Source organism: Rana temporaria, chromosome 3 (assembly GCF_905171775.1).
Source record: "Rana temporaria chromosome 3, aRanTem1.1, whole genome shotgun sequence".
Taxonomy (NCBI): Eukaryota; Metazoa; Chordata; class Amphibia; order Anura; family Ranidae; genus Rana; species Rana temporaria.
The window spans coordinates 492,749,391-492,810,338 of NC_053491.1; the positions used below are offsets into that span (position 1 = coordinate 492,749,391).

General features: G+C 48.9%; 1 protein-coding gene across 1 annotated transcript; it reads right to left on the reverse strand.

Moving 5' to 3' along the window:
• Window positions 1-15,165: 15,165 nt before the first annotated feature.
• LOC120933812 (activated CDC42 kinase 1-like) lies at window positions 15,166-60,159 on the reverse strand. The gene is made up of 12 exons (XM_040347209.1): window positions 59,952-60,159; window positions 38,051-38,398; window positions 37,806-37,958; window positions 34,810-35,087; window positions 34,543-34,669; window positions 32,659-32,805; window positions 29,774-29,868; window positions 25,490-25,654; window positions 23,901-23,977; window positions 19,980-20,386; window positions 19,634-19,729; window positions 15,166-15,542 (listed from the first exon to the last, which is right to left on the reverse strand). The coding sequence occupies exons 2-12, from the start codon at window positions 38,348-38,350 to the stop codon at window positions 15,417-15,419; spliced, it is 1,971 nt and encodes a 656-aa protein (XP_040203143.1). The 5' UTR covers window positions 38,351-38,398; window positions 59,952-60,159; the 3' UTR covers window positions 15,166-15,416.
• Between the last annotated feature and the right edge of the window lie 789 nt (window positions 60,160-60,948).

The following is a 60,948-nucleotide window of genomic DNA, read 5'->3' on the forward strand; positions in this document are numbered from 1 at the left end:
CATTGTCATGGGTGGCAGGGAGGACATTGTCACAAGGGGCAGGGAGGACATTGTCATAGGGGGGCAGGGAGGACATTGTCATAGGGGGGCAGGGAGGACATTGTCATAGAGGGGCAGCGAGGAAATTGTCATAGAGGGGCCGGGAGGACATTGTAATGGGAAGGGCAGGGAGGACAGTGTCATAGGGGGGCAGGAAGGACATTGTCATAGGGGGCAGGGAGGACATTGTCACAAGGGGGGCAGGGAGGACAGTGTCATATGAAGGGCAGGGAGGACAGTGTCATAGGAAGGGCAGGGAGGACATTGTCATAGGAAGAAAGGGAGGACATTGTCATAGGGGGGCAGGGAGGAAATTGTCATAGGGGGCAGGGAGGAAATTGTCATAGAGGGGCAGGGAGGAAATTGTCATAGGGGGCAGGGAGGAAATTGTCATAGAGGGGCAGGGAGGACATTGTACTGGGAAGGGCAGGGAGGACAGTGTCATAGGAAGAAAGGGAGGACATTGTCCTAGAGGGGCAGGGAGGAGATTGTCACAGGGGGCAGGGAGGCATTGTGAGACATAGAGGGGCAGGGAAGACATTGTCAAAGAGGGGCAGGGAGGACATTGTCATGGGGGGCAGGGAGGACATTGTCACAAGGGGCAGGGAGGACATTGTCATAGGGGGGCAGGGAGGACATTGTCATAGGGGGGCAGGGAGGACATTGTCATAGGGGCAGGGAGGACATTGTCATAGAGGGGAGGGAGGACATTGGTACAGGGGGCAGGGAGGACATTGTCATGGGGGGGGGGAGGGAGGACATTGTCATAGCAGGACAGGGAGGACATTGTCACAGGGGGGCAGGGAGGACATTGTCATAGGGGGCAGGGAGGACATTGTCATAGGGGGGCAGGGAGGACATTGTCATGGTGGGCAGGGAGGAAATTGTCATGGGGGGCAGGGAGGACATTGTCATAGGGGGGCAGGGAGGACATTGTCATGGTGGGCAGGGAGGACATTGTCATGGGGGGCAGGGAGGACATTGTAATAGAGGGGCAGGGAGGACATTGTCATAGGGGGGCAGGGAGGACATTGTCAAGGTGGGCAGGGAGGACATTGTCATGGGGGGCAGGGAGGACATTGTAATAGAGGGGCAGGGAGGACATTGTCATGGTGGGCAGGAAGGACATTGTCATGGGGGGCAGGGAGGACATTGTCATGGGGGGCAGGGAGGACATTGTCACAGAGGGGCATGGAGGACATTGTCATAGGGGGCAGGGAGGACATTGTCATAGGGGGCAGGGAGGACATTGTCATAGGGGGGCAGGGAGGACATTGTCATGGTGGGCAGGGAGGACATTGTCATGGGGGGCAGGGAGGACATTGTCATAGGGGGGCAGGGAGGACATTGTCATGGTGGGCAGGGAGGACATTGTCATGGGGGGCAGGGAGGACATTGTAATAGAGGGGCAGGGAGGACATTGTCATAGGGGGGCAGGGAGGACATTGTCAAGGTGGGCAGGGAGGACATTGTCATGGGGGGCAGGGAGGACATTGTAATAGAGGGGCAGGGAGGACATTGTCATGGTGGGCAGGAAGGACATTGTCATGGGGGGCAGGGAGGACATTGTCATGGGGGGCAGGGAGGACATTGTCACAGAGGGGCATGGAGGACATTGTCATAGGGGGCAGGGAGGACATTGTCATGGGGGGCAGGGAGGACATTGTCACAGGGGGGAAGGGAGGACATTGTCACAGGGGGGCAGGGAGGACATTGCCATTGGAGGAAAGGGAGGACATTGTCACAGGGGGGCAGGGAGGACATTATCATAGGGGGGCAGGGAGGACATTGTCATGCGGGGCAAGGAGGACATTGTCATGGTGGGCAGGGAGGACATCGTCATGGTGGGCAGGGAGGACATTTTCACAGGGGGGCAGGGAGGACATTGTGACAGGGGGCAGGGAGGACATTGTCACAGGGGGGCAGGGAGGACATTGTCATGGGGGGCAGGGAGCACATTGTCACAGGGGGCAGAGAGGACATTGTCATAGGGGACAGGGAGGAAATTGTCATAGAGGGGCAGGGAGGACATTGTAATGGGAAGGGCAGGGAGGACATTGTCATGGGGAGGCAGGGAGGACATTGTCATAGGGGGCAGGGAGGACATTGTCACAGGGGGGCAGGGAGGACATTGTCACAGGGGGGCAGGGAGGACATTGTCATGGGGAGGCAGGGAGGACATTGTCATAGGGGGCAGGGAGGACATTGTAATAGAGGGGCAGGGAGGACATTGTCATGGGGGGCAGGGAGGACATTGTCATTGGGGGGCAGGGAGGACATTTTCAAAGGGGGGCAGGGAGGACATTGTCACAGGGGGGCAGGGAGGACATTGTCATAGGAGGCAGGGAGGACATTGTCATAGGGGGCAGGGGGGACATTGTCACAGGGGGCAGGGAGGACATTGTCATGGGGGGGGGGGCAGGGAGGACATTGTCATGGGGGGCAGGGAGGACATTGTCATTGGGGGGCAGGGAGGACATTTTCAAAGGGGGGCAGGGAGGACATTGTCACAGGGGGGCAGGGAGGACATTGTCATAGGAGGCAGGGAGGACATTGTCATAGGGGGCAGGGGGGACATTGTCACAGGGGGCAGGGAGGACATTGTCATGGGGGGGGGGGGCAGGGAGGACATTGTCATAGAGGGGCAGGGAGGACATTGTCATAGGAGGCAGGGAGGACATTGTCATGGTGGGCAGGGAGGACATTGTCATAGGAGGCAGGGAGGACATTGTCATAGGGGGCAGGGAGGACATTGTCATAGGGAGGACATTGTCACAGGGGGGCAGGGAGGACATTGTCATAGAGGGGCAGGGAGGACATTGTCATAGGAGGCAGGGAGGACATTGTCATGGGGGGGGCAGGGAGGACATTGTCATGGGGGGGGCAGGGAGGACATTGTCATGGTGGGCAGGGAGGACATTGTCATAGAGGGGCAGGGAGGACATTGTCATAGGGGGCAGGGAGGACATTGTCATGGGGGGGGCAGGGAGGACATTGTCATGGGGGGGGCAGGGAGGACATTGTCACAGGGGGCAGGGAGGACATTGTCACAGGGGGCAGGGAGGACATTGTCACAGGGGGCAGGGAGGACATTGTCACAGGGGGGCAGGGAGGACATTGTCACAGGGGGGCAGGGAGGACATTGTCATGGGGGGGCAGGGAGGACATTGTCACAGGGGGGCAGGGAGGACATTGTCATGGGGGGCAGGGAAGACATTGTCATGGGGGGCAGGGAGGACATTGTCATGGGGGGCAGGGAAGACATTGTCATGGGGGGCAGGGAGGACATTGTCATGGGGGGCAGGGAAGACATTGTCATGGTGGGCAGGGAGGACAGGTTCCCCCAATGGAGCAAATAAAGTATCAAATATTAATATAATTGATACATTGTCTTCTAATTTTCCCCAAATATTTACAGATATTTAGAGATACAAATATATATTGATATTTATTTCACTTTGAAGAGTTTTCCTTCTTTTTCCTGTTGTGTCTCGAGGACTACAAAAAAAAATCTACATCATTGGCCCGGATTCAGGTAGATTTGCCCCTTATTTGCGGAGGCGCAGGGCAGCGTTTTTGCCCTGCGCCCCCGCAAATTTACTGCGCAGTAGCTCCGTAAATTGTGTGTGCGCTGTGTAAACTTGCCCTGCGTAAGGGCGCCTAATGTAAATGATCCGTAGGGGGCGGGAATCATTTAAATTAGGCGCGCTCCCGCGCCGAGCGTAGAGCGCATGCTCCGTCGGGAAACTTCCCCGATGTGCATTGCGGCAAATGACGTCGCAAGGACGTCATTTGCTTCACAGTGAACGTGAATGGCGTCCAGCGCCATTCACGAATCACTTATGCAAACGACGTAGATTTCAAATATCGCGACGCGGGAACGACGGGTATACGTAACATTGTCTGCCCCTACTATTGGAAGGGGCAGCCTTACGCTAAACACGCCGTACAGAAACAACGTAACTTGCGTACGCAGGGCCCGCGCAAGTTTGTGAATCAGTGGTAGTATGCAATTTGCATACTATACACTGAGCACAATGGGAGCGCCCCCTAGCGGCCATCGCAAGAATGCAGCCTAAGATATGCGTGGCATAAGAGCCTTATGCCGCGCAGATTTTAGGCTGCAGTCGGCGTAACGAGGTTCCTGAATCAGGAGCACTCGTAACGCCGGAGCAAGTAAGCAATTGCGCTGTGTAACCTATGGTTACACAGGCGCAATTGCTACTTGAATCCGGGCCATTATATATAGAATTGTAGAATAGTGGAACCAGTAAAGTAAAATATGTGGCTCCTCCTCCTCAGATCTCCCTCCGGGTGGGGGACGCATTCCGCCTTATCATACCAACACGCCACCGATTTCTGAAGAAGAGGAAACCGGTTCTGCGAGAACAAAACCCAACCGCAGGGCAGACACACTGAGAGAGAAAGGGGAATGTTGATGTGCTTTTATGCTTTCCTTGCCGAGTAATCACCAGTGGAAAACCCACAGCTGAAGGTTAATGAGAGAATTAGGGATAGGGGTCAGGAGGTCAGAGGTTAATGATAGAATTAGGGATAGGGGTCAGGAGGTCAGAGGTTAATGATAGAATTAGGGTTAGAGGTCAGAGGGTTTGAGGTTAATGATAGAATTAAGGTTAGGGGTTAGAAGGTCAGAGGTTAATGATAGAATTACAATTATGGGTTAGAGTGTCAGAGGCAGAGAGTGGGAACAGTGGGGTAGGCGGGAGATCAGGACAAGAGTGAAGAGCATGGAGTAGGTGCAAAGGAGGAGAATTGGGAGAGGAGGGCAGGAACAGAGGAGGAGAGTGGAGAGAAGGAACAGAGGAGGAGAATGGAGAGCAGGAATAGAGGAGGAGTGTGGGGAGCAGGAACAGAGGAGGAGCGTGGAGAGCAGGAACAGAAGAGGAGAGTGGAGAGCAGGAATAGAGGAGGAGCGTGGAGAGCAGGAACAGAGGAGGAGAGTAGAGAGCAGGAACAGAGGAGGAGAGTGGAGAGCAGGAACAGAGGAGGAGAGTGGAGAGAAGGAACAGAGGAGGAGAATGGAGAGAAGGAACAGAGGAGGAGAGTGGAGAGCAGGAAAAGGGGAGGAGAGTGGAGAGCAGGAACAGAGGAGGAGAGTGGAGAGCAGGAACAGAGGAGGAGAGTGGAGAGCAGGAACAGAGGAGGAGAGTGGAAAGCAGGAACAGAGGAGGAGAGTGGACAGCAGGAAAAGGGGAGGAGCGTGGAGAGCAGGAACAGAGGAGGAGAGTGGAGAGCAGGAACAGAGGAGGAGAGTGGAGAGCAGGAACAGAGGAGGAGAGTGGAGAGCAGGAACAGAGGAGGAGAGTGGAGAGCAGGAACAGAGGAGGAGAGTGGAGAGCAGGAACAGAGGAGGAGAGTGGAGAGAAGGAACAGAAGAGGAGCGTGGAGAGCAGGAAAAGGGGAGGAGCGTGGACAGCAGGAAAAGGGGAGGAGCGTGGAGAGCAGGAACAGAGGAGGAGAGTGGAGAGCAGGAATATAGGAGGAGCGTGGAGAGCAGGAACAGAGGAGGAGAGTGGAGAGCAGGAACAGAGGAGGAGCGTGGAGAGCAGGAACAGAGGAGGAGAGTGGAGAGCAGGAACAGAGGAGGAGAGTGGAGAGCAGGAACAGAGGAGGAGAGTGGAGAGCAGGAATATAGGAGGAGCATGGAGAGCAGGAACAGAGGAGGAGAGTGGAGAGCAGGAACAGAGGAGGAGCGTGGAGAGCAGGAACAGAGGAGGAGAGTGGAGAGCAGGAACAGAGGAGGAGCGTGGAGAGAAGGAACAGAGGAGGAGCGTGGAGAGCAGGAACAGAGGAGGAGAGTGGAGAGCAGGAATAGAGGAGGAGCGTGGAGAGCAGGAACAGAGGAGGAGAGTGGAGAGCAGGAACAGAGGAGGAGCGTGGAGAGCAGGAATAGAGGAGGAGTGTGGAGAGCAGGAACAGAGGAGGAGAGTGGAGAGCAGGAATAGAAAAGGAGCGTGGAGAGAAGGAACAGAGGAGGAGCGAGGAGAGAAGGAACAGAGGAGGAGAGTGGAGAGCAGGAACAGAGGAGGAGAGTGGAGAGCAGGAATAGAGGAGGAGAGTGGAGAGCAGGAACAGAGGAGGAGAGTGGAGAGCAGGAATAAAGGAGGAGTGTGGAGAGCAGGAACAGAGGAGGAGAGTGGAGAGCAGGAATAGAGGAGGAGCGTGGAGAGAAGGAACAGAGGAGGAGAGTGGAGAGAAGGAACAGAGGAGAAGAGTGGAGAGAAGGAACAGAGGAGGAGCGTGGAGAGCAGGAACAGAGGAGGAGCGAGGAGAGAAGGAACAGAGGAGGAGAGTGGAGAGAAGGAACAGAGGAGGAGCGTGGAGAGCAGGAACAGAGCAGGAGAGTGGTGATCAGGAACAGAGGAGGGGAGTGGAGAGCAGAGAGTGGGAACAGTATTGAAGACTAAGGATCAGGAAGAGAGTGAGAAGCATGGAGTGAGTGCAGAGGAGGAGAATGGGGGGTGGAGGGCAGGAACAGAAGAGGAGAATGGAAAGCAGAGAGTGCAAACAGTTATGTAGAGTGGAAAACAGGAAGAGGACAGTGAGGAGCATGGAGTGGATGCAGAGGAGGAGAATTGGGAGCAGGGGCGGACTGACAACTCATGGGGCCCCCGGGCAATAGATGATTATGGGGCCCCCGGGCTTACAGATGGCCACCACGCCAGGAGGCAGTGCAGAGGCGGGGCAGATAAAATCTTGGGATTTTCACATCAAAAGCATGTCGGTTTCGGACATATCAGGGACAGATGTACAAAAAACACAGATTTTTACATACAGTCCCTGGTTTTACTGAGCTTGGCAACCCTGATGGGGCCCCCTAGTGGCATGGGGCCCTCGGGCAGTGCCCGAGTGACTCAATGGTCAGTCCGCCCCTGATTGGGAGTGAAGATCAGGAACAGAGAAGGAACAGAGGAGGAGAGTGGAGAGCAGGAACAGAGGAGGAGAATGAAGAGCAGAGATTGAGAACAGTATTGTAGACTGGAGATCAGGAAGAGAATAAGGAGCATGGAGTGGATGCAGAGGAGAAGAATGAGGGGTAAAAAGCAGGAACAGAGGAGGTGAGTGGAAAGCAGGGACAGAGGAGGAGAGTAGAAAGCAAGAACAGAGGAGGAGAGTAGAAAGCAAGAACAGAGGAGGAGAGTGGAGAGCAGGAAGAGAGGAGGAGAATGGAGAGCAGGAACAGAGGAGGAGAATGGAGAGCAGAGAGTGGGAACAGTATTGTAGATTGGAAAACAGTGAGGAGCATGGAGTGGGTACAGGGGAAGAGAATGGGGAGTGGAGATCAGGAACAGAGGGGGAGAATGGAAAGCAGGAACAGAGGAGGAGAATGGAGAGCAGAGAGTGGAAAGAGTATTGTAGATTGGAAATCAGGAAGACAGTGAGGAGCATGGAGTGGGTACAGGGGAGGAAATTGGGGAGTGGAGATCAGGAACAAAGGAGGAGAATGGAGATCAGGAATAGAGGAGGAGAATGGAGAGCAGAGAGTGGGAAAAGTATTGTAGACTGGAGATCAGGAACAGAGGAGGAGAATGGAGAGCAGAGAGTGGGAAAAGTATTGCAGACTGGAGATCAGGAACAGAGGAGGAGAATGGAGAGCAGAGAGTGGGAAAAAAATTGTAGACTGGAGATCAGGAACAGAGGAGGAGAATGGAGAGCAGAGAGTGGGAAAAGTATTGCAGACTGGAGATCAGGAACAGAGGAGGAGAATGGAGAGCAGAGAGTGGGAAAAATATTGTAGACTGGAGATCAGGAACAGAGGAGGAGAATGGAGAGCAGAGAGTGGGAAAAGTATTGCAGACTGGAGATCAGGAACAGAGGAGGAGAATGGGCAGCAGGAACAGAGGATGAGAATGGAGAGCAGAGATTGAGAACAGTATTGTAGACTGCAAATCAGGAAGGGAGTGAGGAGAATGGAGTGGGTGCAGAGGAGAAGAATGAGGGGTGGAAAGCAGGAACAGAGGAGGAGAGTAGAGAGAAGGAACAGAGGAGGAGCATGGAGATCAGGAACAGAGGAGGAGAGTAGAGAGAAGGAACAGAGGAGGAGTATGGAGATCAGGAACAGAGGAGGAGAGTAGAGAGAAGGAACAGAGGAGGAGCATGGAGATCAGGAACAGAGGAGGAGAGTAGAAGGCGAAGCGGATTTTCACGCAGGGTTGTTGTAACTGGCAGGAAGCTTTGACCTAAAATAGGGAGGAATACGGAATTTACTTATAAAGGGATTTAAACGAAGTGGAGACCTGGACCAGGACAGATGAGGACAGTGTAGATCAGTGCAGGATTGTTTCATTGAATGAAGGTGGGTGTGGGTCACACATTTGGATCCGGGTTCACGTGGTTCATGGTACAGAAGCCTCGTATTCCGCAGAAGTTTATTGTTGGGAGAACAATAACAGATCAGGAAAGGTTACTATGAGTAAAGAACACACAACACTGTCATCTGATAATTGATTTATGATCAGCCACACCTGAGAATTACTGAAGTGCGAATGTTTTTGCCTGAGGCAAACTCTTCAGAAATAATAAACAATAGCAAGTCAGTTAGAGAGTGTGAAGAAGAGAGTGGGAAAGAGATGAAGAGTGGAGATCAGGCGTGAAGAAGAGAGTGGGAAAGAGATGAAGAGTGGAAATCAGGCGTGAAGAAGAGAGTGGGAAAGAGATGAAGAGTGGAGATCAGGCGTGAAGAAGAGAGTGGGAAAGAGATGAAGAGTGGAGATCAGGCGTGAAGAAGAGAGTGGGAAAGAGATGAAGAGTGGAGATCAGGTGTGAAGAAGAGAGTGGGAAAGAGATGAAGAGTGGAGATCAGGCGTGAAGAAGAGAGTGGGAAAGAGATGAAGAGTGGAAATCAGGCGTGAAGAAGAGAGTGGGAAAGAGATGAAGAGTGGAGATCAGGCGTGAAGAAGAGAGTGGGAAAGAGATGAAGAGTGGAAATCAGGCCTGAAGAAGAGAGTGGGAAAGAGATGAAGAGTGGAAATCAGGCGTGAAGAAGAGAGTGGGAAAGAGATGAAGAGTGGAGATCAGGTGTGAAGAAGAGAGTGGGAAAGAGATGAAGAGTGGAGATCAGGCGTGAAGAAGAGAGTGGGAAAGAGATGAAGAGTGGAGATCAGGTGTGAAGAAGAGAGTGGGAAAGAGATGAAGAGTGGAGATCAGGCGTGAAGAAGAGAGTGGGAAAGAGATGAAGAGTGGAAATCAGGCGTGAAGAAGAGAGTGGGAAAGAGATGAAGAGTGGAGATCAGGCGTGAAGAAGGAAGTGGGAAAGAGATGAAGAGTGGAGATCAGGCGTGAAGAAGAGAGTGGGAAAGAGATGAAGAGTGGAAATCAGGCGTGAAGAAGAGAGTGGGAAAGAGATGAAGAGTGGAGATCAGGCGTGAAGAAGGAAGTGGGAAAGAGATGAAGAGTGGAGATCAGGCGTGAAGAAGGAAGCGGGAAAGAGATGAAGAGTGGAGATCAGGTGTGGAGGAGAAGAGTGGGGAGTGGAGAGCGAGTGCAGAGGAGATAAATGGGAACTGGGAAGCAGGAACAAAGAAAGAGAGGGGGGGGGGGGGGACAAAGCAAAAGAGTGAAGAACAGTGGCAGAGGAAATGATTGGGGAGCAGAAAGTGGGAACAGAAATGTAGAAGAGCAGAGATCAGCTGCAGAGGAGGAAAGCTGGGAACAGGGAGTGGGAGCAGAGGAATTGGAGAACAGGTACAGAGGAGGAGAGAGGGAACAGAGGTGAGGGGTGGATATCAGGCAGAGAGGAGAACAGTGGAGATCAGGTGCAGAAGAGGAAAGTGTGGACCGAGGAATAGAGTGGAGATCAGCAGCTAAGGCAGAAAGTAGGGAACAGAGAGTGGGTGAGAGGAGGAAAATGGGAACTGGAGAGCAGGATCAAAAGGTGGAGCGTGGGGAGTAGAGAATGGAAACTGAGTTGAATGGGGAATATGAGGCACAGGAGAGGAGAGTGGGAATAGAGGAAGAGAGTGAAGACTGAGAGCGGAGAGTGGACACAGAGGTGAAGAAGGGATATCAGGTGCAGAGGAGGAGTGTGGACAGAGGAAGAAAGGGAGGTCAGTGGCAGAGGAAGCGAGTGGAGAGCAGAGAGTGGAAACAGAGATGAGAAATAGTTTTCAGGTGCAGAAGAGAGTGTGGACAGTGGAATAAAGGGAGGTCAGGGGCAGAGGAAGAGAGTGGAGAGCAGAGAGTGGAAACAGAGATGAGAAATAGTTTTCAGGTGCAGAGGAGAGTGGGGACAAAGGAATAAAGGGGGTCAGTGGCAGAGGAAGAGAGTGGAGAGCAGAGAGTGGAAACAGAGACGAGTAATAGTTTTCAGGTGAAGTGGAGAGTGTGGACAGAGGAAGAAAGGGAGGTCAGGGGCAGAGGAAGAGAGTGGGAACAGAGATGAGATTTTTTTTCATATGAAGAGGAGAGTGTGGGCAGAGGGAGAGAGGGAGGTCAGAAGCAAATGAAGAGAATGGGGATCAGAGAGTAGAAAGTCTCTGGGTATCACGGGCCATTCCGTTTCAGGTACAGAGGAGGAAAGCTGAGAACTAGAGAGCAGGGACAATGAAGGAGAGTGGGGCATGGAGAGCAGGGACAATGAAGGAGAGCGGGGCATGGAGAGCAGGGACAATGAAGGAGAGTGGGGCATGGAGAGCAGGGACAATGAAGGAGAGTGGGGCATGGAGAGCAGGGACAATGAAGGAGAGTGGGGCATGGAGAGCAGGGACAATGAAGGAGAGTGGGGCATGGAGAGCAGGGACAATGAAGGAGAGTGGGGCATGGAGAGCAGGGACAAAAGAGGAGAGTGGGAACAGGAAGATAAAGTGGATTTTCATGCAGAGTTTTTACAGCTGCTATTTAGAGACTGTTGGAGAGCTGTAGCCTAAAAGACATACAATTTAATGAAGCTGGAAGCAAATATACTCTTCCAAATATGGAATTCATAGGATATGGGGACCTGAAGTGGGACATATGAGGACCTGAAGTGGGACATATGAGGACCTGAAGTGGGACATATGAGGACCTGAAGTGGGACATATGAGGACCTGAAGTGGGACATATGAGGACCTGAAGTGGGACATATGAGGACAGGAGATAGTGTACATGTACTATATTGATAATTATTGGGTGAGGATGGGTGTTAGGTCCTGCTTTTCATGGTAGAGCACCCTCATACTCTGTAGAGGTCCATTGTTCGGGGTTTAATCATTGACCAGAACATCTTTCTCAGAAGCAGTTGTGTTTGGATCGGAAGACCGTTGTGCTATTTTCTGGTAGCTCATCACAATTCTGTTTCCTTCTCGAAGTTCCGGAAGCAGTTCTGGAACCATCTAAGCCTCTCTTTTGGCCCATGAATGTTCACAGATTGATCGTTCTTTATAACCATTCCCCATGGTGACAAAAGCTTACAGCAAACAATAAAGGAAGATACTTTTCTATCGGACGTGACAAAGGCTGAACAATAAAATTCTCGGTGAGAGAAGACTATGCTGCCAGTTACTATCCTCTGGATTTTGTTGAAAATTGGAGTGTATTGTCTGACAATAGCTACAAATATTGTTCAGTGGCTGGACAGTATGTAAGCAGCTTGATTAGGCCGCAGTGTAAGAGGGAGCTACCAGGCAGGATTTATCTTGAAGTAAACCTTAATGTGGTTGTAAAGGCTGAAAGTGTTTAACATTCAGGGCTGGACTGGGACAAAAATTTGGCCCTGGACTTCATCCAGACTGGCCCACTTTGACATGTCTCTCCCATGGCGGCCAGACAACTCCCGCACCCCCCCCCCCCCCCTGGCCACCCAAGCCCCCTCTCCCCCTTCACTAGCCATTCTACTTTATTAGAGTAGAACAGTTGGTACTGGTACTTTTATAGGCAGTACCAGTTGGGAAGCTAGACATTATTTCACCCGGGGAAAAGAATCAGTTCGGTGCCCCTCCCCCTTATGGGACAAGTTTAGGCAGAAGTGAGAAACTCCCAGTCCATTGATGTTGTGTCAGCTGTCTGTCCCCTCCCCCATGCTCCTCTGGCATCCCCCCTGCTCCTCTGGCCCTCCCTGCTTCTCTGTCCCCCCCCCCCCCAGGTGAGCGATGCAGGGAGGAAGAGGAGGTGAGCTCTGCGGGAAGGGAGAGACAGAGGAGCGGAGGGGGGGCGGCGGTCCGCTGTCACTGAAGCCGGCCCACTGAGCCATTGGCCCACCAGGAAACTCCCTGTAGTCCCAATGGCCAGTCCATCTCTGTTTACATTACATTAACTTTCAGTGCCAGAGGATCTCCCCCTATACTTACCGAAGCCCCATCTCAATCAAGTGATGTGCAACAGAGCAGAGGCTCTCCCTGCTCTCTCCCTTCTCACTGAGCAGATTGGCTTCCACTGCTGTCAATCACATTCTGTGATGAGGGTGTGGGGGGGAGGGGCAGAGCAGAGCTGCCCTGTCTGTGTCAAAATACACAGACAGGGCAGCTCTGCTCTTCCCTGCCCCTCTGCTGGGGCGGCCACAGCCTGAGACATCACTGATTGTTAGGCGCCGGGCGGCCAGTGATTCTAGCAGCCAGTGCAGTCAAGTGAGCGGCATGCGGCATTACACAGCTTTGGTGTCCCTTCTCTTAGCCCGCCAGGAAAGCCCCATGGCGCACCACGTCATTAATTTGATTGACAGCAGTGGGAGCCAATGGCTGCGCTGCTATCAATTATCCAATGAAGAGCTGACTAGAGCTCAGGGAAAGCAACATAGGATGCATTAAGGTGGAAAAAACACTAAGCTTTACAACCCCTTTAACTTGCGAGCTATAAATAATAATTGACCAATTGATAGTAACATTTCCCCGGAATATAGCTCTTCATTGAAGTAACCCTGTAGACAAGTCTTAGGTTCCAATTGTATATGAGTACTATAGGCTCCATTGATTGTGGTCACCACCACTCGCCAATATCCGGCCAGTTTAGGGCATTTCCACAACATATGGAGCAGGTCAGCCAGGGATTGCTTACACCGTGTGCACACCAGAGTTTCCCTCTGCCTCCACTTATATAGCTTAACCGGGGTCCTATATGTCCTATACCAGTGATGGTGAACCTTGGCACCCCAGATGTTTTGGAACTACATTTCCCATGATGCTCAGGAACTCTGCAGTGTAGGTGAGCATCATGGGAAATGTAGTTCCAAAACATCTGGGGTGCCAAGGTTCACCATCACTGTCCTATACAGTGGAACCTCGGATTACAAGCATAATCCATTCCAGGAGAAGGCTCGTAATCCAAAGCACTCGCATATCAAAGCGAGTTTCCCCATTGAAGTCAATGGAAACAAAAATAATTAGTTCTGCATCGACTTCAATCGCATGCATTACCGCATGCGGCCAGAGGTGGGGGGCGCCGTAGAGCCTTGGAAATGGCCGGAAAGGCCCGAGGACAGCTCGGCTGACCTCGGCAAACCTCGGAAAGGCTCTGGAATGGAGTATTTCAGTGTCTTTCCGAGCATTCCCGAACGACGCTGAACGGCGCCCGGCTATGGCCGCCGAGTGTATCACACGGGAGCGCATGGGAGTGCGCCCGCAAGGTAACCCCCTCGGGAGAGAGCTTCCCAGAAAGGGGGTTAGCTCTTGTGGGAAGGAGCTGAGACAGCCGCCGTGGGACCCCAGAAGAGGATGTTCAGGGGCCACTCTGTGCAAAACTAACTACACAGTGGAGGTAAGTATAACATGTTTGTTTTAAAAAAATTTTTTTTTAAAACAAACCTTTAGTATCCCTTTAATTGCCAGAAAATGGATGTCTTCCAGCGTACCAGTATTTGAGGAATGGCGTTCCCAAGTAAATGATACAATACTAATGGAACAACAGGTTTACCACAATAGGGGTAAACTAGAAGTATTAGCTAAGCTGTGGGGACCCTGGTTGAAGGGGTTGTAAACCCTTACAGACCACTTTCACCTAAAGGTAAGTCTAGATTAGGGCTTACCTGTAGGTGGTGGAAATATCTCCTAAACCTACACGGTTTAGGAGATATTTACAATTCCCTGTGCGTCGATGTCTTCCGCGCATGCGCCGGTGTATTCGGTGCATGCGCACTTTAGAAAGGGCATGCGGTGCAGTTTCTAGCTGGGGTCATGCCATGACTGGCGGCGAATGCCCGAGTGACGTCACGTGACTCTGGCCAGTCAAAGTGCCGGAGGTTCGCGGCCCCAGACGGAAGAGGGGTGAAGAATGGACTCTTCCAACCAGCGAGGAAATCTGGGACATCGCAGGCTTCGGTTTCAGGTAAGTGACACATAATGGGCTACTATGCGATGCATAGTAGCCCATTATGCTGTACCTTTGCAGGGAAATAAAGAGGAAGTAACACCCATCAGGGTTTACTTCCTCTTTAACCAGGACTGTCTTTATTTTCTTTGGCCCCTTCTAGAATACTATAGAACAAAAGAGGAGGTAATAGATGGGTAAAATCACATACCTTTCAACTTTTTGAGATGGGAATGAGGGACACCTATCAGCAAAAGTATGCAGGCATAGGACACACCCCTTGTCACGCCCCCTTAAAGGAGAATTGTCAAAAAAACAAAACAAGATTGGTTAAACCCACAAGGGCTTTTTTTTTACCACTAATATTCCTTTATATTGACTTTTGGAATTTACAAATGTAGCAATTTAGAAATCAGATGAAAGGTTTAGCACTGGGAAACACTTTTTGAAAGATAAAAAGTACATATTATATAGAGCTATATGGATCAGACCAAAATGAGGGACAAATGAGGAGGAATGAGGGACAGAGGGACATTGCTCCAAATCAGGGACAGTCCCTCGAAATCAGGGACAGTTGGGAGCTATGTAGAATATGAAGATCTTTCCTTCCTAGGCCTGCTGTCTGGGAAGAATGTGAATGCAGAGTCCTGCCATCTGGGACGGGTATAGCTGTTGAGAGGTCCAGTACAAGACTTTATGGCCCTGACTCTGGGAGAGAAAGCCCAACCTGAAGAAGAGTCCTGTTCAGGGAAAACTGTGAGAGGTCCTAGCTATTGGCCTACTGGATGTACACCAGCCTATGACAGAGGCATAAAGAGTTCTAACCTGACCTGTAGGAAAGGTTAAAAGATATCACTAAGCAGAGGGAATTTTTTGCTGTTTTTTGGCATTCTGTACCTCGAATCCTCTTCCCTTACGCAACTGAGCCAATAAAATAGCAAAAAACAAATCGATGGAGTGGGAGAATCTCTCTGTCACTGTTATCTGGGTGCAGCTGAAAGACAAATCTCCAGGAAGGGAAAATAATGTGTTAAAAACCAGCAGGTCTCAAAGCGGTGGCCGGTCGGTGATTAAAGACACGTCCCCTGGCACCATCCTAGGCAGACGGGAATTCTCCTCGAAGGGAAGAACCTTCATTCAGTCTATTTAGCAAGGTTTCCTATGTATATGATATGAAGGGAAGCAGCTTCCACGTTCCAGTTGAACTTCTCCAGGAGTTGGCGGCACTCCTCCTTACTGTACCGCGTCACGTTGTACAGCTGAACTACCTGGAAAGAGAAGAGAGTATTCCATGACTCAGAGAGAGAGAGAAGACCCTTACATTGAGAAATTTGTGCCACTGCAAATTCATACTGATAATAAAGAAAGGTGGGAGGTTTGTATTGGGACTTTAAGGAAGTCATGGCCTGGTAAGGACATGTATTTCCTTCCCTGGGGACTTTAAGGAAGTCATGGCCTGGTAAGGACATGTATTTCCTTCCCTGGGGACATTAAGGAAGTCATGGCCTGGTACGGTCATGTATTTCCATCCCTGGGGACTTCAAGGAAGTCATGGCCTGGTAAGGACATGTATTTCCATCCCTGGGGACTTCAAGGAAGTCATGGCCTGGTAAGGTCATGTATTTCCTTCCCTGGGGACTTTAAGGAAGCCATGGCCTGGTAAGGACATGTATTTCCTTCCCTGGGGACTTTAAGGAAGTCATGGCCTGGTAAGGACATGTATTTCCTTCCCTGTGGACTTTAAGGAAGCCATGGCCTGGTAAGGTCATGTATTTACATCCCTGGGGACTTTAGGGAAGTCATGGCCTGGTAAGGACATGTATTTCCTTCCCTGGGGACTATAAGGAAGTCATGGCCTGGTAAGGTCATGTATTTCCTTCCCTGGGGACTTTAAGGAAGTCATGGCCTGGTAAGGACATGTATTTCCTCCCCTGGGGACTTTAAGGAAGCCATGGCCTGGTAAGGTCATGTATATCCATCCCTGGAGACTTTAAGGAAGTCATGGCCTGGTAAGGACATGTATTTCCATCCCTGGGGACTTTAAGGAAGTCATGGCCTGGTAAGGTCATGTATTTCCTTCCCTGGGGACTTTAAGGAAGCCAGGGCCTGGTAAGGTCATGTATTTATATCCCTGGGGACTTTAAGGAAGTCATGGCCTGGTAAGGTCATGTATATCCATCCCTGCGGATTTTAAGGAAGCCATGGCCTGGTAAGATCATGTATTTCCATCGCAAGGGACTTTAAGGAAGCCATGGCCTGGTAAGATCATGTATTTCCATCGCAAGGGACTTTAAGGAAGCCATGGCCTGGTAAGGACATGTATTTCCTTGCCTGGGGACTTTAAGGAAGCCATGGCCTGGTAAGGTCATGTATTTCCATCCCTGGGGACTTTAAGAAAGTCATGGCCTGGTAAGGACATGTATTTCCATCCCAGAGGACTTTAAGGAAGTCATGGCCTGGTAAGGTCATGTATTTCCTTCCCTGGGGACTTTAAGGAAGCCATGGCCTGGTAAGGACATGTATTTCCTTCCCTGGGGACTTTAAGGAAGCCATGGCCTGGTAAGATCATGTATTTCCATCGCAAGGGACTTTAAGGAAGCCATGGCCTGGTAAGGACATGTATTTCCTTGCCTAGGAACTTTAAGGAAGCTGTTAAAGGGAGATCCGGGTGCTTAATCCAGGGTTGAGAAGGATTTTGGACCGAGAACATCTCCACCTTTGGGAAGGTTTGTGGCAGAGACTTGCTAAAGTTCCGAGTGACACTCTGGTTGCTATTCCGGTGAGAGCGGCCTATCCAGATGCACTATACCCACTCTGGCTAGAGTGGCAACGCAATTTGTCTTTGGAAGCAGGACTGCTTCCGGAACCCAATTACAAGCCTGAATCCATTATTTACCACATCTTCTATCATCTTACCTACTACTACTTTTACCATTTTTACCCCGTTGGGTAATAAAGCACAAGAAAAGATACCTACAGTGTGGACATTGACTTTATTACAGCTCTCATCCAGTACCCTAGACAGTGGAGAAACAGAGGTAACATGCCACTCAAATCAAACCAGCAGCTCCTTCGAGGGTAGTGCTACACACCTTTTTTATATTATTAGTGATGCATTGTGTGCAAAGGCGAGTTCCCATGCAAGATCCGATGCCCAAAACGATATCATGGGTCAGTCCAACATCTTTCTGAGGAGGAGTCAAGGGATAGTCCTCCAAGACTCAAGCATATCACAAGCTGAAAGTGGCTATGGTGCAGCTAGGACTTTAAAGCGGAGCTCCGCCATTTAAAAAATATTAAAAGCCAGCAGGGCTGAACTGGGACAACAATTTGGCCCTGGACTTCATCCAGACTGGCCCACTTTGACAGGTCTCTCCCATGGTGGCCGGACAACTCCCGCACCCCCCTGGCCACCCAAGCCCCCTCTCCCCCTTCACTAGCCACTAGTCATTCTACTTTAATAGAGTAGAACAGCTGGTACTGGTACTCTTATCGGCAGTACCAGTGGGAAAGCTAGACATTATTTCACCCGGGGCAAAGAATCAGTTAGGTGCCCCCCCTTATGGGACAAAATTAGGCAGAAGTGAGAAACTCCCAGGCCATAGCTGTTGAGTCAGCTGTCTGTCCCCTCCCCCATGCTCCTCTATTGCCCCCCCCTGCTCCTCTGGTCCTCCTCTTGCTTCTCTGTTCCCCCCCAGGTGAGCGATGCAGGGAGGGAGAGGAGGTGAGCGCTGCGGGAAGAGAGAGACAGAGGAGCAGAGGGGGGCGGTGGTCCGCTGTCACTGAAGCCGGCCCACTGAGCCATCAGCCCACCAGGAAACTCCCTGTAGTCCCAATGGCCAGTCCATCCCTGAAAGCCAGCAGCTAAAAATACTGCAGCTGCTTACTTTTAATAGATGGACACTTACCTGTCCTGGAGTCCAGCGACGTCTGCAGCTGAAGACGAGCAATCGTTTGTCTATCTGCTGCCCCCACACCGCCATCCTCGGTGAGGGAATCAGGAAGTGAAGTGTTCCGGCTATGGTGACCACATTTCCAAACTGCCATTCAGGGACACACCCCCTCTCTCACCTTCCCCAAAAAAAAGATGGTCTCGGGGGTTTGATGGGCAATTTGGCGTTGGGATATTTGTCAGGTGAATGTGCCACTTGCCACCAGATGCAGTGACGCTTGCCACCCGTAGCCTGCCACCAGATGCAGTGCTGCTGTGACTCCCTCTACATGAGCCGCGTGTGTAGAAGTAAAGGAGTGGCGTCACTATCTGGAGAGTAAAGATCACACCAGTCCCTGCTGCTTGCCACTGGGTTCCGGAGAATAAGGAGGTGCCGAGGTGGGTGGGGACAGCAGTGCTGCACTAGGCGCAGGCCTCGCTCAGGGTCTCACTGTCTGAGAGTAAATTGTCACTGGTTGCAAGATGCCAGGCAGTGATGGCCCTAGCAACCAGTTCCGGAAATGTAGTTATTAGTTAGTAGGGGGTGGCTGAGTCCTCTATTTCCTTTCCGGGACATTGTATTGTCCCAGAATGAAGGTGCCCGGGACCAGGGACAGACATGTCAATTGCGGGACAGTCCCGGGTAATCCGGGATACGTGGGCACCCTAGTTCCGGCTTCACTGCCCGATTCCCTACGGTGCATGCGTGAGTTGCACAGTGCCGTCCTGACTGGTCCCCGCTGTGTTCTGGGAGACAAGTGTTTCTCAGAACACAAAGGGCGGGGGCGGGAAGTGAAGAAATACCCGCAGAATCCCTGCAGAGAGGACTCCCGGAAGTGGGTGCAAATACCTATCTTAGACAGGTATCTGCACCCCCCTCCCCCTGAAAGGTATCAAATGTGACACCGGAGGGTGGGACTGTTCCGGTGAGCGGAAGTTCCACTTTAGGGTGGAGCTCCGCTTTAAGAAAATAACCTGATCTAATCTCTGCTTCTGATCTCAATGCTTGTTCTAGGTCAGTGATGCAGAAAGCATTGTAGCCAGCCCAGATTTCTCAGGAGGTTCTCAGGGGACATTAGAAGGAGGTCCTCCATGGCCACCAGGGGAGTATCTCTAAAGATTGTACTCAAAGCTCCAAACTGTTTTGGCTGTAGACAATCCTAAAATCGTGGTCAGGTAATTAAGGGTGTGATGTTGTCTAGATATTTGGTTGATAACGTTTATGGTGTGAAGCTCACCCCCGTCCCAGATGTTATGGTGCTACAATTGACCTCAGTAATTAAATGAAATAAGTTCATGCCCCATGAAGTTCTTATCACACAGCTATGCGCCGAACACCATAGAGGAAGATGAGACATTTGTCGGCGACCCCCAATTCACATTCATCTCTGATATGAGCAGTTTGTTGATTTATTAGGAAACTGTCACCTTTAAGTGCTGGACAGCCCGTGTCACGTCCCCTCCGAAGAAACGCAGCGCTTCCTGGCATTTTTCTGGCGTCACGCCATGGACCTGCTCCTCCACCTGCAGCAAAGTAGATAATAGACATTAGATGTCACCTCGCTGGCTGCCCGCACCCCCATAGCGAGGCCACTGTGCTGAAAATCCAATCCCTAATTCCAGGGGGGGGGGGGCACTTGACCCCCCTAGCCCCTACCTGCGGACGCCCATGCCCCAGAACTGCAAAACAAATTAAACTTCACCCCTCAACCAAATTCCCTCCTCCCGCCCACCCAAAATGTTTATTAACATGCAGACCACTCGGTGTCCTCACCTCTCCGACCCGTCTCTGCAGTTCGCTGTGTGTAATCTTGCTGCTGCATCTTCGAGATGTAGATACTTGTGAAGGCCGACGGACAATCGGGGTCTCTCCTGGACCCAAGGCTGTGGGAGACAAAACTTGTTCTCTCCTATTGAAGCTCGAGGACCGTCTAGGGCAATTCACGGTGTTGGGCACAACCAGAAACTGATCCTTGGAGGATGTTGTTTTGGGAGGAGCTGAGCAGTGGGGAGTATCCACTAAAAGGTGCGGGGGCTGCTCACTCCCTCTTCTCATAGAGGACCTACGGGTCATAGGTGTTATGCAGTCCATATCTTGCCTACATGGCTCAGGTGTGAGCATCCCACGGGGCTTGTCATTTACCTCCCAGTCAGAGATGTTTAACATACTTTTAGACATACCTGTAGGTGCAATTCACAAGAATGTGAGAGGAAGGACTATAGAAGAATGACAGAAAAAAAGACCAAAGATGATGGTTGGAATATGAAAATGTGGCATGTATTTGAACTTTTCAGGAGCAGATAATTCTCCTGTTCCATGGCAGTGGCTGGTCCCAGTACAGCATCCTAGATTTGGCTGGGCTGCACTCTCCCTGTCTTTCTGTCCACCTGCAAGGTGATTGGTGTAGACACGGCCTCTTGGTGGAGACTAAACCTGTTTATAGCCTTCCAAACCCTCAGTGTTATGTTTATGATAGTGGTTGCATTTGCGCCTCAAGCTCCCTGTTTGCCTGCCTTGTTCCCATGCTCTAACCTTTGCCTTTGCTTGATCCCCATCCTGCCAGCTTGTTATCAACCTCGGATTGGACTTTGGACTACTTTCTGGACTCAGGCCTGCCTATTGACCATGGATTTGACCCTGACTATTCTCTGAGTGTTGCCTGCCTGAACCCGGACTGCAATTACAGCACTCTGCCGGTCTGCCGACCGCAAGTACCTGTTTGCCGTGTTTAACCACTTAAGCCCCGGACCAATATGCTGCCTAAAGACCCAAGGGGTTTTTACAGTTCGGGACTGCATCGCTTTAAAAGACAATTGCGCGGTCGTGCGACGCGGCTCCCAAACAAAATTGGCGTCCTTTTTTCCCCACAAATAGAGCTTTCTTTTGGTGGTATTTGATCACCTCTGCGGTTTTTATTTTTTGCGCTATAAACAAAAATAGAGCGACAATTTTGAAAAAAATTCAATATTTTTTACTTTTTGCTATAATAAATATCCCCCAAAAACATATATAAAATTTATTTTTTTCTCAGTTTAGGCCGATACGTATTCTTCTACATATTTTTGGTAAAAAAAATCGCAATAATCGTTTATCGGTTGGTTTGCGCAAAATTTATAGCGTTTACAAAATAGGGAATAGTTTTATTGCATTTTTATTTTTATTTTATTTTTTACTACTAATGGCGGCGATCAGCGATTTTTTTCGTGACTGCGACATTATGGCGGACACTTCGGACAATTTTGACACATTTTTGGGACCATTGTCATTTTCACAGCAAAAAATGCATTTAAATTGCATTCTTTATTGTGAAAATGACAGTTGCAGTTTGGGAGTTAACCACAGGGGGCGCTGTAACATTTAGGGTTCACCTAGTGTGTGTTTACAACTGTAGGGGGGTGTGGCTGTAGGACTGACATCATCAATCGAGTCTCCCTAATAAAAGGGATCACTCGTTCGATGCGCCACCATAGTGAAGCACGGGGAAGCCGTGTTTACATACGGCTCTCCCCGTTCTTCAGCTCCGGGGAGCGATCGTGACGGAGCGGCTATAAACGAATAGCCGCGCCCTCGTCCCGGATCGCTCCCCGAGGCTTATCGACCGCCGAATGTACCGGGGGGGGGGTCCCCCGACCCACGTCAAGCAAACACAGAGATCCACATCCTGTCAGGGAGAGGAGACCGATGCTGTGTCACTTGTGTGTACCTCCCCCAGTAAGTTCCCTCCCCCTACAGTTAGAATCACTCCCTAGGGTGCACATTTAACCCCTTCCCTGCCAGTCACATTTACACAGTAATCAGTGCATTTTTATAGCACTGATCGCTGTATAAATGTGAATGAGCCCAAAATAGTGTCAAAAGTGTCCGATGTGTCCGCTATAACGTCGCAGTCACGATACAAATCACAGATCGCTGCTATTACTGGTAAAAGAAATAAAAAAATAAAAATGCTATAAATCTATACCCTATTTTGTAAACACTAAATTTTGCGCATACCAATCGATATACGCTTATTGCATTTTTTTTACCAAAAATAGGTAGATGAATACGTATCGGCCTAAACTGAGGGAAAAAAATGTGTTTTTTTATATCTTTTTGGGGGGGATATTTATTATAGCAAAAAGTAAAAAATTGGGCATTTTTTTCAAAACTGTCGCTCTATTTTTTTTCTATTCTAAACCGCAGAGGTGATCAAATACCACCAAAAGAAAGCTCTATTTGTGGGAAAAAAAGGATGTCAATTTTGTTTGGGAGCCACGTTGCACGACCGCGCAATTGTCAGTTAAAGTGACGCAGTTGCCGAATCGCAAAAAGGGGCAAGGTACTTAACCTGCATATTGATCCGGGTCTTAAGTGGTTAAAGGGGTTGTAAAGGTTCATGTTTTTTCACCTTAATGCATCCTATGCATTAAGGTGAAAAAACACCTCGCTGTCACGGGCCCCCCGTTTTACCTACCTGAGCCCGTTCACCTGCTGTGCGCATCCCACGGCATCCTCTTCTCCACAAAGTCTGGCCGTTGATTGGATAGATTGATAGCAGTGCAGCCATTGGCTCCTGCTGCTGTCAATCACATCCAATGACACGGCCGCTGGGGGGCGGGCCGAAACATACACTCTGGGCTGGATTCAGATACGAGATACGGCGGCGTATCTCCTGATACGCCGTCGTATCTCTGAGTCCGGCGGTCGTATCTATGCGCCTGATTCAGAGAATCAGGTTACGCATAGATTTCCCTAAAATCCAACCGGCGTAAGTGTTACACCGTCGTATCTTAGGCTGCATATTTACGCTGGCCGCTAGGTGGCGCTTCTGTATAGTTACGCGATGAATATGCTAATTAGGTATTTACTCCGATTCAGAAACGTACGTCCGGCCGGCGCATTTTTTTTTTCGTCGTATACGTTACGCTTTTTCTGGCGTAAAGTTACCCCTGCCATATGAGGTGTAGCTAATGTTAAGTATGGACGTCGTTCCCGCGCCGAGTTTTGAAAATTTTACGTCGTTTGCGTAAGTCTTTTGCGAATAGGGCTTTGCGTAAGTTACGTTCACGTCGAAACCAATGAGGCTTTGTGGCGTAATTTCGAGCATGCGCACTGGGATTCTTTCGCGAACGGCGCATGCGCCGTTCACAAAAAACGTAAAATATACGGGGTCATCTTAAATTTAAATAAAACACGCCCACAACATCCCCATTTGAATTAGGTGGGCTTACGCCGGCCCACATACGTTACGCCGCCGTAACTTAGGGCGCAAGTTCTTTCTGAATACTGAACTTGCGCCCAAATTTACGGCGGCGTAACGTATCTGAGATACGTTACGCCCGCAGAAAGATCCGCTCATCTTTCTGAATCCGGGCCTCTGTGTCTATGGACGCAGCGTGTATAACAGGGAGCGCGCCCGCAAGCTAACCCCCATGGGAAAGAGCTTCCCAGAGGGGGTTAGCTTTAGCGGGGAGGAGCCGAGCCATGAGGATCGGGGGCAACTCTCTGCAAAACAAACTGCACAGTGGAGGTAAGTATGGTATGTTTGTAAATTAAAAAACAAAATCGAACCCATACAATCCCTTTAAGGTGAAGAACACAGAGCCAGCTATAGTGCCCGACCACCAACGCTAGACGGTAGGCGTGACAGAACTGAGGTGAAGAAGAGGGGAGGAGGTGGTAAGGGGTTAATGAACACAACGTATAGACACTTACCTCGACTAAGCATTCCTTTTCCACCTCTATATTGACACTGACCGAACCTTTTGCCCTCCTTTTCTTTGGCTCTTATGCTGAAAGAAATAAAAAAACTGAGTGTAACGGGAGGGCCGTGGGACCCAGAAGCTCTTACATAGATTGAGCCAGGAAATAAGGGACATATGTTGGATTGTTTTAACATGGGGCTGTAATCCACAATATATTCAAAAATGTCTGAAATAACTAATTACAGGTTGTTGATTCTGAACCCAACAGGTCAATAGAGTGTTTCATTCATGTGGGAACACAGACTGTTAAGGTGGTAATTAAGTCTGCTACTGTCATGTAAACTAACCTTAGTCTGGCTTCTAAAGACCCTTTCATTGTGTGATGCTAATTAACACTGTATTGTGTGAATTTCTATTGATGATAAATGTGTATTGTATATCAGGTGAGAAGAGCCGGAGTCATGATGTCTGACTTGTCAGCTGTAGCTAATTAGCTCATGTGGATTGTGTCAGACCCGGTGCCAGGAAGTCTACCCAAGATGTGTATTGGAGGCTCGTTAGGAAGCATTGTATAATGTTGTGGGTGGAGTTGAGTCATTGTTCAATATTTGGTTGCTGACTGTATATAAAGAGCCTGAGTTTACCATTAAAGGCCCAGATTCTCAAAGGGCTTACGACGGCGCAACGCCATGTACTCCGTCGTAAGTCCTAATCTGGCCTGTCGTATCTATGCGACTGATTCTTAGAATCAGTTACGCATAGATATCCATTAGATCCGACAGGCGTAAGGCTCTTACGCCGTCGGATCTTAAATCCAATTTTTTTTTGTCCGCTAGGTGTCGCCTCTGTCGTTTTCCCAGTCGAGTATGCAAATTAGCTAGATACGCGAATTCCCGAACGTACGCGCGGCCCACGCAGTAAAGTTACAACGTTTACGTTAGGCTTGTCCCAGCGTAAAGTTGCCCCTGCTATATGAGGCGCAACCAATGTTAAGTATGGCCGTCGTTCCCGCGTCAAAATTTGTAAATTTACGTTGTTTGCGTAAGTCGTCCGTGAATGGGGCTGGACGCCATTTACGTTCACATTGAAACCAATGACGTCCTTGCGACGTCATTTGGAGCAATGCACCCTGGGATATTTTTCGGACGGCGAATGCGCAGTACGTTCGGCGTGGGAACGCGCTTAATTTAAATGCTCCACGCCCCCTACCCGGCTAATTTGAATTAGGCGGGCTTGCGCCATGTGATTTACGCTACGCCGCCGCAACTTTACAGGCAAGTTCTTTGTGAATAAAGCACTTGCCTGTAAAACTTGCGGCTGCGTAACGTAAATGAGATAACGTCACGCCCGCGGAGTTTCACGCACATCTACGAGAATCTGGGCCAAAGTGTCTATTCGTTTGAACCAGAAACAGAGCTGTGTGTCTCGTTTCTGGGGAATCCATATGGGCCATGTTCGTCTGCCGGATTGTGGAGTGTCGATATGCTGTCGCGGGTTGGTGGAATGGAATATCGTAAACGGCGTTAACCCCTGACCGTTACACTGAGTATGTGAGAAGTATGGTCACTACCTTTTACTTGGAGGTAGTAAGAGACTTACTCTTTCTGCGTGTCGTCATTCCTAAGAGAAAGCTTCTCCAGACGATTGGACAAGTGCACAGAAGTACACGCATGGGCAATGTCCTCTGGGCAGATGGCGGCAGCGGGAAAAGATGCGATCTTCAGAGTCCGCTGACTCTGTCCTCTCCAGAGGTTGGCGTCTAACCTGGAGGAAGGAATTTAGAAAAGTCTAAATATTATGAAGAGAACGTTTTTACTTCTCATCTGAAAGTTATATTGGCACCACATCCCTTTAATTGGTAACAATTTCAAAGAAATAGATAGGGGTTTGGGATTTTTGAGGTGCAAAATTACAACAAAATGAAAAAATATTTATTTATAAAAGTTAAAAATGACAGAATATAAAAAATCCATTCAGTTATATGTAGCACTTGCCCCCAAAGGAGCTGCTGTTTGTTTTGAGTGGCACTAGGGTGACCACGTGTCCCGGATTGCCCGAGACAGTCCCGCATTTTGCAGGTCTGTCCCGGGGAACCTTCATTCCAGGACAATACAGTGTCCCGGAATGAAACTTACACAGCCACCCCCCAAGCCAAACGAATGCCCCCCAAAAAGGCCACCACATCACCGCTTTACTCACTGACAATACGTGCTCTGGCCGGGAATGCCTGGAGGAGCACAATCCCCGCCCCCTGCTTGTGATTGGAGAAATCATAAATCCCGCCTCTTGTGTCCAATCACTGTGCTGTGATTCGTTACAGTGCAAGCTGATTTTTGGGAAGGGAGAGTGTCCCTGAATGGTAGTTTGGAAATGTGGTCACCCTAGTGGCACGTTACCTCATGTTACTCCGCCGTCTAGGGTATCTGATGAGAGTTGTAGTAAATGGAATGTCTACACAACAGGTGTCTTTGCTGTGATTTTATTACCCAGCCGGGTAAAAACAGTAGAACTTGGTGAAGAGTGAATAGATAGCAGAAATGGAGAATAACAGATTCAGGTAGTTTTGGTTCGGTTATCGAATGATAGACGTCCAGCCTCTCAGTACCCCAGTTTTCCTGGTCCTCGATGGATGGTCAGGCCCCTATTGGAACACCAGCCTCTCTTGGCACTTCTCAGGCAGACTCTCCACCGAACAGCTTTCTCCAACAGGATGGACAGCTCAGGACCTCATCAGATTGGGGACCCAGTCGCAGCTCAGTTGCCCAGGGCCAACGTGGTCCCAGAACCAGGAACACTGTGTGCCCCCCCCCCCCCGGCCAGGAAAGGCCATTTTGCCGGGGTGCCATGGTATGGCTACCCTGAAGGTGGGCGCCACACGGGAAGAAGACCCAAGAAAATGGCGTCTCCTCCTGATAGGCTGCCGGGAAGAAATATCCAAATCCTTGACTCCACTGCTGCCACCTATCGGCCTGGGGTGTTATCAGCACCCAGAAACGACAGCATGAACCCACAGCCAAAGCTGAGACAGAGGCTCCAGATTTGAACAGATTAACCTGGTCAGAGTCACTTAACTCTCTGACCCCCCTCTAAATTTACACTAGCACCGCTTCTGAAAAGTAACCAGGCGCTACATATACAATACGGTTTCAAGAATGTCCAAGCTGAACATTTCTCTACAGGTTTCACCACGATTAGTAGCTTCCTCAGGAGAAATTATTTACCAGGCACTATCTACTGGAAATAGAGAGAAAAACAATACAAAAGATTACAAAACAATACAGAAATACACGATTATCAAAACACCAAATACAAATTCAATGTTTTTATCCCGAGTTGGCTGAGACCACAATGAAAAAACAAAATCTGAACAAGGATTACCTGTATGTAATGATGGACTAATCAAAACACCAACTAAGATTGAGGCCAGAAGGTCAAAAGGAACCCCAGAGTTGGATCATATGGTGTAACCATGGAGAGTGGTATGCATTGGAACACACTGAAAGCTGGTTGGTTCCTTCTGGCCCCAATCTTAGTTGGTATTTTGATTAAGCCATCATTACATACAGGTAATCCTTGTTCATATTTTGGTTTGTCATTGTGGTCTCAGCCAAATCGGGGTAAAAACATTGAATTTGTATTTGGTTTTGAATAATTGTGTATTTCTGTATTGTTTTGTAATATTTTGTATTGTTTTTCTCTCTATTTCCAGTAGATAGTGCCTGATAAAATATTTCTCCCGAGGAAGCTACTAATCGTGGCGAAACATGTAGAGACATTTTCAGCTTGCACATTCTTGAAACTGTATTGTATTGGATGGATTTTTTTATATTCTGTCATTTTTAATAAATAAATATTTTTTCATTAAAATGTTGTTGTAATTTTGCACCTCAAAAATCCCAAACCCCTATCTTCTTTAACATAAAAGTATTAGTAAGTATTAAAAATTATATATATGTACTGTAGTTGCCACCTGAGAAGCTTGTGGTGGAGCAGTCCTGGACATCTTAAATATTGAGGACCAGGCCCAGGATTAAACTCTTAGGCCTCGTACACACGACCGAACATGTCTGCTGAAACTGGTCCGCCGACAGGTTTCCAGCGGACCAATGTTTCTTAGCATGCTAAGAAACATGTCCGCGGGAACCATGTCCGTCGGACATGTCCGATGGTCAGTACGACTCCTCGGACATGTCCGCTCGGCCGAAATCCCTTGCATGCGTCGAAGTAATTCGACGCATGCGTGGAAGCATTGAACTTCCGGGGTCACGTACGTCGCCGCGTCATCGCCGCGTCGCCGTCACGTCGCCGTCACGTCGCCGCGTATTCTGTCCGCGGGGATTTTGGTTTGATGGTGTGTACAACCATCAGACCAAAATCTCCGAGCGGACATGTCCGATGAAAACGGTCCGCGGACCGTTTTCATCGGACATGTCCGCTCGGAGATTTTGAGGCCTTAGGAATAGGGTTGCCACCTGTCTGGGATTCACCTGGACAGTCTGGGGTTTGAATCATGCATCTGGTTTTCAGTCACTGGACACATTATTCAGACCGGACTGTGGCTCCCTAAGGTAGCTGGAGAGAGGATTGGGTGTTCTCCTCCCTCCCGGCTGGGTGCCCAGAGTGGCAATGGAGGCGCCATCAGAGAGGAGGGAGCGACGCTCCATTCGGCCGCATCGCTGGACCGTAGAACAGGTAAGTGTCTGTTTATTAAAAGTCAGCAGCTACACTTTTTGTAATTGCTGACTTTTAATAAATCTAAAAAAACTGTAACTCCGCTTTAAACCAGGAACGTCTACTGTGTCTGGCAATGATGCCCCTTGCTGAGCTACCTGAGTTGCTGGACAGCACCCTGGCTGATCCATTGGACAACCCTGCATTGTGCCTTGACTTCTGCTGAACCTTGAACTCTTTGCTCCTTCCATGAACTTCCTGATTTAAGCCATGTCACTGCACTTCCTGTTTGCCAGATTATTGTGCTCTCTTCAGCCCATCTCGCTCTTGTCTTACCTGATGCTGTCCATATTTTTCTACCATCCGTTATCAACACTTGGCTTGTTCCTTGACTTTGCTAATGTCTGATCCCAACCTTCAACTACTTGTTACTGACCTTTGGCTTGTTTACCGACTACGATTCTGTTTGATCCTTACCTGCTTATCCGCTACTGGACCCCAGCTTGATCGCCTCCTGGTGGGGTGATCCTGGGGAGTGCAACCAGCTAAAAACCCATCTCCACCATCAGGAGCTCAACCAGCTAAATCCATCTCCACCATCAGGAGCTCAACCAGCTAAATCCATCTCCACCAACAGGAGCGCAACCAGCTAAATCCATCTCCACCATCAGGAGCGCAACCAGCTAAATCCATCTCCACCAACAGGAGCGCAACCAGCTAAATCCATCTCCACCATCAGGAGCGCAACCAGCTAAATCCATCTCCACCATCAGGAGCTCAACCAGCTAAATCCATCTCCACCATCAGGAGCTCAACCAGCTAAATCCATCTCCACCATCAGGAGCTCAACCAGCTAAATCCATCTCCACCATCAGGAGCGCAACCAGCTAAATCCATCTCCACCATTAGGAGCTCAACCAGCTAAATCCATCTCCACCATCAGGATCTCAACCAGCTAAATCCATCTCCACCATCAGGAACTCTGGTGAACACCAGTTAGTACCTAAAATCTTCACCTCAGATGAGCCCATGTCATCCACCAGGGTGATTGCCTGTGTACCTATTCTGCTGGTCGGTGGTAGTCGGGCTACTGCTATTGCAACTGGCCTTCTAGCCTGACCCCTGATCGTGACAAGTTATGAACGGTGTATGATTGGAGAAAAAAGGTTGATGGTTGCACATAGAAATAGAGACCATACATTTTTATCTTACCCAGCCTCAATGACAGTGATAACATCTCTAGAATCCAGGGGCAGCCGGAAAGGGTTGTTACCGTCCTTAAGGAGCCTAACCTCCAGAGGTTTCACCTGGAGAAGGAAGAAATTGTCTATTAAATAAAGGACTAACAAGAGTGGAAAATTTGAGTGCCGTTTCTTCATAAGTAACATCTCGGATCATCGTATTAAGTGTAAGCTCTCTTCCAAAAATAAAGCATAAAATACAGATGAAAGACCTCCTAGAAATTGGATGAAAAATAATGTGTTCAAACATCCATAGTATCTCCACCCCAGAACCACCATCTCCCTAATGTGTTTTTATCAACAAATATCTTGATCACATCCTTGTATTCAAGCCATTTGTTGGCGAAACATGTTAGGTGATGGTGCTTCTGGAGTGGAAACACCATTAGATAGATTCACAGAGTTAGGCCGGCTTATCAGTAGATAAGCCAACCTAACTCTGAATCTACACTGGTGTTTGTTTAAGTGTATTCTCAAACAGAGATACACTTAAACAAAGCTAAGATAGAACGGCGCAAGCCGGCCTATCTTAGCTTGCAATGTTTCTGTTGTCCGCTAGATGGCGCTTCCATTGCGGCCGGCGTAGATTATGTAAACGAAGGGATGCGCCGATTCACGAACGTACGCCAGGCCTACACCGTCGCATTACATCATTTCCGTAAGGGATAGGCCGCCTAAAGTTATTCCACCTATGAGGTGGAATAACAATGTTAAGTATGGCCGCCGTTCCCGCCGCGAGGTTCGAATTTTTAACATCGTTTGCGCAAGTCGTCCGCGAATCGGGATTTACGTCGTTTACGTACACGTCGAAATCAATAGGCCCCTACGGCCTACTTAGCCGCAATGCGCACTGGGAAATGTAGTCGCCCGGCGCATGTGCAGTGCCAAAAAACGTCAAAAAACATGAGGTCAAGTTTCATTTCCATACAACACACCCCCTTCAAGTCATTTGAATTAGGTGCGCTTACGCCCGCTCGTTTTAGGCTACGCCGCCGAGAATTAGCAGGTAAGTGGTTTGAGAATCACTATTAGCCTAACTAATTTACGGCGGTGTAGCCTAAAAAGACTAGGCTAGGCCGCCCTAAAGTTAGGCGCCACTACGTGAATCTACCTATATGGCTGTAGCTATAATGAAGATGTTTGATTAAATTACTTGCAAGAGCAAAGATCCAAGTGCGGCTCTCATTCATCTATGAAGCACTACCATCATAGGAGCCGCTGATTAGGATGGGTCCTCTGTTCTTTCCCCCCCGACCTTTTCAAGAACCTCAGCCCCTCTGACACACTAGGCTGAGGGTATAATCATACAATATCACAGGAAATGATTGAAGGTAATACTTGGTTCCTGGTAGTAATACTATATCCAGAGGAGGCAAATTAAGTGGCCGCCTAATTTGCCTCTGCTCGATCACTGGACTGACCAACAGGCTCCAGGTGCCATCTGTAAAAGCTGTGTGGACAGCCATAGGGCAGACCGGGTGGGCCGCAAGGCCATGTGGGGCCCTGACGCAGCTCCTTCAGCCCGCGCCACTCACCTGTCCTCTCCGCGTCTGGCTGGCTGCCAATTCGGGTTAGGAGTCGGGCCAGGCGGCGGAAACTTTATTCATTATGGGCGTAAGTGGGGCCTCATGTCTAAATTTTGCCTAAGGCCTCACAAAGCCTAGAGCCGCCTCTGACTATATCAAAGAAAATCGTCACCAAACCAGGTAGCAAAAGGCAAACTTAATATATTGTCATCCAATCTGGTTGGTAACTGGGCTAGCATAAAATGGATAAAGAAGGGTAATAACACAATTTAACATACAAAGTGATTAACAGTAAGGACAACAGACTATGGGCCAGCAGAGAACGAAAGACTTGGGGACAAAATGGCCTTCTCCCCCATCCCCCCTTCTTGTTTAATTATATTAGATCATGGCACGTAGACAAAAGGTGTGGAGCAGGGGATGTGTAAGGAGGGGCTGCCTGCTTATCATAATCCCTGTAGTTGTTTGAAGTGTCGTGTTTCCATTGGTTCTTCCTTGTCCCCTACCCCCTCTATGACACGACTAAGGGGAGTGTCCCTAACTGTGTTTAAAAGTTTATGTTTTGTACTTAATAAACAGTTTATGCTCTGCATGTTTAACCCTCAACACCTGCGTGATTTGCCTCGTGATTGGGGGGTTAAGGGCTGGTTATGGCGAGTCTGCCATAGACCTGGAGACACATGTCTGGTGGAGGTGCCCAGCCGGGGTACCCGAGATCCGTCACAAGGCCAATGTTTAGGACAGACCACCAGGACCCATGAAGAATAGGATTACAGGGCAAAAATAGCAAAAGTCCTCCTAGATCCATCACAAATCAGAGTAGAGGGCAATATTGGAGACAGATGTCCTGAGAGCGTTTTTCATTAGAGTGCAGACCAATGTTAAAGACAGACTTTTAGGATCCATGAAAGATAAGAATTGAGGACAAAACCAGTAAACGTCTTTCTAGATCTATTATAGATCAGTGCAGAGAACAATAGCAGAGTTGGATCTTCTGAATCCAAACATCGGCTCCCCCTGGATCCATCAGAGGATACATTATAGGACAAGGTCATCCAGTGCCCATGGCAAGGACCCAGAATTGCGCCCCCCTTCCCCCCTCCCCCAATAATACATGCTGTAGAATGGGTGTACCACTCTGCGTCCATTCTTCTGCCCCTTTGCGTCACTGCGCCCAGGGCAGCTTCCCATCCTGCCCACTGTAGGGTTCACATACTGTCCTGTATGCCCCCCTTGTCCCGACCCTACAGGACAGTATTGGAGACAATCTTTCAAATCAGAAGACAATATGTGAGATGGATCTCTTTGGTACAGTCGTCAAATCACTCACCTCTTGGAGAAGGCTGATGATAGAGGTAAAATCTGGTCTCTCTTTCGGAATGTACGCCCAACATTTCAACATCACATTGTACAAAGCAGGAGGACAATCTTCGGGGCACTCCAGCCGCTCATGATTTTTTTCAACTGCAGTTAAAATCTGGAGAAATGGAGACACTTACAACCCTCAGAATGGGAAGGGAATTGGTAGAGACATTTGTTTTGCTTCATTTCGGATTCTTCATTAAGTTAATAATTTATGTAGCACCCTGGTGTTTAGGCGGGGTTGCTAAGTAAATTTAGTTGGCCAGGCAGTAGTTGCCCTGGTTAATTGTTAGTAGATCCATGGATTCCTCTCTAGTTCTGGACTTGCTGCACCTTCTCTCTTCTTTTGCTAGGTGGCGTTATGCTGGGGACATTAGATAGACAAGGGCTTAGCAAGGTCAGGTTATAAACGGATGGGGTGTCTCAGCCAATTGGTGGGGGTTTTTGTTAGTCCCTTGGCCTGCTGGGAGAGCCTATTTATTTGGGTGGAGTCAGGTGATCGGGGTTCTGTGCCACCTAGACAGCTGTCTGGGTGGACGAGTTATGTCATCCCGGGCTGCTAGGCTGGAAGGCAGAGGCCTATCCCGGGGACACCTGGCTGCTAGGCTGCCTGAGGCCTATTCAGGAGCAGGAGAAGCAGTGTAGGGTTGGGGCTGCATGATTGGAGTCCAACCGAGTTGCGAAGGTTCAGCCGGACAAGGAATCAGTTGTGGTCAGAGGTAGAAGGGAAGCTGTCATCACTAAGGGACCATCCACTTTGTTACCGGAGACCATTGTGAGTAAGCTGGAGCCAGTAAAAGAGCAGCCTTCTCGCCAGCCGGGGACGGTAAAGAAGTGGGAAAATCTCAGCAAGTGCCAAGCCAGGGACCCATTGGGACAGCAGAGGTGACATTTGAGGAGCATCAGTGAGTGCCAAGTCAACGACCTAGCGGGCCAGCAGGGGTGACGCTTTAAGAGTATCTGTGAGTGCCAAGCCAGGGACCCAGCAGGGAAGCAAGGGTGACGCTTGAAGAGTATCTGTGAGTGCCAAGCCAATGACCCAGCAGGGAAGCGGGGGGAAACGCTTGATGAAGATACTGAGTGCCAAGCCAAGGACCCAGCAGGGAAGCGGGGGGGAAGTGCTTGATGAAGATACTGAGTGCCAAGCCAAGGACCCAGCAGGGAAGCGGGGGGGGGGGGCGCTTGATGAAGATACTGAGTGCCAAGCCAAGGACCCAGCAGGGAAGCAGGGGTGACGCTTGAGGAAGATATTGAGTGCCAAGCCAAGGACCCAGCAGGGAAGCGGGGGGGACGCTTAATGAAGATACTGAGTGCCAAGCCAAGGACCCAGCAGGGAAGCGGGGGGGACGCTTGATGAAGATACTGAGTGCCAAGCCAAGGACCCAGCAGGGAAACAGGGGTGACGCTTGAGGAAGATATTGAGTGCCAAGCCAAGGACCCAGCAGGGAAGCGGGGGTGACGCTTGAGGAAGATACTGAGTAATGGAAGTAGAAGAGCTCAGGGGAAGACAGCTATATTCGTTCTATTTTATTATATTCCAATCTATTCTATTTTTTTTGTTTTATTCTATTCTGGGGCTGCAATGGTGGGCACAGTGAGGCGGCAATGGTGGGCGCAATATATATATTTATATACTGATGGTATAGAGCAGTAGATGGTGTCATAAAAGGCAGAGATTGGTGTCAGTAGGGCAGTGGACGGTGTCAGTAGTGTTCCTTTTTTTTTTTTATTCTTTGTTTTTTAGGAGAAATTTTTTAATTTTTTTTATTTTTTTTGGGGGGGGGGGGGATAACAGGGGTCTAAACAGGGCAAATGTGCAACAAACGGAGCACACCTTGCAAACCCTTATTACCTGTCTTGAATTTAAACCAAACCAAGGGTCCTGTCCATAGGTGAACATCTCCCACATGGTGACCCCGAACATCCAGACATCACTTGAGTGTGAAAAGTTGCCAAACTTCAAGCTCTCCGGAGCACACCTACAACACAGAGGGAAAATAATGGACTCATTAGTGGTTATGACTTTCCAAACATAACCCAACCTTAGATTTGGTTGGCATCTTACTCATTACTGATCCTTCATTCTATGACACAACAATGTGCTGAATTCCACCCTCACCATGCAAAGGGCATCTTTCGGCCGGGAGACGTGGTGTAATGATCGTCATTTGTCTCCACAATCCTTGTCAATCCAAAATCTCCAATCTTTACCAAATGTTCACTGATCACCAAAACATTCCGAGTTGCCAGGTCCCTGTGGATGAAATTGTGGGTCTCAAGGTAGCTCATCCCAGAGGCGATCTGGATGGAATATGACCACAGGAGCTGCAGAGAATACACGCCGTTATAGGAGTGCAGGTGACTGAGTAAGGATCCGAGAGGTGCCAACTCTGTAACCTGAGATACAAGAAAGAAAGAAGGAATGTCCTTATTATAATGTTATACACATCATACCTCTGTAACCAATCAGGAGCAGGAGGGGCAGACTCATAACTTTTTTTCTGCGCCACCCTGCAAGGGGGAGGGACACCCATATCGCCCTTCTGCCAAGATACCCCATTTGTGCAGATGAAATTTTCTCTTCCACAGTTGCCCTAGGCAGGATAGTGTTCTTTTCTGATTAATGCCTGTAACGGTATGGCCCGTGGGACCCAGAAGCTCTTGAAGGATACGTGGTACTCCTGGTTCACCAATGACTCTTGGGTCTGGGGTCATCCTATGTCCACTAGGGGCATAGGATGACTGAGAAATTATATCTTGAATTACATGAGATGGGATAGTAATGATAAATCATAATGTATTGCAGGATATCTTGAAATATTACAAGTTGTTCCTTCTGAACACAACAGGTAAATAGAGTGTCTCCTTCAATGTGGAACATAGACTGTTGAGATGTTAATTGATGTTAATCACCTCCAGCTACCTGGCTGTAGTGATGAAAGCTTGCTGTGATTGCATTTTATTGTGTTAATTAAGCCTGGTTCCTAAAATATTTCATGGTGCTATGCTAACTAACCCTGTATTGTGTGAAAGTTCTATTGATGCTAATATGTGTTGTGAGTTAACACACTCTAAAGGTCAGACGTCTGACTTATGTTCACTAAAGGAATGTGGATTGTGTGGCAGGTGAGAAAAGCTTATCGCGGAGTCAGAAAGTCTGTCTAAGATGTGGATTGAGGGGGACTCGTTAGCAACCACTGTGTGATGTTGTGGTTGGAGTGTGTCATTGTCCCTCTGATTCCTGCAGCATGCTTTCTAACTGTATATAAGAAACCTGAGTTTACCATTAAAGTCTATTTTGTTTGGAACCAGAGAACAGAGCCATGTCTCGTTATTCTGGGGGGAAATCCAATGGGTAGTGTCTGCTGGATTGTGGAGTGTCGGAAGCTGTCTTGGGTTGGTGGAATGAAATATCGTAACGGCGTTAACCCCTGACCGTTACAATGCCATTGCTGTACCTGCACTCAAATGTCTCCACTGCAGCCACAGCCCCTCCATTGCTGCAACCATAGCCCAAGTCTCCTCTGCGCCCCAACCTGGCCCTTGTGCAGCCACCCGTCAGGAAAGGACCAATCGTGTGTGCAGATGCCCAAACCTGAGAAATCCTACCTGTGGCTGGTTAAAGGATGCGCACGCGCGTGCGCAAGCACGCGTGGGCGACAGAAGGGCTATTTACGCTGCACTGGTGCAGTGTGTCAGTGCCTTTTGGTCTATTATGTTACCAGTTCCTGTTGCCAACCTAATTCTGCACCTGAACATTGCCTGTACCAACCCCTGGCTTGTCCCTGGAATACGCTTCCGCCTCTCCCTTCTGCTCATCCGTTCTGCTGTTGCTGACCTGGCACCTGAACCTGATCTGCTTGCTGACCCAGACTATCCAACTCTGTCTTATGCCCATCTTGCATCCGCACCTGCCTATCTGTATTCTTCACTGGCTCCTGTTCCTTCTCCAGGCCTTGTATCCTGCGTTGCAGATGCACACCAGCTCATGCCAGCAAGAGACTTACCAGATATTCATGCCACTCTGAACTCTGGCATTCCCTGTCACCTTACCAGGAACTCCAGAGCCAGGGCTGTAAGAGAGCCCTTGCCCTTGCTCCTAGGGCTTCTACCAACAGGCACGTTACACCACCATTGCACCCGCTAAGTGTCTCCTCAAAGTGAAGAAAATTTCATCAGCACACCAAGGATTCCTTGAAAGGGTCCAAAGCTTTATTTCATGGTCACATGATAGAGATACAGCAACGTTTCGGAGTCACACAGGGCCCCTTCATCAGACAAGTTACCATGATGGGCCACTTGCCTGATGAAGGGGCCCTGCGTGACTCTGAAACATTGCTGTGTTCCTGTGCCTTGTATACCCTGAAACCCCTGGCTTGACCCTTTGGCTTTCATCTTGACCCGTGACCCTGTCTATCTTCTCGCACTGACTCCGGCCTGGCTGACTACTCTTCGATCCACTGCCCTCCGTGTATGACCCGGCTTGTTCCTGTACTCTCGGACTGTCTCTCTGTATATGACCCCTGGCCTGGCTACGGACTCTGTTCCAGGTTTACCCTGCCGTCTCATACCCGGACTTCTCCTTGCACGGCTGCCAACACCGCTACCCAGCGCACCGAAGCTATCTTCTGTCAACCAACCCAGTCTTCAGCATTACTGGCAACCCGTGCACCTTTGGGCACCGTATCTCCTGTATCACTCCCAGGGGGACGCTGCACTCGGCCGCAAGGAGCACCCTCTCAGCAACCCGGCCTCCCACCAGAGACTTGACAGTATCCACAGTTTCCAGCCTATGGTCATTACAGCACCCAGCATCACTGAACAGCCGGCTTTCATGAATGTGTGCGTGGGGAACATTGCGCTTGGATCTGTGTCTTCTCAGGTGCCTTGCAGCCTCAGAAGCACCCACAATCTTGGCCTCACTATTTCTGCACCCACAGTTTTCACAGTCTGAGTCTCTGCTGTGCCTTCTCTGCACTTGCACTTTCCAGCCTCACTCTCGCCCACTAAGTCCAAGCTCCTATGAGAAGGCAGAACACTGCTACCCATAGACTCCACTCGCATGGAAAGCAGGAGGGTCTACATCTTGGTTTGCGACAAGTGCCAATCACTCACCATTTTCATTGGCTGTGTAAGAACGACGCCGTAGAGTCGGATGAGATGAGGGTGATCCAGGGCGTACATCGCATTCACTTCCTGCAGAAAATCCTGAAGGACCGCAGGGTCATAGCTGGCATCCGCACGGAGGGTTTTCACTGCAACATTCACCTGTAAAGATGTTGTAGATGATAAAGGTAGAACCTGACAGGAGGGCAGAGAACTCAGAGAACCAACAGAGATAAACGGAAAGAGATACTCACTGTCCTTTCACTGGAAATCCTCCATTCTGCTTTTCGGACTACCCCAAAACAGCCGTCCCCCAGATGCTCCGACAGGTGCAGGTCTCGGTCATTGACAAGACACCCCAAGGAGCTGCCAGTGTCCCTTTGAGGGGTGATAGGTGAGCTTGTGGGTGATAGGGGTGGAGGAAATAGACCAGAGGGGGATTGGGATGTGGGTGATAGGGGTGGAGGAAATAGACCAGAGGGGGATTGGGAAGTGGGTGATATGATAGTGGGGGTCTGGGCAGAGGACGACCGGTAAGGCTTTGAGTTATTCATGTCTTGATAAAGTTGTGGGTGGGCTTACGGTCTTCTCAATGTGAAGATCTAAAAACCAGGAAAAGCAGAAATAAGACAATGTTTAGTCTCCGTTGAGTTGCCTTCAGCAATATCATGCTTTGGGCAGATTTGTTGGGAGGAGATGATGCAAGTCTAGTGCTACTACCCCCATAGGGACCGCTGGTGATAACTGGTCCTTCCCTGATAGCAGAGGCTACACACCACTGCAAGCACCAGTCCATTCATACTGGCTCTAATAACACAATCTAAGGGATGTCTTTTTAAACAGGAGAGGATTTGGAGCATTGGATACTCCAAAATGCTCAGTGGCATCAACGAGAGGACAATCCTCTCCTTAAGTAACTGTGAATATTGAACAGTCTAAGGCCTTACAGTTGGGGACCATGAGGCACATCTCTTTGGTGTCCGATTACCTTGCACCATTAACCACTTCAGCCCCGGAAGATTTGGCTGCCCAATGACCGGTCATTTTTTGCGATTCGGCTCTGCGTCGCTTTAACTGACAATTGCGCGGTTGTGTGACATGACACCTAAACATAGTTGACGTCCTTTTTTCCCCACAAATAGAGCTTTCCTTTGGTGGTATTTGATCACCTCTGCAGTTTTTATTTTTTGCGCTATAAACAAAAATAGAGCGACAATTTTGAAAAAAAAAACACAATGGCCCGGATTCACATACATCAGTGCATATTTATGCCGCCGTAGTGTATCTCATATACGCTACGCCAACATAGCGCAGAGAGGCAGGCACTGGATTCACAAAGCCAGTGCTGCCAAATCTGCGCTGGGTTTCCTAGGCGTAAGTCGTCGTAAGTGGAAGTGGGCGTGAGCCATGAAAATGAGGCGTGACCCCATGCACATGATGGGCCGAGCGCCATAAAGATACGAATAACGAACGGAGCATACGCCGTCCCGTGGACGCATCCCACTGCACATGCTAAGAATCACGTCGGAACGACGTGAGCCTTAACCTACGCCTAGTCATATTCACGTACAACGTAAACGACATAAGATACGACGGCTGTGTTCCCTGGTCCATACCTTTGCATGGGTTGCGCCTCCTATATGGGGAATAACTTTACGCCGGACGTACGACTTACGCAAACCGCGTATATTATGCGCCGGGCGCAAGTACGTTCGTGAATCGACGTATCTCCCTCATTTCCATATTTGAATAGGAAATCAATGGGAGCGCCACTTGCGTCCAGCGTAACTATGCGCCCAGGATACGCCACCGTAGGCAAGTTACGTCGGTCGGAGGAAGCCTATTTTTAGGCGTATCTTGGTTACTGGTTCGACCCATAGATACAATGGCACACATTTGTACTTACGGCGGCGTATCTGGAGATATGTCGGCGTAAGTGCTTTGTGAATCCGGGCCAATATCTTCTACTTTTTGCTTTAATAAATATCCCACATCTTTTTAAAAAAGCTAAATTTTTCTTAGTTTAAGTTTTCTTCTACAGATTTATGGCATTTTTATTATTATTTTTTTTTTCACTAGTAATGGCGGCAATCAGTGATTTTTATCGTGACTGCGACACATCGGACACTTTTGACACATTTTTGGGACCAGAGACAATTATACAGACAGTGGCCCAGATTCAGCATAGCTTGCGCTATATTTGCGGGGGAGCAGGGCAACGATTTTGCCCTGCGCCCCCGCAAATATTTTGCGCTGCCCTCGATTCACGGAGCAGCAGCTCCGTGAACTGCGAGGGCGCGCCGGCAAATTTGCCCGGCGTAAGCGCGCGCAAGTTAAATGATCCCACCAGGGGCGGGAATCATTTAAATTAGGCGCGCTCCCGACGTGCATTGCGGCAAATGACGTCGCAAGGACGTCATTTGCTTCAAAGTGAACGTGAATGGCGTCCAGCGCCATTCACGAAGCACTTACGCAAACGACGTAACATTTGAACGTCGCGACGCGGGAGCGGCGGTATACTTTAGCACAGGCTGCCCCTGCTATTAGAAAGGGCAGCCTTGCGCTAAAGTAGCCATACGGAAACTCTGTACCTGGCTTGCGCGGGGCCCGCGCAAGATTGTGAATCAGTGGTAGTATGCAATTTGCATACTACACGCTGATACACAATGGGAGCGCCCCCTAGCGGCCCCCGCAAGAATGCAGCCTAAAATCTGCGAGGCATAAGAGCCTTATGTGTAACGAGGTTCCTGAATCAGGAGCACTCGTTACACCGGAGCAAGTAAGCAATTGCGCCGTATAACTCATGGTTACACGGGCGCAATCGCTTCTTGAATCTGGGCCACTTACAGACATTTATACAGCGATCAGTGCTATAAAAATGAACTGATGTATAAATGTCACGGACAGGGAAGGGGCTAACACTAGGGGGCGATCAAGGGGTTAACTGTGTTCCCTAGTGTGTGTTCTAACTGTGGGGGGGGGGTGGGACTGACTAGGTGGAGAGAGAGAGAGAGATCAGTGTTTATACTTAGTATGAACACACAATCGGTCTCCTCTCCCCTGAGAGAACCGGATCTGTGTGTTTACACACACAGATCCTGGTTCTCGCTCTGTCAAGAGCGATCGCAAGTGCCCGGCGGTCACTGCGATCCGACCGCGCACTCGCATTGGCTCCGAAATGGTGCCTTAGGCACGTGCACCCCCTAGTAGTCAAAGGTGAACCGGCGTACAGTTACCTTGGTTCGCCCAACACAAAAACAAACTTAGTGGTCCACCATAGATCTAATGGGGGGCCCTTCTCTTCCTCCAGATGAGGCAGAGCTGCGGGGACTCTCATCCATATGATGTGGAGATGTCCAAAGTTTTTTTAGATACTGGCAGTCAATATAAAAAAAAAAAAATCAAAAATCAAAATAACAAATTAAATACCAAATACAATACAAAAAATGTAAAAACACACCTTCCTAATAAAGAACAAAAAAGAAGTCAACAAAATACACATTTCTCAAAAAAAAAAAAATATATGAAATAATCAAAATTATACACTATGAAAAAAGACTCATAAATAAAGAATAAAAAAACACAATAGAGAGAAAACACGCCTTTCTAATTAAAGAATTAAAAAAAAATAAAGTACAAAAAATGTATTTCTAAGTAAAATGTTAAAAATACAGAACGAACAAACAAAAATTCCAATAGAAAAAAACACACCTACTAAACAAAGAATTAAAAAGAATAAAGTACAACGAAATCCATTTCTAAATAAAGGGTAGATTTTTTTTCTCAACTCTCCCCTAAACAGCCAACGGCAAAATCTATTTTTGACAAAAACACTTTATATCTCCTTAGAATGGAACTATGAAGGTGAACCGGTTTACTATAGTTTCTGTAAATACATTGAAATTCAGGTGAAAAATAAATAAAGTAAGACAAAAAAAAAAACGGACCAACTAAATAACAAAACTAGTCAGCACATGGAATAAGAACTCGGTTTCAACTTATAATTCATAGCGTTGCTTGTAGTGTAGAAGGGTTCAAACCTCTGTAAGCTTGTAATTCATCCCGGTTAGGAAGACTTACCCTCCCTTCCAGTCCCATTGACTACCAGGACAAGATCCTGTGGCACCCAAGGTGAAGATGCCTCAATGGCCCACCCCAGGAGCTGAGATGGATGAGTCCTGCATGTCTGTGCGTATATTGGCTGGGCCAACAGCCCTAACATTACCATGTTTGGTCCATTGGGAAACAAAGGGGTGTGGGCAAAGAGTTGGGTTGGATTTTTCAGATTTAATCCTAAGGCCCCGTACTCACGACCAAACATGTCCGCAGACCAGTTTCAGCAGACATGTTTGGCCGTGTGTTGGCCCGAGCGGACCATTTTCGGGCGGATCGGACAGGTTTCCAGCGGACAACTGTTTCCTGGACTTGCTTTAAAACAGTCCGCTGGAAACCTGTCCGCCCGGACATGTACGGTCGTCTGTACAGACCTACCGTACATGTCCTGCCGCCCGCCATCCCTCGCATGCGTCGAATGACTTCGATGCATGCGTGGAAGCATTTTAAAGGCGGGCTGCCCACGTCGCCACGTCACTGTCGCGGCGACACCGCGTCATCGACGCGGCGACATCGCGGACACGCCCTGCGTATTGTTTACGCGCGGACCTCTGTTCGATGGTGTGTATAGCCATCGAACAGAAGTCCCCGGGCAGTCCCCGGCCAGACATGTCCGATGGAAACGGTCTGCAGACCGTTTTCATCGGACATGTCCTGCCGTGAGTACAAGGCCTAATAAGTAGAGAGGGAAACAGAACAAGAATTTCCCCAAAATAATAATAATAATCAGGGCTGGGACAAGGTGTGAGCAGAAAGGCCGGCTGCCCTGGGTGCAATGGTTTATTGCAGGGATGCAGGTGCCATGACGCTAACCCTAAGGGAAGGGGGCGCAATTTGACATCTTTGCCCTGGGCTCTGGATGGCCTTGTTTCGGCTCTGCCCTGCACTCTCCGACAGCTCTCCTCCACCATTCACACTACACTCTCCGACAGCTCTCCTCCACCATTCACACTACACTCTCCGACAGCTCTCCACCATCCACACTACAGTCTCTGACAGCTCTCCTCCTCCATCCACACTACACTCTCCGACAGCTCTCCTCCACCATCCACACTACAGTCTCTGACAGCTCTCCTCCTCCATCCACACTACACTCTCCAACAGCTCTCCTCCACCATCCACACTACACTCTCCGGCAGCTCTCCTCCACCATCCACACTACACTCTCCGGCAGATCTTCTCTACCATCCACACTACATTCTCCGACAGCTCTCCCCCACCATCCACACTACAGTCTCCGACAGCTCTCCCCCACCATCCACACTACATTCTCCGACAGCTCTCCTCCACCATTCACACTACACTCTCCGACAGCTCTCCTCCACCATCAACACTACAGTCTCTGACAGCTCTCCTCCACCATTCACACTACAGTCTGCGACAGCTCTCCTCCACCATCCACACTACATTCTCCGACAGCTCTCCTCCACCATTCACACTACACTCTCCGACAGCTCTCCTCCACCATCCACACTACAGTCTCTGACAGCTCTCCTCCACCATTCACACTACAGTCTGCGACAGCTCTCCTCCACCATCCACACTACAGTCTCTGACAGCTCTCCTCCACCATTCACACTACACTCTCCGACAGCTCTCCTCCACCATCCACACTACAGTCTCTGACAGCTCTCCTCCTCCATCCACACTACACTCTCCGACAGCTCTCCTCCACCATCCACACTACACTCTCCGACAGCTCTCCTCCACCATCCACACTACACTCTCCGACAGCTCTCCTCCACCATCCACACTACACTCTCCGACAGCTCTCCTCCACCATCCACACTACACTCTCTGATAGCTCTCCTCCACTATTCACACTGCATTCTTTGACAGCTCTCCTCCACGATCCACACTACAATCTCTGACAGCTCTCCTCCACCATCCACACTACAATCTCTGACAGCTCTCCTCCACCATCCACACTACAATCTCTGACAGCTCTCCTCCACCATCCACACTACATTTTTTAACAGCTCTCCTCCACCATCCACACTACACTCTCCGGCAGCTCTCCTCCACCATTCACACTACACTCTCCGACAGCTCTCCTCCACCATTCACACTACACTCTCCGACAGCTCTCCTCCACCATCCACACTACAGTCTCTGACAGCTCTCCTCCACCATTCACACTACAGTCTGCGACAGCTCTCCTCCACCATCCACACTACATTCTCCGACAGCTCTCCTCCACCATTCACACTACACTCTCCGACAGCTCTCCTCCACCATCCACACTACACTCTCCGGCAGCTCTCCTCCTCCTTCCACACTACGCTCTCTGATAGCTCTCCTCCACCATTCACACTACACTCTCTGACAGCTCTCCTCCACCATCCACACTACTATCTCCCAAAAGCTCTCCTCATCCTTCCACACTACACTCTCTGATAGCTCTCCTCCACCATCCACACTACATTCTCCGACAGCTCTCCTCCACCATCCACACTACACTCTCTGACAGCTCTCCTCCACCATCCACTCTACACTCTCCGACAGCTCTCCTCCCACCATCCACACTACACTCTCCGACAGCTCTCCGCCTCCATCCACACTACACTCTCCGACAGCTCTCCTCCACCATCCACACTACACTCTCTGACAGCTCTCCTCCACCATCCACACTACACTCTCCGACAGCTCTCCTCCACCATCCACACTACACTCTCCGACAGCTCTCCACCATCCACACTACAGTCTCTGACAGCTCTCCTCCACCATTCACACTACAATCTCCGACAGCTCCCCTCCACCATCAACACTACACTCTCCAACAGCTCTCCTCCACCATTCACACTACAGTCTCCGACAGCTCTCCTCCACCATCCACACTACACTCCCCGACTGGTCTCCACCACCATCCACACTACACTCTCCGACAGCTCTCCTCCACCATTCACACTACACTCTCCGACAGATCTCCTCCACCATCCACACTACACTCTCCGACAGCTCTCCTCCACCATCCACACTACACTCTCCGACAGCTCTCCTACACCATCCACACTACACTCCCCGACTGGTCTCCACCACCATCCACACTACACTCTCCGACAGCTCTCCTCCACCATCAACACTACAGTCTCTGACAGCTCTCCTCCACCATTCACACTACAGTCTGCGACAGCTCTCCTCCACCATCCACACTACATTCTCCGACAGCTCTCCTCCACCATTCACACTACACTCTCCGACAGCTCTCCTCCACCATCCACACTACAGTCTCTGACAGCTCTCCTCCACCATTCACACTACAGTCTGCGACAGCTCTCCTCCACCATCCACACTACAGTCTCTGACAGCTCTCCTCCACCATTCACACTACACTCTCCGACAGCTCTCCTCCACCATCCACACTACAGTCTCTGACAGCTCTCCTCCTCCATCCACACTACACTCTCCGACAGCTCTCCTCCACCATCCACACTACACTCTCCGACAGCTCTCCTCCACCATCCACACTACACTCTCCGACAGCTCTCCTCCACCATCCACACTACACTCTCCGACAGCTCTCCTCCACCATCCACACTACACTCTCTGATAGCTCTCCTCCACTATTCACACTGCATTCTTTGACAGCTCTCCTCCACGATCCACACTACAATCTCTGACAGCTCTCCTCCACCATCCACACTACAATCTCTGACAGCTCTCCTCCACCATCCACACTACAATCTCTGACAGCTCTCCTCCACCATTCACACTGCATTCTTTGACAGATCTCCTCAACCATTCACACTGCATTCTTTAACAGCTCTCCTCCACCATCCACACTACATTTTTTAACAGCTCTCCTCCACCATCCACACTACACTCTCCGGCAGCTCTCCTCCACCATTCACACTACACTCTCCGACAGCTCTCCTCCACCATTCACACTACACTCTCCGACAGCTCTCCTCCACCATCCACACTACAGTCTCTGACAGCTCTCCTCCACCATTCACACTACAGTCTGCGACAGCTCTCCTCCACCATCCACACTACATTCTCCGACAGCTCTCCTCCACCATTCACACTACACTCTCCGACAGCTCTCCTCCACCATCCACACTACATTTTTTAACAGCTCTCCTCCACCATCCACACTACACTCTCCGGCAGCTCTCCTCCTCCTTCCACACTACGCTCTCTGATAGCTCTCCTCCACCATTCACACTACACTCTCTGACAGCTCTCCTCCACCATCCACACTACTATCTCCCAAAAGCTCTCCTCATCCTTCCACACTACACTCTCTGATAGCTCTCCTCCACCATCCACACTACATTCTCCGACAGCTCTCCTCCACCATCCACACTACACTCTCTGACAGCTCTCCTCCACCATCCACTCTACACTCTCCGACAGCTCTCCTCCCACCATCCACACTACACTCTCCGACAGCTCTCCGCCTCCATCCACACTACACTCTCCGACAGCTCTCCTCCACCATCCACACTACACTCTCTGACAGCTCTCCTCCACCATCCACACTACACTCTCCGACAGCTCTCCTCCACCATCCACACTACACTCTCCGACAGCTCTCCACCATCCACACTACAGTCTCTGACAGCTCTCCTCCACCATTCACACTACAATCTCCGACAGCTCCCCTCCACCATCCACACTACACTCTCCAACAGCTCTCCTCCACCATTCACACTACAGTCTCCGACAGCTCTCCTCCACCATCCACACTACACTCCCCGACTGGTCTCCACCACCATCCACACTACACTCTCCGACAGCTCTCCTCCACCATTCACACTACACTCTCCGACAGATCTCCTCCACCATCCACACTACACTCTCCGACAGCTCTCCTCCACCATCCACACTACACTCTCCGACAGCTCTCCTACACCATCCACACTACACTCCCCGACTGGTCTCCACCACAATCCACACTACACTCTCCGACAGCTCTTCTCTACCATCCACACTACAGTCTCCAACAGCTCTCCTCCTCCATCCACACTACACTCTCTGACAGCTCTCCTCCACCATCCACACTACACTCTCCGACAGCTCTCCGCCTCCATCCACACTACACTCTCCGACAGCTCTCCTCCACCATCCACACTACACTCTCCGACAGCTCTCCTCCTCCATCCACACTACATTCTCCGACAGCTCATCTCCACCATTCACACTACACTCTCTGATAACTCTCCTCCACCATTCACACTACAGTCTCCGACAGCTCTTCTCCACCATCCACACTACACTCTCCGACAGCTCTCCTCCACCATTCACACTACACTCTCCGACAGCTCTCCTCCACCATTCACACTACACTCTCTGATAACTCTCCTCCACCATCCACACTACACTCTCCGACAGCTCTCCTCCACCATTCACACTACACTCTCTGATAACTCTCCTCCACCATTCACACTACAGTCTCCGACAGCTCTCCTCCACCATCCACACTACACTCTCCGACAGCTCTCCTCCACCATTCACACTACACTCTCCGACAGCTCTCCTCTACCATCCACACTACACTCTCTGATAGCTCTCCTCCACCATTCACACTACACTCTCCAACAGCTCTCCTCCACCATTCACACTACACTCTCTGATAGCTCTCCTCCACCATCCACACTACACTCTCCGACAGCTCTCCCCCACCATCCACACTACACTCTCCGACAGCTCTCCTCCACCATCCACACTACACTCTCCGGCAGCTCTCCTCCACCATCCACACTACAATCTCCGACAGCTCTCCTCCACCATCCACACTACACTCTCCGACAGCTCTCCTCCCACCATCCACACTACACTCTCCGACAGCTCTCCTCCACCATCCACACTACACTCTCCGACAGCTCTCCTCCACCATCCACTCTACACTCTCCGACAGCTCTCCTCCCACCATCCACACTACACTCTCCGACAGCTCTCCGCCTCCATCCACACTACACTCTCCGACAGCTCTCCTCCACCATCCACACTACACTCTCTGACAGCTCTCCGCCTCCATCCACACTACACTCTCCGACAGCTCTCCTCCACCATTCACACTACACTCTCCGACAGCTCTCCTCCGCCATCCACACTACATTCTTTGACAGCTCTCCTCCACCATCCACACTACATTCTTTGACAGTTCCTCTTTTCAAAGTTTGGCAACTATGGGCGATTAATTTTTTACCGCCAGGTTTTGGCTTTGAATTTTTGGTTTTCATAGGTGTACTGGGTGCAGCCCCAAACCAGTAAGGGAAGTGGACCTCCTTCCCTCTTCCCCATTCCCTTACTTACCTTCATCCTGCTTGTTTCTCTTTACTCTCTGGTGCCTCTCTGGTGCCTCAGGTTCCCTGGATTAACTGTGCCTCTTAGCTTACACTGCTCAAATTTTACAAGGACTGGTGACCGTTTCCATTCCCATCAGTCAATACCAGTCAATTTATATGCTAGATGTACCGATCTGTCACAATATACATTATACCTAAAGTGGGTGCAAATCCCACTTCATACTGTAATTTTACAATCTTTCCTGAGGTTTATGTTCTCCTGCCGCCATTAGCGATTGACTCTCCTGCCTTCATCAGAGATCAGCTCTCACAACTTCATCAGGGTTTAGCTTTCCTGCCACTATCAGAGATTAGCTTGCCTGGCTTTATTAGAGATCACCTCTCTTTGTCTCCTCAAAGGTCTTCTCTCCTGATGTCATCAGAAGTCAGCTCTCCCGATGTCATCAGAGGTCAGCTCTCCCAATGTCATCAGAGGTTAGTTCTCCCGATGTCATCAGAGGTCAGCTCTCCCGATGTCATCAGAGGTCAGCTCTCCCAATGTCATCAGAGGTTAGTTCTCCCGATGTCATCAGAGGTCAGCTCTCCCAATGTCATCAGAGGTCAGCTCTCCCAATGTCATCAGAGGTTAGTTCTCCCGATGTCATCAGAGGTCAGCTCTCCCAATGTCATCAGAGGTCAGCTCTCCCAATGTCATCAGAGGTCAGCTCTCCCAATGTCATCAGAGGTTAGTTCTCCCAATGTCATCAGAGGTCAGCTCTCCCAATGTCATCAGAGGTCAGCTCTCCCGATGTCATCAGAGATCAGCTCTCCCGATGTCATCAGAGGTCAGCTCTCCCGATGTCATCAGAGGTCAGCTCTCCCGATGTCATCAGAGGTCAGCTCTCCCGATGTCATCAGAGGTCAGCTCTCCCGATGTCATCAGAGGTCAGCTCTCCTGATGTCATCAGAGGTCAGCTCTCCCGATGTCATCAGAGGTCAGCTCTCCCGATGTCATCAGAGGTCACCTCTCCCGATGTCATCAGAGGTCACCTCTCCCGATGTCATCAGAGGTCAGCTCTCCCGATGTCATCAGAGGTCAGCTCTCCTGCTGCCATCAGCGATTGGCTCTCCTGGCTTCATCAGAGATCAGCTGTCCTGCCGACCATCAGAGATTGGCTCTCCTGGCTTCATCAGAGATCAGCTGTCCTGCCGATCATCAGAGATTGGCTCTTCTTGCCTCATCAGAGGTCAGCTCTCCCAATGTCATCAGAGGTCAGCTTTTCCCATGCCACCAGTGATTGGATCTCCCAGTGCCATCGAAGGAACTGCGATGTCCATGTCATGACTATCCTCTGCACTCTGCTTATACAGAGTGTTTGATAAAGTGCAGGGACAGCCATCATATATACTTTGGGGCCCCAATGATTATAAATGAAGAGCCAAACAGTCAGAAAAGTGAAAACCCTCCACACCTTAGCCCCCCAAGGCTGTTGCCTCTTCTGCCTCTGGGTCGGCCCAGCCCTATCAGTGGCATCTTGTCACAACCTGACACACAGGTTATCAACAGAACACGGAGAGAAAACATTAATAAAGCCTAGACACATGTTCTAACCCCTCCCTATGCCATCCAAAACCAAGAAAGCAGATTTTGTCTGTAAGCCGAGACCTAAACTTTGCAGCTTAGTAATGAAATGTCATTACACTGACCTCCACCCCAGCCTAGGGGCCCTATGTACCATGAGCTATTCTTTAAAGATATATATATATATATGACACATAGGGCCAGATCCACAGCCAGCCGCCGTAACTTAAATATTCCCATTTAAGTTACACTGGCTGAAAATTTCTACCTAAGTGCCCGATCCACAAAGCACTTACCTAGAAATTTTCGGCTGTGTAACTTAAATCCGGCCGGCGGAAGGCGTTCCCAATTCAAATGGGGCGAGTCCCATTTAAATTAGGCACGCTCCCGCGCCGGACGTACTGCGCATGCTCGTGACGTCATTTTCCCGACGTGCATAGCGCGAAATTACGTTACGCCGAGCTTCGTGAATCGCGCCGGGTCAAAAAAGTTGCGTCGGGAAAGAAAAAGAGTTGCGGCGAAAAAAAAAAAAAAAAAAAAAAAAAAAAAAAGACAGCGTCGCTGGAAAGAAGGGTCTGCTTTTACAAGGTGTACTAACTTTACACTTTGTAAAAGCAGCCCTAATTTTACGATTGCAAACTAATACTTACGGAGAAAAAACGAAGCTGAAAAGCTTCGTGGATCTCCGTAAGTGCTAATTTGCATACCCTAGGCGGCATTTCGACACGAAATGCCCCCCATCGGCGGATGCGGTACTGCATCCTAAGATCCGGCAGTGTAAGTCCCTTACACATGTCGGATCTTGGGCCAGATTCACGTAGATCAGCGGATCTATAGATCCGCTCGATCTACGTGATTTAAGATCCGCTCCCGCAAGTTTGAGAGGCAAGTGGCTAATTCACAAACCACTTACCTCCAAACTTGCGGCGGCGGATCGTAAAACCCCCGGCGGAATTCAAATTCTGCGGCTAGGGGGAGTGTACTATTTAAATCAGGCGCGTTCCCGCGCCGATTTAAATGCGCATGCGCCGTCCGGGGAATTTCCCGGCGTGCATTGCTCCCACTGACGTCACTAGGACGTCAGTGGTTTCGACGTGAGCGTGACTTGCGACGCGCGTGTTTGTGAATCGGCGTACGCAAACGACGTTAGAAAATTCAAATTCGACGCGGGAACGCCGGCTATACTTAACATTGGCTGCGCCTGATAAAAGCAGGGGTAAGTATACGACGGGAAAGCCGCTACGGAAACGTCGTAAGAAGACTGCGTCGGGTCCGCGTACGTTCGTGAATTTGCGTATCTCGCTGATTTACATATTATTCAAGGTAAATCAGCGGGAACGCCCCCCGGCGCCATTGTTAAATCGAAAATAAGATCCGACAGTGTAACACATTGTAACACTGTCAGATCTTAGCCCTATCTATGCGTATGTGATTCAATGAATCAGACGCATAGATAGGACCAGTGTAAGTCAGAGATACGATGGTGTATCTGGAGATACACCGTCGTATCTCTTTGTGAATCTGGCCCTTCTGCCTATCTATGAGAAACTGATTCTGTGGATCAGTTCCAAAGATAGAAACAGGGATACGACGGCGTATCAGTAGATCCGCCTGCGTATCTCTTTTAAAGGATCTGGCCCATAGACCAGAGAATGTACCAGAAGGTAGAGGACAGGAAGACTGGCGCCCTTCGCTGGACTGCAGGGCCCATGACTCAGGGTTGGGGTATAACTAGAAATAGCGTGTTGGCTCTGTTGATGTTTGGGAAAGGTTACGGCTAATAATTTGGCTTCATTGGAAGCTTTCAGTTGGGTTCCCACTTTTCTGTATATAATTCACTTTAGGCTCCATGCACACAGAAGCTGATAAACTGTGTTTATTGTTTTTTTTTCTTTTTTTTTAAAGCCCATAAACCAAACTCTATGTTAGCCTCTGTGCCCATGCACACATGATCGTTTTTTAGTGTTAATGAGCTTTGGAGTTTATTGGCTTTTTACTGAACGCCCAAAATTTGCATTCAAAGTGCTGTTTTTCGGCGTGAAAAAAAAACACAAAAAAAAACGCAAAACGCAGAAAAACGCAAAAAAAAACGCTGGAAAACGCTGAAAAAAAAAGCTAAAAAACGCTACACTGAAAAACACTAATAAAAGCTATTGCAAAATGCTAAAAACGTTGAAAGGCGAAGCTACTGTCGTTTTTTTTATAGCTTCTTTTATCTTCTGTGTGCATGGAGCCTTATTGGCTGTGTGTGGTTTCCACTCCCCGTATAATAATAGACATTAACCTGTAGAGTTCTCTCAGTCCACAGAAAAAATAAGGTTTGGTCTTATTACCGGTGTACCTCAAGGTTCAGTGTTATTACTGGTGTACCCCAAGGTTCAGTGTTATTACTGGTGTACCCCAAGGTTGTGTTATTACTGGTGTACCCCAAGGTTGTGTTATTACTGGTGTACCCCAAGGTTCAGTGTTATTAGTGGTGTACCCCAAGGTTCAGTGTTATTACTGGTGTACCCCAAGGTTCAGTGTTATTACTGGTGTACCCCAAGGTTGTGTTATTACTGGTGTACCCCAAGGTTCAGTGTTATTAGTGGTGTACCCCAAGGTTCAGTGTTATCAGTGGTGTACCCCAAGGTTCAGTGTTATTAGTGGTGTACCCCAAGGTTCAGTGTTATTAGTGGTGTACCCCAAGGTTCAGTGTTATTAGTGGTGTACCCCAAGGTTCAGTGTTATTAGTGGTGTACCCCAAGGTTCAGTGTTATTACTGGTGTGCCCCAAGGTTCAGTGTTATTACTGGTGTACCCCAAGGTTCAGTGTTATTACTGGTGTACCCCAAGGTTCAGTGTTATTACTGGTGTACCCCAAGGTTCAGTGTTATTACTGGTGTACCTCAAGGTTCAGTGTTATTACTGGTGTACCCCAAGGTTCAGTGTTATTACTGGTGTACCCCAAGGTTGTGTTATTACTGGTGTACCCCAAGGTTGTGTTATTACTGGTGTACCCCAAGGTTCAGTGTTATTAGTGGTGTACCCCAAGGTTGTGTTATTACTGGTGTACCCCAAGGTTCAGTGTTATCAGTGGTGTACCCCAAGGTTCAGTGTTATCAGTGGTGTACCCCAAGGTTCAGTGTTATTAGTGGTGTACCCCAAGGTTCAGTGTTATTACTGGTGTGCCCCAAGGTTCAGTGTTATTACTGGTGTACCCCAAGGTTCAGTGTTATTACTGGTGTACCCCAAGGTTCAGTGTTATTACTGGTGTACCCCAAGGTTCAGTGTTATTACTGGTGTACCTCAAGGTTCAGTGTTATTACTGGTGTACCCCAAGGTTCAGTGTTATTACTGGTGTACCCCAAGGTTGTGTTATTACTGGTGTACCCCAAGGTTGTGTTATTACTGGTGTACCCCAAGGTTCAGTGTTATTAGTGGTGTACCCCAAGGTTGTGTTATTACTGGTGTACCCCAAGGTTCAGTGTTATCAGTGGTGTACCCCAAGGTTCAGTGTTATCAGTGGTGTACCCCAAGGTTCAGTGTTATTAGTGGTGTACCCCAAGGTTCAGTGTTATTACTGGTGTACCCCAAGGTTCAGTGTTATTACTGGTGTACCCCAAGGTTGTGTTATTACTGGTGTACCCCAAGGATCAGTGTTATTATTGGTGTACCCCAAGGTTATGTTATTAACCCCTTCAATACCGGGCTTTTATACCCACATCCATACCGGGCCTATTCTGGCACTTCTCTCCTACATGTAAAAATCATCATTATTTTGCTAGAAAATTCCTCAGAACCCCCAAACATTATAGATTTTTTTTAGCAGACACCCTAGGGAATAAAATGGCGGTCATTGCACGGTATTTGCGCAATCATTTTTCAAATGCCTTTTTTTGGGAAAAAAAATGGTTTCATTCATTAAAAAAATAACAAAAAAGTAGTTAGCCCAATTTTTTTGAAAAATATGAAAGATGACGTTACGCCGAGTAAATAGATACCTAATATTATCACGCTTTAAAATTGTGCACCCTCATGGAATGGCGCCAAACTTCGTTACTTAAAACTCTCCATAGGCGACACTTTGAAAAAATTTACAGGTTACCAGTTTAGAGTTACAGAGGAGATCCAGTGCTAGAATTGTTGCACACGCTCTAATGACCACGGCGATACCTCACATGTGTGGTTTGAACAACGTTTACATACGTGGGCGGGACTTACGTGTGCGTTCGCTTCTGAGCGCGAGCTACCGGGGACAGGGGCATTTTAAAATTTGATTTTTTTTTTTTTACTTTATTTATTTATTTTTTACACTTTTTTTACATTTTTTTTGATCACTTTTATTCCTATTACAAGGAATGTAAACATCCCTTGTAATAGGAAGGGTGTGTGACAGGTCCTCTTTATGGAGAGATGAGGCGGGGTCAATATGACCTTCCCCACATCTCTCCTCCAGGCTGGAAAGCATAAGATTGTGAAAAAAAATTCCCGATCTCATGCTTACTAGCCGCAATTGCGGCTTTGTTTATATTCCGGTACCCAGAGCGTGATGTCATCACATCGCGCCCGGGCCTCCGACGGTCATAGAGATGACTGGTGACCATCTGGTCACTAGTCATCTCTATGCTTCCTATCCGGCGCAGGGCGATTCTTTCTCCGGGCCCCCGATGGCACGGGAGAGCCCGGAGAAGCACCGGATGGCGGCGGGAGGGGGGGATGTCCCCTCCTGCCGTCTATAAGAACGATCAAGCGGTGGAACCGCTGCTATGATCGTTCTTATGGTGCGCAGGATCGCCGCCGAAACACAATGATATCTGAATGATGCCTCTAGCTGCTCCCATCATTCAGATGACGTCATATGACGTCCACCCGGGATGGGAAATCCTCTCTGTGGACGTCAAGGCCTAGATTCACGTAGGGCGGCGCAAGTGTGGGCGGGCGTAGCGTATCGTATTTACGCTACGCTGCCGCAACTTAGAGAGGCAAGTGCTGTTTTCACAAAGCACTTGCGTCCTAAGTTACGGCGGCGTAGCATAAATGTGCTGGCGTAAGCGCACCTAATTCAAATTGTGAAGAGGTGGGCGTGTTTTATGCAAATGAATCGTGACCCGACATGATTGACGTTTTGAACGAACGGCGCATGCGCTGTCCGTGGACGTATCCCAGTGCGCATGCGTCGGATAGAATGCCTAAGATACGTCGAACACTGCCTACGACGTGAACGTAACTTACGCACAGCCCTATTCACGTACGACTTACGCAAACGACGTAAAAAGATACGCTTGTTCCGACGTCCATACTTTGCATGGGCTGCGCCACCTAGAGACCTGATTTATCTTTACGCCGGCGTATGTCTTATGTAAACGGCGTAACTAAATGCGACGGGCGCACATACGTTCGTGAATCAGCGTATCTTGCTCATTTACATATTCGACGCGGAAATCAACGGAAGCACCACCTATCGGCCAGCGTAAATATGCACCCTAAGATACGACGGCGTAGGAGACTTACGCCACTCGTATCTTGGCCAAATCTATGCGTAACTGATTCTATGAATCAGGCGCATTGATACGACGGCGGCCATTCGGACTTACTACGGCGTATCTGGAGATACGCCGTCGTAAGTCTTTGTGAATCTGGGCCCATATGTCTATGTGCGGTATTAAAGTGGTTAATGGTGTTCCCAAAGGTTCAGCGTTATTTTTATTTTTTTGGTTTAATCAAGCAACTTTTATTCAATAACCATTCATTCAATTGTATCATTCTATAGATGTTTTGGGTTGACTCCTCCTGAAGAAGCGCCATTGGCCGCGAAACTTGTTGAGGCCTACGTCTGTACCTACATCACTACGCCTCTACATACCTGTGGGGCTTCTATGTTTTTAAGTGACAACTTAATGTGGAATTTTTGCAAACAATTACAATTGTTATTGCTGTAATATCTGTTTCTTGTGTAATTTTTATATAATTACCTTGTTTAATGCTTGGGGACCGAGATAGTCCCTAAAATCATTAACGTCTTGGGCAACCAATTGGAGTAGCCCTTGAAAATCCCCTTTCCCCCCTCACTATCTAACTACAGGATGATGGTTCCTATTTTTATATATTCTATTGTTTTTTTTAGGCAATATCCCTTAATCTTTATGGACCTTGCTTTGTGCTGTGGTGGGCAGTCATGTTGGAACAGGAAGGGGCCGTCCCCCAAACTGTTCCCACAAAGTTGGGAGCATGAAATTGTCCAAAATGTCTTGGTATGCTGACGCCTTAAGAGTTCCCTTCACTGGAACTAAGGGGCCAACCCAACCCCTGAAAAACAACCCCACACCATGATCCCCCCTCCCCCCACACCATAATCCCCCCTCCACCACCAAATGATTTGGACCAGTGCACAAAGCAAGGTCCATAAAGACATGGATGAGTGAGTTTCGGGTGAAGGAACTTGACTGGGCTGCACTTCAACCCAAAAGAACACATTTGGGATGAATTAGAGCAGAGAGCCAGGCCTTCTTATTCACATCAGTGCCCAACCTCACAAATGCTCTTCTGGAAGAAAGGTCAAACATTCCCATAGACACCCTCCTAAACCTCGTGGACAGACCTTCCCATAGACACACCCCTAAACCTTGTGGACAAACCTTCCCATAGACACACCCCTAAACATTGTGGACAGACCTTCCCATAGACACACCCCTAAACCTTGTGGACAGACCTTCCCATAGACACACCCCTAAACCTTGTGGATGGCCTTCCCATAGACACACCCCTAAACCTTGTGGACAAACCTTCCCATAGACACACCCCTAAACATTGTGGACAGACCTTCCCATAGACACACCCCAAAACCTTGTGGACAGACCTTCCCATAGACACACCCCTAAACCTTGTGGACAGACCTTCCCATAGACACACCCCTAAACCTTGTGGACAGACCTTCCCATAGACACACCAATAAACCTTGTGGATAGACCTTCCCATAGACACACTCCTAAACCTTGTGGACAGACCTTCCCATAGACACACTCCTAAACCTTGTGGACAGTCTTCCCAGAAGAGTTGAAGCTGTTATAGCTGCAAAAGGGCGGGGCCAACTCAATATTGAACCCTACGGACTAAGACTGGGATGCCATTAAAGTTCATGTGTGCGTGTAAAGGCAGACGTCCTAAGACTTTTGACAATATAGTGTAACCATGTCTGTAACAATCTATCAAGAACAAGCTGTGGAGGTGCCCCCCCCCCCCGGTATGTTTAGCCAACAATGCCAGATACTCGTAAATTTCTTTGGTGAATTCCTGTGATAGTACGTGTTTCTTTCACAAACAAGTATGGTATTAACTGTTTGGATCCACCGTGTGCTCGTTGGAGATCGTGCTGAGAGCCAGTACTTCACTATTTCTCGCTAGGTATAAAAGCCGAATAAGAGCAGAAGGGGGGGTGGGGATTCTAACTCATCATTAAGACTTCCTCAGTGGATCCATTGCTCAGTTGAAACTTGATAAACTTGGTTAATGATGGATACTATTCCTACGATTCCAATATCTCACTTATTTAGGGGTATTTCCATAGCATATGGATAATATCCCCCGAATGAATCCAACATGTAGGGCATATGGGGGATTCTCATCTACCCCACTCGCGAAGCTGTACTGGAGTCCAATACAGTGGAACCTCGGATTGCGAGTAACGCGGTTAACAAGCGTTTTGCAAAATACGAGCGCTGAATTTTGAAAAATCCTAACTCGGTTTGCGAGTGTTGTTTCACAACACGAGCAGGATTCAGGCCAAAGCAGTGTGCAGTACTGCATATGGGGGGGGCGCCGGAGTCGAGCGGAGCCGATCTAAGCCGATTGGCGCCGTTCGGAAAGACTCGGAAATAGGCCTTTCCGAGGTTTGTTGAGGTCAGCCGAGCTGTCCTCGGGCCTTTCCAGCTGTTTCCAAGGCTCTCCGGCGCCCCCCCCCCCCCCCACCTGTAGATAGATGGACAGATCAACAAGTCTATGGAAGAGTCTTCTATAGTGTATAGCTGTAGACTGTAAAGAGCTGGAATTGTGCAGCAAAAAAGTACGTTTGTGGGACAGCCAGACCACCTTGATCCTTAGGGTAAGGTTCAATGTTATTGGTGGTGTACCCCAAGGGTCAGTGTTATTAGTGGTGTACCCCAAGGTTTAGTTTTATTAGTGATGTACCCCGAGGTTCAGTGTGATTAGTAGGGTACCCCAAGGTTCAGTGTTATTAGTGGGGAATCCCAAGGTTCAGTGATATCAGTGGTGTACCCCAAGGTTCAGTGATATCAGTGGTGTACCCCAAGGTTCAGTGTTATTAGTCAGGTACCCCAAGGATCAATGTTATTAATGAGGCCCCTTAAGGATCAGTATTAGTGGGGAACCCCAAGGTTCAGTGTTATTAGTGGGGTATCCCAAGGATCAGTGTGATTAGTAGGGTACCCCAAGGGTCAGTGTTATTAGAGGGGTATCCCAAGGGTCAGTGTTATTAGTGATGTACCCCAAGGTTCAGTGTTATTAGTGGTGTACCCCAAGGCTCAGTGTTATTAGTATTGTACCCCCAAGGTTCAGTGATATCAGTGGTGTACCCCAAGGTTCAGTGTTATTAGTCAGGTACCCCAAGGATCAGTGTTATTAGTGGGGTGCCCCAAGGATCAATGTTATTAATGAGGCCCCTTAAGGATCAGTATTATTAGTGGGAAACCCCAAGGATCAGTGTTATTAGTAGGGTACCCCAAGGTTCAGTGTTATTAGTGGGGAACCCCAAGGTTCAGTGTTATTAGTAGAATACCCCAAGGTTCAGTGTTATTAGTCAGGTACTCCAAGATTTAGATGTTATTAGTAGGATACCCCAAGGTTTGGTGTTATTAGTAGTGTACCCCAAAGATCAGTGTTATTAGTCAGGTACCCCAAGGTTCAGTGTTATTAGTAAGGTATCCCAAGGTTCGGTGTTATTAGTAGGATACCCCAAGGTTTGGTGTTATTAGTAGTGTACCCAAAGATCAGTGTTATTAGTAGGGTATCCCAAGGTTCAGTGTTATTATTAGGGTACCCCAAGGTTCAGTGCCATTAGTCAGGTACCCCAAGGTTCAGTGCCATTAGTCAGGTACCCCAAGGTTCAGTGTTATTAGTAGGGTATCCCAAGGTTCAGTGTTATTAGTAGGGTATCCCAAGGTTCCGTGTTATTAGTAGGCTACCCCAAGGTTCAGTGCTATTAGTCAGGTACCCCAAGGTTCAGTGTTATTAGTCAGGTACCCCAAGGTTCAGTGTTATTAGTCAGGTACTCCAAGATTTAGTGTTTTTAGTAGGATACCCCAAGGTTTGGTGTTATTAGTAGTGTACCCCAAAGATCAGTGTTATTAGTAGGTTACCCCAAGGTTCAGTGTTATTAGTAGGGTATCCCAAGGTTCAGTGTTATTAGTAGGGTACCCCAAGGATCAGTGCTATTAGTCAGGTACCCCAAGGTTCAGTGTTATTAGTAGGGTATCCCAAGGTTCAGTGTTATTAGTAGGGTATCCCAGGGTTCGGTGTTATTAGTAGGGTATCCCAAGGTTCAGTGTTATTAGTAGGGTATCCCAAGGTTCGGTGTTATTAGTGGGGAATCCCAAGGTTCAGTGTTATTAGTAGGGTATCCCAAGGTTCGGTGTTATTAGTAGGGTATCCCAAGGTTCAGTGTTATTAGTGTGGTACCCCAAGGTTCAGTGCTATTAGTCAGGTACCCCAAGGTTCAGTGTTATTAGTAAGGTATCCCAAGGTTCGGTGTTATTAGTAGGGTATCCCAAAGTTCGGTGTTATTAGTAGGGTATCCCAAGGTTCAGTGTTATTAGTGGGGAATCCCAAGGTTCAGTGTTATTAGTGGGGAATCCCAAGGTTCAGTGTTATTAGTGGGGTACCCCAAGGTTCAGTGTTATTAGTAGGGTATCCCAAGGTTCGGTGTTATTAGTAGGGTATCCCAAGGTTCAGTGTTATTAATGGTGTGCCCAAAAGTTCTGTGTTATTTGTGGTGTACCCCAAGGATCAATGTTATTAGTCAGGTACCCCAAGGTTTAGTGTTAATAGTGGGGTACCCCAAGGTTTGGTGTTATTAGTAGTGTACCCCAAGGATCAGTGTTATTAGTAGCGTACCCCAATTTTCAATGTTATAAGTGGTGTACCCCAATGTTCAGTATTATAAGGGGTGCACCCCAAGGTTCAGTGCTGTTTATCTAATAATAGACATATCTTAGAACTGTAAATGACAACTTACCTTTAGAAGGACGAGACTGAAAGATGACAGAAGGTTTTCTGTTTTTTTCTCAGCCCCTTCAAGGTCATATCATCCTACATCCAGGGAAATCTTGTGAGACTTATGCTCCCGAGGAACAGGTGCATGCCGTATGAAGAAGGTTGTAGGCTGCAGGTAGGAGAGGTGAGATATGGCTGCCAGCTATCAAGGCTCTTCATCTTATGGAAGGGAGGGGTGAGCAGTGAGGGAGGGGGAAATCAGTTCTCTACATTCAGCATTCTTCACTGCTGTCTATTAGAACTGCTGTTCAAGTTCAGGAAAATTGTAAATTCAACCAATTAAGGCAGATTTTTTTCTAAAAAATATAGAACCAAACATCTGCAGTATTTGGGTGCACTTATTTCCGGCGACATAAGTGACCAAATTGAATTGATGACAATGATAGAATTCCCTTCATTTTACGCCATGATTGACATATGCAGGCAGGTTTCCACTCTGTAAACACAAATAGGTAGATTTAAAGAGATTGGACTAACTTTAGGGCGGCCTAGCCTAGCCTGTTTAGGCTACACCGCCGTAAATTAGCTAGGCTAGTAGTGATTCTCAATCTACTTACCTGCTAATCTATGGCGGCGTAGCCTCAAACGAGCGGGCGTAAGGGCGCCTAATTCAAATGACTTGGAGGAAGGGCGTGTATCATGGTAATGAGGCTTGACCTCACGTTTTTGAAGTTTTTTTACACTGCGCATGCGTCGGCCGACTACATTTCCCAGTGCGCATTGCGGCTAAGTACGCCGTACGGGCCTATTGATTTCGACGTGGACGTAAACAATGTAAATCCCGATTCGCGGATGACTTACGCAAACAACGTTAAAATTTCGAATTTCGCGGCGGGAACGGCGGCCATACTTAACATTGGCTAGGCCACTAGAGCATAGCTCTAACTTTAGGCGGCCTATCTCTTACGGAAACAACGTAATTCGACTGCGGCGGCCACGCCTAAGTTTGTGAATCGGCG

What these genes read in the sequence shown, in the direction of transcription:
- LOC120933812 (XM_040347209.1), bottom strand. Translation starts at nt 38,350, where the DNA reads ATGAATAACTCAAAGCCTTACCGGTCGTCCTCTGCCCAGACCCCCACT. An exon ending in GGATTTCCAGTGAAAGGACA is followed by an intron (nt 37,959 to 38,050) that starts GTGAGTATCTCT and finishes ACATCTTTACAG; the next exon opens with GTGAATGTTGCAGTGAAAAC. An exon ending in CGAAAGATGCCCTTTGCATG is followed by an intron (nt 34,670 to 34,809) that starts GTGAGGGTGGAA and finishes TCTGTGTTGTAG; the next exon opens with GTGTGCTCCGGAGAGCTTGA.